Below are 72,089 nucleotides of genomic sequence, written 5' to 3' on the forward strand. Positions count from 1 at the left end.
AATGTAATACACCATATCAACAAATCAAAGCAGAAAAATCACATGATCATCTCAATTGATGCAGAGAAGGCATTCGACAAGATTCAACATCCTTTCCTGTTGAAAACACTTCAAAAGATAGGAATACAAGGGAACTTCCTTAAAATGATAGAGGGAATATATGAAAAACCCACAGCTAATATCATCCTCAATGGGGAAAAATTGAAAACTTTCCCCCTAAGATCAGGAACAAGACAAGGATGTCCACTATCACCACTATTATTCAACATTGTGTTGGAGGTTCTAGCCAGAGCAATTAGACAAGAAAAAGAAATACAAGGCATCAAAATTGGAAAGGAAGAAGTAAAACTATCACTGTTTGCAGACGATATGATACTATACGTCAAAAACCCGGAAAAATCCACAACAAAACTACTAGAGCTAATAAATGAGTACAGCAAAGTAGCAGGTTACAAGATCAACATTCAAAAATCTGTAGCATTTCTATACACTAGTAATGAACAAGCTGAGGGGGAAATCAAGAAACAAATCCCATTTACAATTGCAACTAAAAGAATAAAATACCTAGGAATAAATTTAACTAAAGAGACAAAAAACCTATACAAAGAAAACTACAAAAAACTGCTAAAAGAAATCACAGAAGACCTAAATAGATGGAAGGGCATACCGTGTTCATGGATTGGAAGACTAAATATAGTTAAGATGTCAATCCTACCTAAATTGATTTACAGATTCAATGCAATACCAATCAAAATCCCAACAACTTATTTTTCAGAAATAGAAAAACCAATAAGCAAATTTATCTGGAAGGGCAGGGTGCCCCGAATTGCTAAAAACATCTTGAGGAAAAAAAACGAAGCTGGAGGTCTCGCGCTACCTGACTTTAAGGCATATTATGAAGCCACAGTGGTCAAAACAGCATGGTATTGGCATAAAGATAGATATATCGACCAATGGAATCGAATAGAGTGCTCAGATATAGACCCTCTCATCTATGGACATTTGATCTTTGATAAGGCAGTCAAGCCAACTCACCTGGGACAGAGCAGTCTCTTCAATAAATGGTGCCTAGAGAACTGGATATCCATATGCAAAAGAATGAAAGAAGACCCATCTCTCACACCCTATACAAAAGTTAACTCAAAATGGATCAAAGATCTAAACATTAGGTCTAAGACCATAAAACAGTTAGAGGAAAATGTTGGGAGATATCTTATGGATCTTACAACTGGAGGCGGTTTTATGGACCTTAAACCTAAAGCAAGAGCACTGAAGAAGGAAATAAATAAATGGGAACTCCTCAAAATTAAACACTTTTGTGCATCAAAGAACTTCATCAAGAAAGTAGAAAGACAGCCTTCACAATGGGAGACAATATTTGGAAATGATATATCAGATAAAGGTCTAGTATCCAGAATTTATAAAGAGATTGTTCATCTCAACAACAAAAAGACAGCCAACCCAATTACAAAATGGGAAAAAGACTTGAACAGACACCTCTCAGAAGAGGAAATACGGATGGCCAAGAGGCACATGAAGAGATGCTCAATGTCCCTGGCCATTAGAGAAATGCAAATCAAAACCACAATGAGATATCATCTCACACCCACCAGAATGGCCATTATCAACAAAACAGAAAATGACAAGTGCTGGAGAGGATGCGGAGAAAGAGGCACACTTATCCACTGTTGGTGGGAATGTCAAAGGGTGCAACCACTGTGGAAGGCAGTTTGGCGGTTCCTCAAAAAGCTGAATATAGAATTGCCATACGACACAGCAATACCATTGCTAGGTATCTACTCAAAGGACTTAAGGGCAAAGACACAAACGGACATTTGCACACCAATGTTTATAGCAGCGTTATTTACAATTGCAAAGAGATGGAAACAGCCAAAATCTCCATCAACAGAAGAGTGGCTAAACAAACTGTGGTATATACATACGATGGAATATTATGCAGCTTTAAGACAAGATAAACTTATGAACCATGTAATAACATGGATGGACCTAGAGAATATTATGCTGAGTGAATCCAGCCAAAAACTAAAGGACAAATACTGTATGGTCCCACTGATGTGAACGGTCATTCGAGAATAAACTTGAAATATGTCATTGGTAACAGAATTCAGCAGGAGTTAGAAACAGGGTAAGACAATGGGTAATTGAAGCTGAAGGGATACAGACTGTGCAACAGGACTAGATACAAAAACTCAAAAATGGACAGCACAATAATACCTAATTGTAAAGTAATCATGTTAAAACACTGAATGAAGCTGCATCTGAGCTATAGGTTTTTGTTCTGTTTTGTTTTGTTTTGTTTTGATTTTACTATTATTACTTTTATTTTTTTCTCTATATTAACATTCTATATCTTTTTCGGTTATGTTGCTAGTTCTTCTAAACCAATGCAAATGTACTAAGAAATGATGATCATGCATCTATGTGATGATGTTAAGAATTAATGATTGCATGTGTAGAATGGTATGATCTCTAAATGTTGGGTTAATTTCTTTTTTTCCGTTAATTAAAAAAAAAAAAGAGAAAAAAGAGAAGGGATAATTGGAGATGAAGGGATACAGACTGTACAACGGGACTGGATATAAAAACTCAGAAATGGACAGCACAATACTACCCAATTGTAATGCAATTATGTTAAAACACTGAATGAAGCTGCATGTGAGGTATGGGTTTTTTGTTTTTGTTTTTTTTTTCTTTCTATTATTGTTTTAATTCTTATTCTGTTGTCTTTTTATTTCTTTTTCTAAATCGATGCAAATGTACTAAGAAATGATGAATATGCAACTATGTGATGTTATTAAGAATTACTGATTGTACATGTAGATTGGAATGATTTCTAATTATTTTGTTAATTCTTTTTTTAATTAATAATAAAAAAAAAAAGTAACGATATGCGAAGAACTTAAGGTTTGAGTCGGAGAGTTCTCACATTTGGGGGAAATGCAGAAGGTGGTGTTTGGGGATGGAAGGAAGAAAAGAACTCACTGAGGCAGTTTTATAGTTTTGTAATGGGACTAATAGGCATGCCCTTCCCTCAAGAAATCGTTAAAGGATAGAACTTCTTGTTTAAAAATTATCGTACTGGGCACTGCAACAAGGCTCAGTGGCAGAATTCTTGCCTGCCTGCTGGAGACACAGCTTCAGTTCCCGGAGCCTGCCCATGCCAAAAATTTTTTTTTATTGTACTGGCATTGTAATTGCCCCAACTCTCAGACTGGCCAAGAATCATTTCAATTCCAAGCTTCTTATTGTAAACATCCCCCAGTGGAAGACACCATGAGGCTACCTATTGGAAATGGTCTAATTTAATCGCAGCTTCTCATTCTCTGGAGAGAGGAGGGGTCTTCTCTGGGCGTTGAGGCTGCAGCTGGCTCAGATGCTTCTCACTGTCATGAGCCCTGGAGACCAGCAGCAGGGTGTCTGCAGGTCAGGGAGGCTCGGCTGAGCACCCCAGGCCACACTGACAGTGGTAGGGGTCCTGGCAGTGTGGGGCATTGAAGACGCTCCCACAAAAGCAGCCATTGGGCCTGAAACATTGACAGGCAAGAATTTTCATGGCCACTCATCAAGAACAAGATGCAGTAGGTGGAATTAGGGCAGGAGAGGAAAAATGCATGAGGTCAGGGACTTCCTCTGAGCAGTCAGGCATGACAAGGGAAGGAGAAGGAAGATGTGACCCAAAGCCAGAGAGCCAGGGTCAGGGAGGGCAAAGTCCCCAAAGCAGGCGGGCATGGAGGCTGTGCATCTCCTGGGAGCCCTCCTTTTGCAGAGACTGGCAGAGGGTGTTTCTATTAGCTAGGGAGCCAGACAACACCACTCAGACATCAGGCCCATGGGGGCCAGATTCCCAGGAAGTATTTCCCTCTGAGTTGCCAAATGCCATGCCATCACTCAAATTTTCCTTTGTTTCCAGCACTGAGTAGACTTTCTTCAGTTGATGATTGACTCCCGGAATTTGCAATAAACTAAATCCCACAAAGGTAACCCGGGAAGTGTCGTGGAGGCTGCTAACAGAGAAGCTCAGAGGTGGGGGCTGCTTTGAAAATGGTCCATATGTTTTCCAGGCAGATTAAAATCTCGGCCAAATGCAGAAGGAGACACACTCAGATCTTTAACAGTGGCCAGAGAACTTGGCAGAAGCATGAAGGCATAACTTAGTTTTGAGCTTCAAAGAAAATCATAAGACATGCATTTCATGGCCAGAAGTGAGTCAGTGGCTTGTTTAAATGCAAATTCCCTGACCCCATCCAGAAACCCCTGGTCAGAGCTCTGGCCTGGAAATGTGCACCAGGGCATGGCCTAGAGGGCACATTGCCTCTGTGTTGCTGACCTTGACTTAGAGCATAATGTACAGGCCGTGCTCACTGCCTCGATCCACTGCACAGGTTATGGTCCCTTTGAAATTAAAAGGTAATTGTGCAGGGGAGTTGTTGATACCCTAAACACCTCATTGCTCTTCAGCCTTTCAGCTGCTCCTTTGATTGTATGTTGATGACTTCTGATAGTGTCACTACTGTGATGGTTGAAAATGGTGCGTTCCTATTCCCATCATTCCTTCTACATTTATGAGTCGGTGCCCCACTGTGGGAGAGCTTCCCATTCTCCTCCATTCCTTTTTATCAGTATGCTTTCATAAATTATTAATTTACTCTGTCCCTACCATCATTTGTCTTGACAATCAGGTTGTCTCAGGTCCACCCAGGAGAAGCCCTTCGTAGTTGGCTCCTATTCTATTGCCCTGTCATGACCATTCTCCAAGCACACATCACTTTCAGGTCTAAGATATTTCAGGTATTGCTCCTATTTCCCCATGACCAGCCCTGGAATCAGCCATTTCTAGATGGAGCCTGATTCCTTTTACAGGGAAATAGCATTTAGAAACCAAAATCTGAGAGCTAGCTGTGCTCATTGCTCCTTCCTTCTAGATCTCAATGAACAAAGCTAAGAAACCAAATACAACAGCACAGAACCAAGAAATATAAATCCTTCTATATCTGTCAACATACCATGAAATAAACTGGATTTCAAAAGATAAAAAATGGCCTGTTTTCCTATTTCTGTGACCCTTTAATCTCATCATAGCCAATTTCAAGTTAGTAATGATTTGTCCTGCAATTCAGCCCATTTTCCTGAACATGGAAAATTGGGTATAGAGAACAGAAATGAGTGGATTCTAGTACACCACTGAGAATATATTTGTTTCTATGTCTGCACCAACTTCTATCCACTTCTCATCAATGTATTACATATCTCTGTCATCTTTATATCATCAGTCTACATCACATCAGTAGATCTCTATTTTATATTTATCTAACATGCATTTATCATGCTACCATATCTATATGTTTCCATGTATGCATTTATATATCTATCTTTATATATATCTTCTATGTCTCTAAATATCATCTGTGTATCTATCTTGTGTGTACATATATATATGTGTATATATGTATATCTTCATATAGGACTATCTATAGATAGATGAGTCTTTCATATCCATCTATCTACCTACCTATCATCTATCTGTCTTCATCATCATCCTCATGGTTCACAGACTGTGATGAAGGAAATATGCTGTATCTGTGCTGTTCAGTACAGCAACCACCAGACACATGTGGCTTTTGGGCACTGGAAATGTGGCTAATGCTATGGAAAACTGAATTTTTCATGTTATTAAATTTTAATAAATTAGAATCTAAATTTAATTAGCTAAATGTAGCTACAAGCTGCCAGATGGACAACACAGCCCTAACCTTGAGTTTCTACTCAATTACAATTCAGGACCATCAGACTCATGTAACTAGAGGAAGAAATTTGATCATTGAATGATCCAAAACAGAACCACAGAAGCCATCATTGGGAAATCAGAATGTTGCTTGCTCCCTTTTATTTTGTTTTGTTTTTACTTATGAATTACATGGGTGGGGCAGGCACCACATCCATTGCTGATGTCCAGGCACCTAGAAGCCCTAATCTAGCCCTGATCCAACAACCCATGGCCCAACCACACTAGCTTCTCTCAGGGAAGAAACAGGAGGGAATCCAGCTCATAAGCACAAGGGCTGTTTGGCAGCAGAAAGTAGAGCAAGGAAGTGGGCCTGTCCTGAGAGGAAGACATTGAGGCCAGGATTGAATGAGCATCAATAATTCCATACTTGAAAATGGACCCTATTATTTTGTATTTCATGCTGTCCAATGTCCTTCTATTGACACATTCTTCTTTCTGTTGTTTATATGCTAATGATTACTATACATTCCACCAGAGCTCTTCCAGCTTTTCACCTGTTTCTGTAGTTTCTGTACATATCGAAGAACATCTATTTCGAAGATTTGTGCCAGGTCTTCTAGTATTTGAAGCCTCTTAACAGTACAAGCCTTCCTTCCTAGTTAGACTACACACACACAGATCACCTGAGGATCCTGTTAAAAGGCAGATTTGGCTGCTGTGGTCCCTGGCTGTGGTTGGGGATTCTGTATTTCTAACCAGCTCTCAGATGCTTCTGATATTCTTGGTCCAGCGATGAAGCTTTGGTCACAGGTGCTCACGTGCAACCCTGGGCTGCTCCCTCCAGTTCCAGAAAACATGTTTAGATGGAAAAGCCTTTACATTTCCCCTAGAGTTAAGCTTAGCGTTGCAAGCACTCTCCAAATTTCTCCAGCTATATTAATCTAAATTAATTTAAAATGACTTTGGGGTGAGAATGCTAACCCATCTATGACTTTCAGCTAAAGCACTTTTAGGATTCCTCAGGGGCCAAGCGCACAACACTGAGCACAATAGACAGAAGCACTGCCATATGAGACTTCATCCACCTGCATGGGCAGAGGGGGCATAGCCAGGAGGAGATGCCAAGGATAGTAAGACCTCAGGAAACAGAATGGAAACTGTTTTGTCCTTTTCAGGCTCTGTAAGCTAAACACTTCCAGTGTCACTATGTGCTTTTCCACATTTCCCTCAGATTTGGGAGTTTCGTTTAGCTTTCTGTCTCTCTCACCTATGCTATTTTACACTAACCTACCTCACCTAACATGTCCTTCCTCTCCTTTTAGCTCTGACTGATCTGGAGCTTTTAGCTCAGTCAATTATCTTTATCTTCACTGGCTATGAGACCAATAGCAGTACACTCTCCTTCTGTATGTATTAATTGGCCACACACCCTCATGTCCACAAGAAACTGCAGGAGGAGGCTGATGCTGCATTGCCCTACAAGGTGTGTGGGTCCTACCTGGAGAGGGCAGGAAGACATAGAGCCGCCTCACTACTTCCTAGGAGGGTTTTTGCAAAAAACGTAACTGCTGATTCTTTCACCTAAACTATTTGGAAAGACTCTAAAGAGACAAGGAAAAAGGGGAATTCAGTACCAGGTGCTTTTCTTCCTGCAGAAATATAAGAATTTTGGATAACAATGCTGGTCCTGGTATATCAGTTATCCCGTTACCACAATAGTGCCAAGAAACACTATCACAGAAACATCCTTGGCATCTAACAATAAGCTGATCATGTGTCTGAGATAATTACCTCTGTTGACACTGGCTGGACCTACTTTGACCTGACCATTACTGACCTGTGCTGGCCACACTGGGCTGTTGGCAAGTTCAGGTCTGCCCCTCATGTCTCTAATACCCCAGCAGTCCAGGTGCTCTGCTCTTCTCGCGCATGGGCAGAGGGAAAGAACCAGAAGCCCAGTGTTTGGGCACCTTTTCAAGCTCCACTGTGAATATTCCATTGGTCCAAAGGAAGCCATGTGGTGATGCCCAGCATCAGATGTGGAGGACATGTAGGGTTAGATGGCAGAGGGAGCGCATACTGGAAGTGGTGAAGATTTGGGGCAACCAGTGCAATCTAGAGAGCTGTGAAATATTTGCAGCCTGGGGAAGTCTGGTATAGTGGGAAGGTAATGGGGTGAGAAAAGGAAGATATGGGATTGTGTCCTGGCTGTGTGGTTGGGACAAGTCTTATGACCTTTCTGAGTCACTGATAATGTTAATGAGGTGAAGATATATTTTAGGTCCAGTCTACATGACAGATGATCTTTTCTCTCTGTTCAATTCATATTAGGATTTTTTAAATTACATATGATGTCAAAGTCACCAGGAGGCAGAGAACGGCTAAAGGACTGTATTCTCCTTCTTCTATAATAATATTAACATAGCAGCCTTTGTAACCACAATAGTAATAGTCAAATGAACACTTTCTATCCCACTGTATATGTCAGACCCTGTTCTAAATGCACTGCATTTATAAATGAATTTAACCTTCACAAATTTCTGGATTATTCAGATAGGGTAGACTATGGCTCAGTAACAAATTAACTGCCCCAAACGCAGTGGCCTCCCAGAGCAAAGTTTGTTTCTGCAGAGAGATGTGGTGACTGTCCCTTGGTCATACACAAAGGATACAGAAGCAATGGTAGAGAGACGATAGATAAGACAGATCAATAGATAGTCACACAAACACAGATAGGTGGGCTATATATGTGTACATGTATAGATATATACATATATAGAGAGAGATGATAGAATGATACAGCAAAAGTGGTAAGACGTTAAAACTTCTGGATCTGGTATCTGGGGGTGGGTAGGGTATATTGGACTCCTCTGTATGGGGATTGCATTACTTTTGCAGGGTCCTTAAAATTTAAAGTTATTTCAAAATGAAAAGTTAAAAATATACTCATGAAATTAAGTGGCAGACACACTTCCCCACATTGTGCTCAGTTTGCAGCCTGCACCGGGGTTCCTTTGTGAGGAGCCCTCACCTCTGGGGCAGAAGAGGATGCCTGGTGGGAAGGTGAACCCAAAGGCTCTTTTTCTGAGCTCACAGCTGAACCCTGGAACCACAAGTGTGCTATTCAAGCCTCTGAGGGTGGCTGAGTGTGGGGAGTGTGTGGTGAGTGTGGGGAGTGTGGGGTGAGTGTGAAGAGTGTGTGGTGAGTGTGGGCGAGTGTGGTGAGTGTGGAGTGTGGGGCTCTGATCATCTTTATGAGGTTCCAAGGGGTTGAAATTGTGTGACCTAGTAGTGCCCAACCAAAACCTTCTGTCATATTTGGGAGAGAAAGAGACTAGATGATCCCCAAATTATTCATAGAGTTTCCTATAACAGGGAGTTTTCCTCCAAATTTTCTCTATATTCATCAGAAGAGTAAGGAAGCAGGATTTCCAAGGTAAAAAGCCTTGTGTGTAGTAGGGAACTTGCTCTTTTCCATGCTCTTTTCCTTGACATGGATGCCTCCTTTGAAATGAGGCCAATGGCTTTGGCTTATCATACTCAAGACCACTGGCCATTGTCCCTAAGTCACCTCAGTTCACATGAGGAACAATCATCACTCCAGGGAAATGCTAAGATTTCAGGCCCTAATTAGGGCACAGCCCCAGGGGTCTCTCATATACACATAACTGCTCTGCACATCTCCTTGGGTCATGGAGTAGGTCAAAGGACATGACAGGGGTAAAAATGCTCTATAATTGTTGAGGTCTCCTGCCAATGAAAGGTGTTTGGCACTTCTAATGCTTTAGGGTGCTGCATAGACTGAACTGAAAATTAATCCTGAATCTCAACTTGCCAAACTCTGACTCTTGTTTTGCAGGCACCAGCCACATACAATGCCCTGGTCCAGATGGAGTATCTTGACATGGTGGTGAATGAGACTCTCAGAATTTTTCCATTCGCTGGCAGAGTTGAGAGGGTCTGCAAGAGAGATGTTGAAATCAATGGAGTGATCATTCCCAAAGGTACAGTGGTGATGATTCCACTCTATGTTACCCACTAAGATCCAGATATCTGGCCAGAGCCTGAGGAGTTCCACCCTGAAAGGAATGGGGGCCTGGGGAAGGGAACCCATCCTGACCCAGGCTGAGCCAGGTGATCAGAACATCTCAGCATGGATGGCAAATACTTGACTCTACGGTCACATGCTCTTGTATCTTTCTGTAAATGGCTTTTTCTTCATACAAGGTCAGTGTTTCTACACAGTCTTAAATCTTGAAAGAATGGATGTCTTCTAGTATCAGAAAGAAAAATTTAGAATGTCTTTTGGGGGCACCGGCTGGCAATTCAGGACTGATCTAGCCACCATTTATAAGCTTCCCGATGGCAGAGATGAAGCCTTGTTGCAATACAGTCTGTGGGGCTAGCTCAGGGATGACATGTAGAACTTGTTGACATACTCAAACATGCCTGAGTCCTCTGTTTTCTGGACCAGAGGAGTTGTGGTTCCTACAAGTTCAGGAGCTCCAGCACCTGCAGCTTCACTGACATAAAATCAGACAGAGGTCACTCTGTACTTTTCTTAGATCCACTCAGAAATTCAATGCTTACCCCATATGGTTTGGACATTGCCAGGCTATGAGAAATCCAAATGCTAAAATAAACATCTGTGAAGAATTTTTGAGATATTCATAAGTCTCCAGAATACTAATAATGCATCTCCATGTGCCCATCACCAACCCAATTGCCACCAACCCATGGCTGCTGCCACCATGCACATGCCACTACTGCTTTTCCCCCCTACTCATATATTATTTTTGAATAATTAACTTACAGGTCACATTAACCTGTAAGTCCTCTAGTTGGTTCTCTAAACTACTAAGACTCTTAAAAAAACATGAACAAAATACCATTATTACTTTCCCTAGATCAATATTTTTCCTTAATGTATTCAAATATTGAAGAATCAAATTTGAATAAAACATGGGCTTAACCTTAAAGGGACTTATACCTAGTGGAGCACATAGACAAGGAAATCAGTTATTTCACTATAGTGGTGTGAATGGTGATGTAAATTATCCAACTTGAAGTATTCTAAGGAGAGATAGATGAGAATCAAGAGGGAGAAGAGGAAGGTGAGGAAGAGGAGGGAAAGTCAGAAGAAGAGGAGGAGGAGAGGAGAAAGCAAAAGGAAAAAGGCAAGGGTATGGGAGAGAAAAATAACAGTATAACTATGGGGAGACATTTTCTCCTGCCTTCTCCCCCAAAGAGAAGAATAAGTGGGGGTTCAGGTAGGAAGCTTCCCTGCTTTCAGTCAATCTCATTTCTCATGTGCCTTTCTGAGTGTGAAATGTCACCACCCTGAGTGTAAGTTTAGTGTTTAGAGATGCATTCTTTATAAAATAGCATTGATCTCATCTTCTTGAAAAAATCAAAAGCTCCTATAAGTTAAGGGGCATGGAAAATGTAACTTATTTCTCATTTCAGAACAACCAGAGCAGAATTCCAGTAACTACCCCATAAAGGAATCTTGTATACTAATGATTGAGGTTCTACATGAGATGCCAAAACTTGTAGATCTTAAGGTTGTTATGTTTCCTTAACTTGTTTTCATCTGCTCTTGTGAAACCAGTTCAGTAAGCAGAATATAGATGCCGTTTGGAGCTGGACCCCACAACTGCATCGGCATGAGGTTCGCGCTCATGAGCCTCAAAATGACCCTCGTCAGTGTACTACAACACTTCTCCTTCAAACCTTGTAAAGAAACACAGGTCAGTCAGTAAGCTTTCTGCATTGATGTTATTCTTAGTTGGGAGCATATGTTTTTTACTCAGTGGTCAAAATACAAAAAAAGGAATGTGGTCATTCATCTTGTAATTAGTTATTCTAATGGCCAAGGATTCTACTTTAGGCCATCAGTGAGCTTCACGAGCTCTTCAGTTCTGAAGTTCTAACTCTGAGGTTTTATAAAGATTCTTGAGAGATAGTGCTGATTATGGTGATAGGATTACAAGCCCTTCATTGAGCGAAGTTTTAATTCTGTTTTCAGAAGTGCTGTGCACAATCATATAGCACAGTTGTTAATTGTCATAACTTCTGAATGATCCTCTCTTCTACCCGAACTTCCAGAAGCTCCCTCATGGCATTGGATTTCAACCACTGCACGGACATTAGAATCACCAGAGAACTTTTAAAAATCCCATTACCTGGATCATTTCAGAATTCTGAAATAATTTGCCCACAGTGTGGCTTTAAATGCTCCTCCATTGTGGCTCATATTTTGTATTAGCTTTCTAGAGAAACAGAATCAACAGGAGATATTTGTAAATTTATAAAAGTCTCTCATGCAACCATGGGGAAGAGTGAAAGATCTATAGGGCAGGTTACAAGGTGGCAGCCCCAATGAAGGGCCTCAATGAACTCTCAGGAGAGGCTCCCCAGCTGCAGCAGGAATAGGGATTGTCTCATCTAAATTCTCCTAAAAAAGCCTTCTGGTGATTAGATTAAGCAACACTCACTGCAAAGACACTCCCCTTAGCTGATTGCAAATATAGTCAGCTATGTAAGCAGCCAATGTGGGCATGACTTAAGTCCATGAAATGTTCTCATAGCAACAGAAAGGCCAGTACTTGCCCACCCAGACAACTGGGCACCACTGCCTAGCCAAGCTGACACATGAACCTGACCATGACAGATGTGGTCAAAGTTCAAAGCTTTTCTCCCAAGTGTGAAAGACTCCCACAATCCAGGGCCACATTGGATATTTGGGCAAATTGGGCTCCTTTTACATCCTAATATTAATCTGTGAATGTTATCCCCTCTCCTCCTTATTTCTGCTCATGTGAAAAAGGGTGACCATACCTTTCTGTTTGTCATGCAACAGTCCCTCTTTATTTCTTTTGTCCTATATAACAATTAATGCTTATTTTTCAACTCTCAAGGGTCCCATGTAGATGCTATGGCTATTTATTCTAAGTATAAATAGTAAAGTAACTGTGAGCTAATTGAGATGAGCTGATATTCCTGGAATACCTGTTTGCTGGGGGCTGTTGTCCGAGTTTAGCATATACTGACTCAGTCCTCACTTTACATAGAACAATTCCTGAAGTAAACACCTTTATCATTCTCACTCAGCACCTGAGAGAACTGAGGCACCAAGAGATTGAGTGATTTGCAGTGTGATTCTTTTGGGAGCCATTGTTTTTTCACATTTGTTTTTTAACTGAGTGGTCTATTTACAAAAATAGAAAAGAATGAGGTCATTCATCTCTTAATAAGTTATTTATTGGCCAATGATTCTATTTTAGGCCATCTGTGAGCGCTAAGAGAACTCACTTCTAGAGTTCTTATTCTCTGGCTTTGTAAAGATCATTTAAAGAGAGTGCTGATTAGTATGATAGGAGGACATGCAGTCCATTTGAACTTGAGCACATGGTTATGGACCTTTCCTCAACTAGGATCGGAATTTTACACTTTTGGTGGCTCCACCATCACTGAAGGAGCATGTAGGCGTGAGTGGGACTCAGTACTGGTAAAATTCTGAACATCCTCAGAAATCCACCATTTTCCTGACAATTGGGAACAAACAGAATTATTAGGAAACAAAAACATGATTCTTCCTAAGGGCTCTTCCCATCATTAAACTGGATTAAGAGGGTCAGTTGGCAGGAGTGACTAAACTATTTAGTGGTCCGTGAGTGTCTATACAATTAAAATGTATAATACCTGGTCACAAGTACCTGGCAAGTCTCTGCACATACAAGATTAACTGTATATAGCTTTCCAGAGATAGTTTCTGTCATGCCTAAGAACACAGTAAATTTTTAAAATTTTTCACTTAAAATGTAAACTTAAAAAGAACACAAAATAATGTGAATGTGTCTTTTGCCTGGTACACAAAAGGTGCTCAACAAATACTCTGTTGAATGAATTGAACAAATTCATGGATGAATGCTTCCCAATTTAATCTTGACACAATTTATAGAATAAATGTACAAAGAAACAAAAATCTGAGGCCAGCAGTTTTTCTCTTTGCAAAGTATTATTGTCATTCATGCATCTCATCAACTTAGCTTTTGTTTTTGTTGATGAGTCCCTGACTGCTTCCCAATGTGCTTATTTAATTGTCACAGTTCCCACTGAAATTAAACCATAGAGGAATTACTCTGCATAAACTACCTATCATTTTAAAGGTTGAGTCAAGAGAAGGAATCATAAGGAGCCTGATTTCCTAACAGCTTGTGCTTTGCCCTTTGAGGAAACCGTATCCCAGGGAACCAAACACCTCAATAAACTTTGTGAATAAAACCCAGAAATGAAGAGGGACTTAAATGAGTTGGGATTCTGTACACTCACTTTGCTTCCTCAGTGTCTCTGCAGGGTGGTGGATATTATACAATATAACAGAGGGCAAAGGACCATCTCACCTACCACTGGCCCCATCCCACCTCAGTTACTTCCCTCAGCTCCTCCTGAGTGCTGATCCGAGAATACAGTTTTCTCGACAAGTTTATGAAAAACTTTGACTAGCCAGGACAAGGTCTGCGGTGACTGTGGTGACTGTAGACTGTAAAGTGAGTAGTATGACATGCACTTTTCATAGTCTATAGTAGGTTCTGTATTGGGCTGGTTAGTAAACACATCTACAACAGCATCACCCGCTGCCTTAGTGCACGTTAGGGGTCCAGTGAACTGTCTCCATGGGAACAGTGAGGGAATATTTATGACCATCACCATCATTGCATGCGGACTCCATCAGAACTCTAGTTTCATTATTAAGGTAGGTGAGCATTAATCCACCAGAGCTGCCCATTGCTTAAAATGTAGCTCCTTATTTGAATTCTATCTTCATGGAGCTCATATTTTTTGTAGCATAACTGAGGCACTTATGTTATTAGTTAGGATTTTTTGTTTGTGATTGTTTGTTGCTCTAAAATGAGCTGGTAGCACAGTAAATAACAGGTGGTGCTGGCTCAAGACATTTTCCCTTAGCACAAAAAAGCAAAATCTGCCCAAAGAGAAGTCTTTAAACAATGAGATGACAGCATTTCCCAAAGAGTGTCCTGGGACCTCTGGCTGCAGTAGTCACCTGGAACACTTGTTTAAAATGCATGTTCCTGGGCCCCTGCAGAGCTGCTGGATCTAAGGCTCTGGCAGGGGTATCCAGGAATCTACATGCAATTCGCCCTGCATGCAAAAGCACAGCCACAGCAGGGAGAGGATTCTCCTGGGTGGGGGCATCCTAATGAAGTCATTATAAATCTAAAAGTATGTTGAGAACATTAATGCAACTTGTATTTGCAGTGCTTTACATGAAAAGAGTAAATACACATATTATTTCCTATCTCCAGGCAGTATCTCCCATTTCCCTTAGACCTCACAAATGTCCATTTATCTCGTAGTATTATACAAAGCTTCCCAAATTATGCTTCCTTCTCTACTGATTTCTTCCTTTCCCTTTTTTAGTTTGTGGTCTGTTATTCTTGCTGGTTCTATTGTTATGCTGTTAATTCTCTCATCGAGGTAAGTTATACATAATACATTATTTACCACTTGAGCCACTCTCAAGTGTAAAATTCTATGGAACAGGATGCAGTCCCGATGTTGTGCAACCATCAATAACTTTCTATTCCCAATACTTTTCACTCCGACACAGAAATCACTATTTGGTCCAAATATGTCATCAAAATGACAATGACGGGGGTGGGGTGGGGTGTGCAAGGGTAGTTCAGTGGTAGAATTATCATGTGCCATGCAGGAGACCCAGGTTTGATTTCCAATCCATGCACTTTCCAAAAAACAAACAAGCAAAACAAACAAGAACACAACAAATTTCAACAAATGGTGCTGCAATAACGGGTACTCACATGGAAAAATAACAAAACATGACCCTGCCATACAGTCTACAAAAAGAAAATGAGGGTGACGAAGCCGACACCACCAGGTTTCCGGCGTGGAGCCTCGTCTGCACGTCCACTCGCCTGGGCACCGGCCGTCCTGCTCTCCCTCGTGAGTCTCCACCACCTCCGCGTCAGCATGGCCTCCTTAGGCTGAACGCTGCGCTCTGGGGGACCAGGGGCTACAATGCGGCTGGACGGAGGTGACGGCCGCTGTCTTGGGTCCTCGGACACGAGACGCAGAAGGCCTCGGTGAAGCCGGCGGGAGAAGCCGACGCAGCCGCAGGCGCAGCAGACGCCGAGCGAGGCCGGGGCAGGCGGCCGGCAGAATGAGGCTTCACCGGGCTGACGGCCGCAGGGCGGCTCGGGTGACGTGGACGTTACTGTGGTACCTCGATGGCCCCTCTCTGCTTCTCTCTAGCCAGCGTGACCCCCGGTTCACCTGAGGAACAAGGTGTCCAGCCGCAGGGTCTGACATCGGTGGTCTGAGCCTAACGCGGCCATGCTGTTCCCCTCGGCTGGGATTGGTGGGGGGGGTGTCATGTGACCCAGTCCTAGCCAATGAGACCCGGAGGGCCGTTTCCCAGGGGCTTCTGGGAAATGATTCATCCAGGGTGAGGGAGGAGTGGGGCGAGAACTCAGAGCTGCAGCCGCCACCTTGCAACCACGACTGGACATACTCTGAAGATGGCAGGAAGGTGAAAGGATGTTGTTCTAGTTTGCTAGCTGCCAGAATGCAATATATCTGAAACAAAATGGCTTTTAAAAAGGGGAAGAGTCTCAATACCCCCAGGATCACCATGGCCTGGGCGATAAAAAAAAAAAAAAAATGGGGAATTTAATAAGTTGCTAGTTAACTGTTCTAAGGCTGAGAAAATGTCCCAATTAAAACAAGTCTATAGAAATGTCCAATCTAAGGCATCCAAGGAAGGATACCTTGGTTCAAGAAGGCCGATTGAACACAGTCAAGAAAGTTTCTCTCTCATCTGGAAAAGCACATGCTGAACATGGTCAGGCTTCCTCTCTCAGCTGGAAGGGCACATGGCAAGCAAGGCATCATCTGCTAGCTTTCCCTCCTGGATTCCGGTTTCATGAAGCTCCCCGGGAGGCATTTTTCTTCCTAATCTCCAAAGGTCGCTGGCTGGTAGACTCTGTTTCTCATGGCTAAGTCGTTCTGCTCTGCTCTCTCTGAATCTCTCATTCTCCAAAATATTTCCTCTTCTATAGGACTCCAGTAAACCAATTAAGACCCACTCAAATGAATGGAGACATATCTCCCCTAATCCAGTTTAACAACCACTGTTTATTGGGTCACATCTCCAGGGTGATGATCTAATTACAGATTCAAACATACAGTATTGAATAGGGATTATTCTGCCTTTATGAAATGGGATTTTGATGAAAACATGGCTTTTCTAAGGTCCATACATCCTTTCAAACCAGCATAGATGTCATCATTTGTCTTTGATTTCATCATTGCAACAGTCCTGGCACTATCTACCTCCTGACCCCTCATCATGAGAGAATTAAGTGTCTTTCTTCCTGCTTCTGCCACCACTATTTGCCCTGCCCCTGGGATGTGCCTCTGATCTACACCTGGTCAATCGGAATCAGAGAACATGCCAAAGGGATGGGCATGTGTCCAATCTCGGCTGATAAGAGCCAGGTTTGTGATTTTTGCTAGGACGATTGAGCAAGAGGCATGTTCTTTCCATTTTGGGGTTGCTCATCCATGAGTATGTGACTGTGGAGTTGTTAACTGAACACCAGCATTACCAGGCAGGGAACATGCCAGTGGTCACAGCCAACACAGAGCTAGGGAGACGGTGATACTTGAGCCAGACAGGGCCTCTTCTCTATTTCAACCCATTTACATTAAGTCCTTCTCTCTGACCCACAAAGAAGAGAGTCCTCTCTAATACACAGTGTTTCTTCTTTTCCCTGAACATCTCTCCCAGGAGCCCATATCTTTCCCTACTGATCATATTAGGGTTTTAGAGTTAAATAAAACCTTGGCCCAGCATGCTTCCCTCCTGGTTTGTTAAGGAGAGCTTTGTCTCTGGTCACACAGCCTCTAATGAAATCCTTTACATTCTTTTTCATGCTGGATCTTCAGACTGCAGTGTGAACGTGAGACTTCATGGCATTGCTCTGTCCAGAGCAGCCTCAGTTCCAGGCTCAGTGGCCATGTGTGGCCGGCAGCTGGTGGATAGGACAGCGCCGGGCCAGAGATACACCAGGGGAAGGAGAACAAGTCCTAGGGTGAGTCAAAAGGACAGGTGGACATAGGAAACTGTCCAAGCTCTGTGGGCACACTCCCTTTTAATTTTTTCTTTCAACTAAAACTTGAACTCCCATCACCTCTTGTGGATGAGAGAAAATACATTGTGTCATCATGTGGTCACTCAGTAACGCTTGTCCTTACTTCACAGTGCTTCTGAACGGACTGTTTTCACTGAGTTCATATTGAGCAAACATGCCTGGGGACAGCATCTTGTGATCCCTACAGACCCCAGACTGGGCAACCTCATGTTCTCTCTAGCCAAAACCACTATGCTGGGCTTTGACTCGAGAGAGGCTGATAGGCCCCAAGCCCTATCTGGCCTGGCCTCCTTTGAGTCAGAGAGGCACAACTGTCAGCTCCCATTTTACAGGTAAGGCAACTGAGGCCGGGAGAGTCATTTAAATGACCCCTGAAGGGCCTGTGTCTCCAGGGAATTCTGAGAGTTCCTTCCTTGCCAGCTGTCTGTGGAGCCGATATCCTGAGGCCCAGAGCCCTGCCCACACCGTTTCCTTACTGTCCCTCTCCCTGCATGTCCTCCTAGCCCCCACCCAGCAACTCTGCACAACCTCCCTTTAGTCCTGCCCCATCCCGGGGCCCTGGAGCACCACACAAGGAAGACCTAGGTCACACTGGCACAGAGGCCCCTGCCCCAGGATGACTGTGTCACTGTTCAGAAGAAGGAGGCCAGGCTCATGCTTCCTGGCCAGGCAGGAAGACTAGGGGACCCAGAAAGACCTACATGGGGGTAGAATGAAGAAGGCAGTGGGAAGTCTTAGAAAATCGTAAGAGGACACATAAGGCTGAGAGAGGCAGACAGTCCCTAAAGTACTTTAAGTTTGGGAGAGGGAGGACCTTAGTTCTCTCTGGCCCGTTGGGGTCACTTTCCCTCACAGGTACAGGCGGAGATGGGCCCAGGCCTCCCCACGGCCCCCTTTCACCCCATCAGTCCCATGGGGCTTGCAGTTGTCAGGCCTCCCAAAAGGTCCATGCTTTCATATACTGCTGGGAGCTCAAGTGTCAGGGTTCTTTTGCTTTTTCAGGGTTCGTTCATGTCCTACTATCTGTCCCCATCATGTTTATTTATATAGCTACTTGCTCAGTGTCTCTCTCCCATTACAATGTGGGTTATTTGGGGGAGGGGGGATTCTAACTTCTTTATCCTTCATGTTGCATGGGTGTTGCCTAATATGTGATGCTCTGCAAAATGAATGGATGGATGAACAAATCAGAGAGGGATTGAGAAGCACCTGTTGGTCTGTGGGATTGGACATTTTTAGAAAGTCATGGGAACTCGACAAAGATAGTTCCAGTAGAGAAATCTCATTTCCTGGGGAAACTGATGGCCGAACACTACAGACAGAGACATAAATATAATATGTGGACATGCTAAAGACAAGCCCATCCATCCAATTTCTAGAACATGAGCCTTTCAAATGTAGTCAGAGGCATCCGTTCCCCAGGGAGGATTCACATCCTTATGGAAGGAATGTGGGGGAGAGGAAATAGCCAGTGCTCAACTTTTGGGTTCCTAAAGGGGTATTTAAAACCCATGATGTACAAACGAGCTTTCCATTTCCAGGGAGAGGGGATGAAGCATCCTTTTTTATACCACAGTCCAGGGATAATGGGCTAGGGGTGAATTATCAAAACTCCCTAAAGGTTTGGGGGACACTGGAACAGAGAAGACCAGCTTCAGCTTTCCTAGGATGTGTTCCAGAGCTTTCTGGAGGAGAATCCTCCGACCATGGTAGAGGGGTGCCAGAGGACAGTACCAGGAGTGGGGGTGATGAGGGGGGCCTATCAGGGTGCCAAGAGGGAATATTCTAGAAGGACAAGAGCATGGGAGAGACAGGCAGTTCATGGGGACCCTGTGGAGGAGTCTGGAAGCTGCTTCACAGTCCAGCAGGGTAGAGAGCCACCACCACAGCAGGATACTGGGTGTAGCACCCACCTCCTCACATCCAACCGAGGGCCAAGGATGTCTGCGGCCCACCCTCTCCTTACAGCCCTCCCCCCACCTCGAGACACAGAGGTGTTGGCTATTCACCATCCAAATTACATACCACCTAGTTACCCCTATTTGACAAAATGAAGTTTTTCCCTGCTGGAAAGTCTGAAGTTTGAGGACTGAGTTACAGCAAATAACTATTCTTTGTTTGCACACTCAAGATTGTAACCTATAAAATTTTTGTCTAGTATCAAATCATTCCAGAGCAACAGTGCCTACCGTTAGCATGAACACGAGCGCAGCCAGTGGCAATCAGTGCAGGCTGCCCAGGAGAGGGACCGGGGAGTCTGCTGATATAAAAGAATGGAAGCATCAACCTGGTGGTGTTCCCCATAGCTCTGAGTTGAGGGATACCCCATCCACTCATCCCAGGATCTGAGCCTTTCTGAATATTTTCTGTGATTAAATTGTGACAAGTGTTGAGGAGCCCAAGAAATAAAAGAGGTTAATGAATGTTGATAAGGCAATGTGTTTCTTATGCCTGTATAATTATTTTCCCTTGGCCAAATGATATGATCTGTTTGCCTCTTATCTCTGAATAATGACTGGGTCTTAGTCATTTTTGTACCCCACGTGCTTAGAGCTGACCTTTAAAAGTACACAATGGCTGCATCAATACATGAAAGACTAGAGTGGAAATGTATACGCAGATTGTCCCCCCTCCCATGTTCAGCACAACTCTTAGTGAGTCTTTCATGTCAGTGATCCCTAGTATAGAATTCAGTGACACAACACATGTCTTCTCTCATTTTTCCTGGTAAAGCCAAGCACTTGCCTTGATTACAACACAGGGCTGGCTTATTTCCTCCCAAGCAGTCCAGCCCATGGCTGCTGGTAGAGGTGGCAGCCAGTGGAACCAGGCCCTGAGACGCATAGGGTGGGGGGATGGTCCCATGCAGCTTTGCTTTAAAATATTCTGGCCAAATGTGCCATAGGCAGGAAGGTGAACCTGTTTTAGGTTCCACTGGGGTTTTGCTTCCAAGAAGAATAAGAAAGACTTGGGGTTGATGTGAGCTAATTCAGTCATCAATAATCATCCTAAGACACTCTCCTCTTCCCCAGTGTGAGTGGGTTCCTGCCCTCGTCTGCTCTGGAGACAGCAGGGGGTTCCCACGTGGACTTACTTTCTGGGAGACCCTGGACCTAGAATCTGCCATGACTTGCGATGTTCTCTGCTGAAAGGAGGTGGAACCCTTTGTTCTGGAAGATCCATGCAGGAGCTATGGGAGTGATCATGGAGATGGGAACCAGAGTTATAACAAATTTGCTGTTACTCTCTGGAGTCAATGCCCTTAGTGACCTTATAGGGGAGGGGAGACTTGACAATCTGCCTGCCTGTGATTTCATATATTTTGATGTGGTTGGCATTGTTGGGAAGTCACCTTCAGCCACTGCATCTCAGATTCTGCATCTGTAAAGGGGTAGCAGAGCAGTGAGCTGTTTTGATCAGACCCCAGCGAAGCCGCCAACAGAGGCAGAAATGAGTGGTATTTCTCCAGTCTTTCTGGGATGCTTTCCCTGTAGATCATCTTCCAGCCTCCCAGGTCTCTCCTTTGTTGGGGTGGAAACTCGCTGCCACTGCTTGCCTTAGTTAAGTTTGTAGGACGTCGTCCCAGCACAAGAGGCTGCCCTCTTCACGCCTCATTCTGACCATGCTGACCCATCCCTCTCCTTCCTGGGCCAGGGTGCTCCCAAGAAAGGGGCTAAAGGATATCCAGCCATGGCTGGGAACAACCTGTACATGCAACACCCACCACTGAGTCTCACATCAGTGCCTGGAGGAACAAATGTGACATGGACCACACCTTCCAGGGGCAGCTCTGAACTTACCACGTACCACCTGCTCAAAGCCTTGACCCAAAGGCACAAGCCTAGGGAAGAAGTAATTCCTGCATCTGTGACAAGCTCCCACGGAAAGATGGAGGCAGGTGAGAGGCCTGAGCCTTCATCCATTTGACCAGCAGGATGTCTACTGCTCAGCTGGGGCCCTGCAGCCCTGGAGACCTACAGGCCAGAGAAAGGGGTGGGAGGAGGAGGGGCGCATGGCAGATGCTGCACAAGCACTGAGAGTGAGAAAGGATAAAGCGAGAACAAAATGCACAAGCACAGCTTGTATTTCTTTCATTTCAGTGCAGCTTTACGAACAGGAGGTATTGTTTTTCATGTAATCCACAATTCCTCATGCCAAGCCAAATGGCCCGGGGGGCAGGATAGTGGTAGTGCATGAGCTGCTGTGTGAGCTGCAGGCAGTGACGTCAGCCACATCGCTGATGGCCACATTGGGGGCCTGCAGAAACAAAGGAACCTGCTAACTCCTGCTCGGGCCCTCCTACCCACTGCTCCTGGAGACATCACTATCCAGAGACAGGACCTCTTCCTCTGGCCAAGGTGACTGTCTGGCCATCTATTGAAGACATCTCAGGACCTGGCCAGGAGGCAGTACATGGAGACTGCCCAGGGCGGCCATGAGCTCCATCCCTCCCACGTCTTGCCCTTCTTGGTGGACTCTTGTCAGTGGAAGCCCATGGGCTGGCCTGAAGGTGTGGAGATGGATGCTGAGCTCAGCTCTGTACAGGGTTGGTGCAGCCAGCAGTGCCCGGGGACAGGACACGGGACCCTCCAGCATGATCACCCACCCTTCCTGGTGTCCACTCTGTGTAAACTGCCCCACCAGGCACTAGGGACAGAACGGGGATCACCACCCAGACTGTGATCTTGAGAAACCACAATCTGATATGAGAGACAGGTGTGGAAGCCAAGGAGGGGGAGGGTGGAGGAAATGACAGAAACAGGTGCAGGGACAGGCATTTCCCAGGAAGGGATTGCAGCCCTTTGAGGAGCTCAGGAAGGGAAAGGTAACAGAGGGTTCTGTCTGAGCAGGGCTTTGAAGGATGATTAGGAGCTTTCCGGCGGTCACAAGGGAATTCTAAGCCGACTCCTCTGCATGGGTAGGGATCTGTAGATGTAGATTTTTGGTGTCATAGCAAGGGTTTTGGAGTGAGGACAGCCATGGGGGGGGAGGCTGGGCCTGTCCAGGAGTCAGGGACAGATCAGGGGAGACTGAAGGCCAGTAACCTTTGGATTCACTAATAACCCTGAATTGATTCATCATCCATATCTCACAAGTTATTAAACTCCACAGAGGTCAGCTGGGAGTGTCCATGGCTATCCCTGAACTGCCAAGTTGAAGGGGCCCCTTGGCTTCCCTAGATGGCAGAAACAGAGCAGGTGTCCCTTCTACTGGCTGCAGCTGGGCACCACCCACCTCCCGGAGCCAGGAGTTAAAAACACCCCACGGGCCTCACTGAATCACAACAACACTGAGCAGACAGGCTCTGCACCGCACCAATCACAGCAGAAAGGAAGACTCAGAAGAAAGTCCTGGGAAGAGAGTGACAATGGACCTGACCCCAGGCTTTTCCACGGAAACCTGGGTTCTCCTTGCTACCTGCCTGGGGCTGCTGTATATGTGAGTACCTGTCCAGACTGTGTCCTCCACCATGGTGGGCTGGGGCTTCTGGGATGAGAAGGACACTCTTCCCAGGCTGTGCCGGAGGTCCAGGAGATAATGGAGGGGAAACTGATGACCTGCTGGATGCTACAGAAACGAAAAGGCATCTATTCTGCTTGTGCAGATTCTTAAAGGAGGAACAGGAATCATCATTCCCACCAGGACCCCCAATTCCCAATTTCTGTGCCAAGCAGAGTTAGTGACAGATTTAGATCTTGGGGTGACTTTGGATGGACAAGTGTGGACCTGCACAAAGCAGCCAGAGCTGAGTGGACAAAGTGTCCCCGGTGGGCACCATGTGCAGGAGGCTTCCCAACCCTTTCTCAAGTGTGGGGTTCTGGGCTGGGAGGGGGCAGCTGGGGTTTTTCCCTGTCACATCTCCCTGCAGAAGGGATGACTCAGGGCCACAGGGGTGGCTCCTGCTCCCCTCTTTTGGTGTCCACAGGGCCCCACGGTGCACCCAGGCCCCTCGGGAGGCTTAGGCTGCCCCAGCCCCTTCTGCAGGTTCGGGCCTTCCCTCTTCTCTGCACCCAGCTGGCGCTCCTCCCTGCACCTTCCCCAGCCTTGGGCAGGACCTGACTCCTAAATGGGGAACATTTAAACCCAGGACACTGGCAGGGAACTGAGCCCTTCTCTTTTCTACCTCTTTCTTTTCCAGCCCCAGGAGGGTGAGCATAGTTTGGAGGTTTATTTCTCCCTGAAAGACCCTGGAACTGGTGTGGATTGTAAGGATTTTCCCCTGAGCCCCCCACAGAGCTATCCCCCCAGTATTTAGCAGAGTCACCTTCTCAGTGCTGTTCCTGGCATTGCAGAGGGGCTGAGGGAGAGTTGCTGCAGGGCCCCTGATGCCACCTGGCCTCCAGGCCCTTTACAGGGAGCTCCTGACACATGCCTGGGTGCTGCACCCATCAGGAGGGCGCAGGCAGCATGTTGGGGCTGCAGTAGCTACATTGGGCATGGCACCTAGAAACGCACAGTGCGGGACAAGAGAGCAGGCCCGGGGGTGCTGACACTATTTAAAAGCAATTAAAAGGGCTTTTGTGGTTGTTGTTAGTCCCGCCAGCTGTGCTGAAATAGGGAGCTGGAGAGAAGCTTAGCCCTGGACCCCGTCCAGCCCTGCCTTTCCCCTGCACCCATGTGAGCTCAGACTGAGGGCGAGATCCCTCTTGGGGGAAATGCTGCTGAAAGGTGAGCTCCACGGCTGGGCTCCTGTGAGTGCCCCTACGTTGTCCTGAAAGTCCAGAAGCAGAGATAAGCTGACCTAATTTGCAAGTTGCCCCAGCAAGGGAGGGACCTTGGGGAGCATGCCCGAGGCCACCCCAGCTGGGCAGTCAGCGGGCACACGGCCACCGGCAGGTCTTGGGACACATCCAAACCCCCAGCGGGACCTGACCAAGGGGCAGCTACTCAGTGCTCCAAGCACTCGCTACTTTGTGCGAGCTTCAGGTTGTATTTGATAACATAACATAAGACTATGGGATTCGCACAGAACACTTACAACTCATGCTCATTTAAAGTCTAGTGTCCAGGGAAGAGGAAACAAAATTTTAATTCAATTGTCTGGAACATTTGATAGGGACCTAGTGTAGGTCGCATCATGCTTCTTTGCTACCAGGAAGAAACTACCTGGACTTTGGAAAGTTCCCTCTCCTTTAGCTGAAGGCTGCTATAGGACTGTTGAACCATTTACACTTTTCAGACATATTTTCCAAAATAGCTTCCATGGGGCTTACCATGTAGACCCAGCAGCTGCTCTCCCAGTGCCTGCAGCCACCACTTCTTCTGCCCCTCTCCTTCCTCTACCCTGTCATCTCCCAGGGACACCGGGGTAGGAAGACTTGCAAGGACCCAGCATCAGAGATAAGGGTTCCACAGAAGACCAAAGATGCATTGCGGGCTGGGCTGCCCTTGTTAGGTTTCCAGGATGGTGGACACCCAGGGGCAGTGAACACCCCACCTCCTGACTGAAATCAGGGAGAAGCAGGACATTGCCTGGCCCTGAGCTTATCAGGTGGAAACTACCAGGTAAGAGGACCAAATCCCACAAGGAGCCTGGACATGGATTGTTTAAGTGTTGCTTCTTCTAATGGAATCGATTCAGGAAATATATTGATCAATCACACTCCCCTATAGCACATGCCAACCCAATTTTCTAGGAACAGAGGCCTGGCTGAGACAAAACAGCACTTTCATGTCCTCAAATTCAACAGAAGCTGTATCTGGTCATTCTAGAGAGATAGGGAACACCATGACTGCTCCCAGGGCTCTTTTGAAGGCATATTTAAGAAAGGCCAGATAACAAGTTGGTGAAAGGACCACAGAGTATTCCTCGTCCCTGTGTCCATGAGAGGCTCAGGAGTCCAGTGACCTGGTTTCTCTGTCATTTTGTAGGTATGGCATCTATGCTTTTAAGACTTTTAAGAAGCTGGGAATTCCTGGGCCAACTCCTTTGCCTTTTCTGGGAACGGTTCTGGCGTACCGCAAGGTGAGCGTCATTGACTTCTGTTGTTTGCAAATACCCACTTTCCACCACCAGGAGAAATGCCCTTCTTCAGCGGGACCTTCTGAGCTTCCACACTTATCAGGAAATGGTGTTGAAGGCCCCACACAGCAGGGTGGTGAGGGCACCTCTTGGGTCCTAGTGTCAACTGTGTTTGGCTTCCTGACCTACTTGACTCCTAGAGCCTCGGGAGATGCACAAAAAGGGCGCTGGTCAGGAGGGAGGAGAGTACCTGCCCTGTGAGCCCTCCCTCCTCTAGGCCTCAGTGCTGTCCTGTGCCCGTGGAGGTCACAGCTCTGAGGGTTACGGACTTTAGAGCAATGCATGCACAACTAAGACTTCAGAAAGGCAAGGGTGACTTCTTGCTCAGAGATGGGGTTCAGTCATTTGCTACCTACAGTATTAGGAGATAATTCAACTGCAACTGTAAGTTCTCCATGCAAACATCTCCTCTGTCTTCTCTCCTTACCTCTAAGATGTCTCTGAATAACAACTTCCCTCCAAATGCCAGTGAAAAGTAGCCAGAAGTCATAGTTGTGCATCATTTTTGACCTGGGAAAAGTAGGGCTCAGCCCATTTAAGGTAGTTATCTAAGTTGGGTTTTTGTTTTTTGTTTTTTTTTTGTCTTTACAGGGTTTTTGGCATTTTGACATGACGTGTTTTAAAAAATATGGGAAAATGTGGGGGTAAGTATTCTGGAAACTTCCACTGGATAAACCTCTGGTTAAGGGGAGGACAATCTTAGTACAGAGGCTCCTGAAGGAAACTGTTTATCATGGAGATCCTGTAGGCTAGTTCTGCCAAGGATCCCAGGTTCACCAGGTGTCAGGGTCTACATTCAGGAAAGGGGCCATTCTCAATCAAAATGTTTAGATGAAGAAAGAACTGGGCCAGAAGGCTGTGGGTTCTCCCCTTGCTCCAGACTGGTCTGCCTGGGACCCCTCACTGAATCTCTAGGCAAATGGATATTCCTCTTGCTCCTTTGTCCTTTCTTAGATCCTCTTTAATTGCATTGAAATGCATTATTTTAGCCCCTTCTAATATGTACATATTATCCCTTTCGCACGTGATTTAACTTTTAATTAAAATCCAAAATTCCCTTATTTAAATTTGATATTTAATATGTACCTTGAAGAAGTTCTGTGGGATAGAGATAAGCCCATTGGGAAACCATTATGCTCAGCTTTGTACTTCCTACCCAAGTGGGGAACTGTCCTGAATTTCAAGCCTGGACTTCTCAGTAGCGGTGCATGCAGGCATTTCTTCACACCCCCGTGCCTGCCGAGTGGAGGACGCATAGACTCCTTTGAAGGCAGCTTTCCCAGTGGGATAACTGACCTCCCCATGCTGCAAGCAGTGGCTGCTCCCAGGGATGCTGTGAAGGTTTGGTGAGTGTGGAGTAAGTGGCCCCATCATGGCTGGGCCTTGGTGCCAGAGCCAGTGGGAGAAGGCCAGGCCTCTTCCCACCACTCCGTCTTCTCTCCTCAGGCCCTCGGGGACCCCAGCACCTGGGGCTCTGCTGACAACACAGTCCCTGAAGGCCATGTGCTGGGGTCGAAGAAACTCACAGCCTGGGGCCTCCACTGGCCCAGCTTCCCATCCCCCAGCACTGACACGTCGTGCACACACACCACACACACATTAATCCTCTGAGCTTGGGCTATTTTTGTAAATGTGAAGCTCTAAGTGCAGCGTTTCTCACCGATTTTTGCCTGTGATTACACACCCACTTAAAATGCCTCTGTGAAGTCAGGGAATATGTAGGTGACTTTTGGGAACTCTCATTCTGTTCTGGCATATTTCATTCCTCCTTATTCATTATGCCCATAACGTTCTGTCCTTAATCTACCTCTTTAATACTTAAAGTAATTGTAACTAACCATGAAAATTTTAGGAAATGGGGCAAAGAAATCATTTATAATTCCAATATAAACTTGCAGCATTCCAAGGCTTTTTCTATTTGTGTATTTTTAAACATTTAAGATGGATATTTCTACATTTTCATCTATTAATTTTTCTATTCATTTTTCATGTTTTCACATGTTTAAAATCATAACCTTTTAACTGCTGAGTAGTTTGACTGTCCTTGTGTAATTATTATTAGTTTTGGTCTTATTTACCTTCCTTTGTTTTTCACTTTCCTAATGTCTTTCTTGATAATGAAACATTTTAACCGTACAAAAATTTGTGGAAAATGACCCAGTAAGCAGGGGTCCCCACCTAGCACATGCTGATGTCACTTGTGGCCGTGATCTTGGGGACAGCTGGGTTGTCTGTGGATATCTCTGCCCAACCAGAGCCCTCTGCTCCTCATTGTGTGAAGACTCAGGGGCCTCTGTGGTTGAGTGGTTGCTGTGTCTCACGCACTGACATGACCTGAAAGGACACGTCTGGGCCTTGTCCAGCTCAGGGGACAGATGCTGCAGAGCTGGGTGGATGTGTGGCCTGGCATGGTGGCCCAGCTGCGGGCCCGGCTCATCAGTGCTCTGTTCCCGCACAGGTTTTACGATGGCCAGCAGCCTGTGCTGGCCATCATGGATCCCAGCATGATCAAGACAGTCCTGGTGAAAGAGTGCTACTCCACCTTCACCAACCGGAGGGTAGGTGCAGCCCCAGCTCCCCACTGGCTCCCCTAGATGGCCATGGTCACAGCTCCCAGGGCCAGAAACTGGAAGGACCATCCAGGACTTTGACACTGGAAATCCATGTAGCTTAAGTGGCTGTCAGCAGTTTCAGATGCAGACACTTACACGTGTGTGTGTGTGTGTGTGTGTGTGTGTGTAGCTCTGTGCTACTTTATGACAGCTGTAGATGTGTGTAACCACCACCATATCAAGGTCCAGAACTCTTCCAGAACCACGTCTTTCTCAGTCACAGGTGTAAATGTCCTTGTTGGAAAAGCAGTGCTTGGTCCGTTGAATTACTCTTACACCATTTTCATAAATTTTGGGCATATTTAAGTGGGTCTGTTTCTCATTCTCCACACTGTCCCATGAATCTCCGTGAATATTCTGAATACTGTAGCTATTTGGTAAGTCTTAGCACATAGAATGCCTTCATTACTCTTTTTCAGAGTTTTTGAGCTGTTTTGAACTTTTGCCTTTGTTTTTGAATTTAGAATAAGCTTCTCTGTGTCAACAATAGTCTTTGCTGGGACTTTGAAAAAAGTTAAATTAACCCTTAGATAAATTGGGGAATACTTGATGGCTTTGCTATATTGAAGCATGACACACTATGCCTTTCCTCTTATATAGGCTTATTTTTAATCCTTTCTTTATCATGTTATAATTTTTAATATACAGATCCGGTACATATGCTGATAGATTTATACCAAAATATTTCACTTTCTTTGGAGTAATTATTCATGGTATTGTGTTATTTTATTTCAGTTTCATCCACTTCTTGTCATTTTATAGAAATGCAACTGATTTTGTGTGTTGATGTTACATCCTATAACACTACAGAACCCACCTATTTGGAGTAGGAGGTTTGGGGTTTTGTTTTTTTCTTTTGTATATATTCCTTGAGATTTTAGTTTGGTTAGACAATTATGTCATTTAAAAATAGGGACAGTTCTAGTTCTTCCTTTCCAATCTGTATCTTCTATTTATTTTTCTTGTTGTATTACACTAACTAGGAATTCCAGTAGGAAGTAGAAGGGAGTGATGAGTGGGCATCTTGCCTTCTTCCCCATGTAGGGGGGGAAAGCATTCAGTCTTTAACCATCAATATGATGGTAACTATAGGTTTGTATGTAGATGCTCTGTAGTAATTTAAGGAGTTTTCCTACCCTCCTAGTTTAGTACAGGTTTTTATCATGAATGGCTGTTGGAGGTAATCATTTTAGACAAAATATATTTTTTTTTAGATGAAAGAAAGTTTTCAAGCAGTTTGGAATGATAAGCCAGTTCAGTCTGGGATATAAAATAATCTCTGTTTTCCCTTCTCTCTCTGAGGGAAATGTGAGGGAAAAGGACTTCCATGGGATTCTCCTCTTTTTTTTTTTTTCATAATAGCAAATGGATTCCTAAGCATTTAAACATTCACATTTATTTTTTTAAGCTCACAAGGCACTTTCTACTCTCCACAGTCCCATCTATTTATCTAGAATAAGGATTTCCTACAATGTGGAGCACATCCATTTAAAAGAGATTGGTACATAAAAGCAAAAACCACTACAGATGGGATGCATATTTATGGAGAATCTAACATTGAGATTGCATGAAATAGACAGTCATGAAATAATTGCTCAATAAGTGAATGCCTGTTTAGGAAATTTTCCATAACTGTGGAGTCCCTCAGTGCTGATATTGGACAAATGTCATTTGCTTTGTACTTTAGGTCATTGGTCCTGTAGGATTTATGAAACATGCCATCTCTGTTTCTAAAGATGAACATTGGAAGAGATTGCGAACATTGCTGTCTCCAACATTCACCAGTGGAAAGCTCAAGGAGGTATGAAAATAAGAGGGCTTTTCAGTGCAAATTTGAACATGGAACCTGGGGACTGGTGGAAATAACATCATTGTCCCTTTCCAAGGGTTATGCAACTGAGTTCGAGATTCCTAAAACTGTCCTTCATCGATAAGTCCCAGAAGAGACCTACCTGATTCTCTATAAATGTCACTTTTGGCTCCATGCTTAGAAAAGCCTGGTCCTGGCAGCCTTAGGTCTCCACATTTACCCACGTTGATGCTCTGCTTCATGTTTAGATGTTCCCGATAATAGGCCAGTATGGAGATGTGTTGGTGAAGAACCTGAGGAAGGAAGCAGAGAAGGGCAAGCCTGTCACCCTGAAAGAGTAAGTCGGAGGGTGGCTGCTGGGTTTCTGAACATGGTCATGAGCCCTCCAGCTACCTGTGAAGGAGCTAACTGTCCCACTGTTGAGATGCTCTTTTGCCAAATGAAAGCCAGTGTGCAGTTTTCAGACTCCAAGCTGCAACCCAAAAAGTGGTTGTTCCTGTCAGATAACCGGGCAGCCAGGAGGTTCTTCCTCCCTGTGTACACTAACCAGGTTGAACCCACCTTGGCTATTCAGGAGAACAAAAGAAATAAGAAGGCTGAGAACCAAGAAACATGATCCATAGTGCCAAAGCTCAGCATGTACAGGGAATGGCGTGGTGGGAGGGGAAGGCTTAGGTACATGTCAGGAGGCACTGGGTGATCAGGAAAGCTCAAATGTGGAACTTGGAGCACCTTAAACCCCTTCACACATTTTCTGTATAAATAAGGAAAAATGCTAAGTGTTACTATTTCCCTCAGTTATTCTTTCAGCCTGAAAAAGAGAAGGCCCTCTACAGGTTGTGGGTAGAGTGACCATTTCATTCATTGTCTAAACTGAACAGTTTTGAATGGTCACTTGCCTGTGGGATGGCCTAGATCAATTTTAGAGTGAATTTTATTAATTTTTTTTTTACTAAGAACATTCTTAGAGCTCGCATTTTACAGAAATGATTCTTACTTCAGTAAACCTTGGACTCCAGGAGTCAGGGCAGAGGGTGGTGTGGAGAAGGGGATACAAAGTCCTGGCACCTGAGAGCAGGGTGTAAAGGTTCTGGAATGTGCTGAGGAGCATTAGTCTCTGGGCATGGACACTGGGGAAGCAAGGCCTGGGTGAAATATCCCATTTCTTGGCACCTGAGCAGAGTAAACTTCCCTTCCTCATCCTGCTCCAGCCCTGTGCTCCCACACCCTCTACACACACTGCTGCACTCTGTCCGGGTCCATTCCCCTCTGTGCCCGAGCTCCTCCATCTCACCTCGTGTCCCCACCCACACCCTCTACACACACTGCTGCACTCTGTCCAGGGCCCGTTCCCCTCTGTGCCCGAGCTCCCTGCTCACATGTGGGTCCATCTCACCTCGTGTCCCCACCCATCTTCCCAGAGCCAGCTGCCTCCCTGGCACCTGGGACATGCCTCTGCAGGATGATGGCCATGTGGACTTTTCAGCTTTTCCAGTGGAAGGTTCTGGATTCTGGGACCCTGTGCTGTCTTGTCTGGGAATTTGAATTTCAGGCACTTCTTGTTGACTGTGCTGGGGAGGGATGACAGGTGGGATTAATTTGACACCTCCCATCTCTCTATCCTGCTTAGCGTCTTCGGGGCGTACAGCATGGATGTCATCACGAGCACATCATTTGGGGTGAACATTGATTCCCTCAACAACCCCCAGGATCCCTTCGTGCAGAACGTCAAGAAGCTCCTAAAGTTTAATTTCTTGGACCCCCTCATCTTCTTAGTATGTATGTGTGCTGTTACTTCTTTCTCTTGTTTTTTTTTTTTTTCCATTCTACACATGCACTCAGTAATTCTTAGTATCATCACATAGATGTATGATCATCATTTCTTAGTACATTTGCATCGATTTAGGAAAAGAACTAGCAAAACAGCAGAAAAAGATATAGAATGTTAATATAGAGAAGAGAATTAAAATATAATACTAATTATATATATATATATATATATAAAGGAAGAAGAAAAAAACAAAAACAAAAGATACAAACACACAAACAAACAAACAAAAAACCATATTTCAGGTGCAGCTTCGTTCAGTGTTCCAACCTAGTTACATTACACTTACGTATTATTGTGCTGTCCATTTTTGAGTTTTTGTATCTAGTCCTGTTGCACAGTCTGTATCCCTTCAGCTCCAATTACCCATTATCTTACCCTGTTTCTAACTCCTGCTGGTCTCTGTTACCAATGACATATTCCAAGCTGATTCTCGAATGTCGGTTCACATCAGTGGGACCTTACAGTATTTGTCCTTTAGTTTTGGGCTAGACTCACTCAGCATAATATTCTCTAGGTCCATCCATGTTATTACATGCTTCATAAGTTTAGTCTGTCTTAAAGCTGCATAATATTCCATCGTAGGTATACGCCACAGTTTGTTTAGCCACTTGTCTGTTGATGAACATTTTGGCTGTTTCCATCTCTTTGCAATTGTAGATAATGCTGCTATAAACACTGGTGTGTAAATGTCCGTCTGTGTCTTTGCCCTTAAGTCCTTTGATTAGATACCTAGCAGTGGTATTGCTGGGTCGTAATCCATTCTGCCATTCTATGTCTTTTGATTGGGAAATTCAGTCCATTAACTTTTAGTATTATTACTGGATGATATTTTCCTCTACCATTTTGGCTTTTGTATTATATATATCATATCTGATTTTCCTTCTTTCTACACTTTACTCCATACCTCTCTCTTCTGTCTTTTCGTATCTGACTCTAGTGCTCCCTTTAGTATTTCTTGCAGAGCTGGTCTCTTGGTCACAAATTCTCTCAGTGACTTTTTGTCTATAAATGTTTTAATTTCTCCTTCATTTTTGAAGGACAATTTTGCTGGATATAGGAGTCTTGGTTGGCAGTTTTTCTCTTTTAGTAATTTAAATATATCATCCCACTGTCTTCTAGCTTCCATGGTTTCTGCTGAGAAATCTACACATAGTCTTATTGGGTTTCCCTTGTATGTGACAGATTGTTTTTCTCTTGCTGCTTTCAAGATCCTCTCTTTCTCTTTGACCTCTGACATTCTAACTAGTAAGTGTCTTGGAGAACGCCTATTTGGGTCTATTCTCTTTGGGGTGCGCTGCACTTCTTGGATCTGCAAATTTAGGTCTTTCATAAGAGTTGGGAAATTTTCAGTGATAATTTCTTCCATTAGTTTTTCTCCTCCTTTTCCCTTCTCTTCTCCTTCTGGGACACCCACAACACGTATATTTGTGCGCTTCATATTGTCATTCAGTTCCCTGATCCCCTGCTCAAGTTTTTCCATTCTTTTCCCTATAGTTTCTGTTTCTTTTTGGAATTCAGATGTTCCATCCTCCAGTTCACTAATTGTAGCTTCTGTCTCTTTAGATCTACCATTGTAGGTATCCATTGTTTTTTCCATTTTTTCTTCTTTGTCCTTCACTCCCATAAGTTCTGTGATTTGTTTTTTCAGATTTTTTATTTCTTCTTTTTGTTCAGCCCATGTCTTCTTCATGTCCTCCCTCAATTTATTGATTTGGTTTTTGAAGAGTGTTTCCATTTCTGTTCGTATATTCAGCATTAGTTGTCTCAGCTCCTGTATCTCATTTGAACTATTGGTTTGTTCCTTTGACTGGGCCATATCTTCAATTTTCCGAGCGTCATCCATTATTTTCTGCTGGTGTCTGGGCATTTGATCAGATTTCCCTGGGTGTGGGACCCAGCTGGTTGAAAGATTTTTCTGTGAAATCTCTGGGCTCTGTTTTTCTTTTCCTGCCCAGTAGGTGGCGCTCGTGGCTCTCGTCTGTCTGCACGGCAGTCGGCCCGGGAAACCGCGCGTGGAGGCGGGGGTCGCTGGCTGCCGCGGCTTGGGAGAGTGCCGGTCCTAATTGCCCAGCTGGCCCGAAACGCCAAGCGTGACGGGAGGGCCCCGCTATCCAACGTTCCCAGTCAGACCGGGGAGCCACGTGCGTGGAGGGGACCCCAGTCGCCAGCCGCCCTGGCCGGGAAAACGCGCGCCCCTCGGGTATCTCACCGCAGCAGATTCTCCCTGCCCATTCAGCTGTTCCAGAATGGGGTACGCTGTCTTTTTGGTCTCTGTCATGACTCCGGGAGCTGTTTCGTATTGTTTCTGTTTCTTTAGTTGCTTTTCTGGAGGAGGAACTAAGACCCGTGCGTCTTACTAAGCCGCCATCTTCTCCGGAAGTCCTCTTGTTTTGTTTTTTTTTAATAGGGACTTCATTGACATATAATTCACATACCATGCAATTCACCCATTACAGTGTACAATTCAGTGGCCTTTGGTGGATCCAAAGAGATGTGCAACCTTCCTCCCAATTTTAGGACATTTTCACCCCCTCAGTAAGGACCCCCTTACCCTTTACCTACTGCCCTCCATGCCCCCTGTCTCATCCCCATGAAACCACTAAGCTGCTTTGCATCTCTTTAGATTTTTCTTTTTTGAACATTTCATATAGTGGGATCCTATAACATATGGTCTTCTGTGGCTGGCTTCTTTCACTGAGCATATATGAAATACATGATTTACAATTTTTTTCTCACATAGTCTTATGCTTTTGATAATACTCCTTGAAATATGAAATGTTTTAGTTTTGAAGATGTCAAGTTTATGTAACTAACTTTTGTTGCTCATGCTGTTGCCTTCTTTTCTACAAATCCACTTCCAAATCAGAGATAATAAAGATTTGTTCCTTTATTTTCTTCTAAGATTTGCATAGCTTTTGCTCTTATATTTAGGGCTTTGATGGATTTTGAGTCAAATTTTTATAGATGGTGTGGTATAAATGTCCAAATTCATCCTTTTGAACGTGAATCTCCAGCTGTTCCATCACCATTAGTTAAAAAGAGTATTCTTTCCCCATTGAATGGCCTTGGCACCTTACTTGATAATCAGTTGACCCATTGGTTTATTTCTGGAGTCTAATCCTATTCATTAATCTGTATCTCTACCCTTATACCATTACCACATTGCCTTGACTATAACACCTTTGTGCTAAGTTTTGAAATGAGACACCAGGAGTCTTCTAATATTATCATTCCTGTATCAAATTGGTTTGGCTTTCCTGGGTCCCTTGCAATGCCATATTAACGTTGGGATAAAATTGTCAATTTTTACAAAGAAGACAGCTACAATTCAAGAGGGCATCTAGAGAATCATCTCTGTAGATGATTTGGGGGAGTTCTGTCATCTTAACAATATTAAGTCTTCTGAACCATGGACATGGGATAGTTTTCATTTATTTAAAACTTCTTTAATTTTTTATCAATGTTTTGTAGTTGCTCAGCATATAAGTCTTGTACTCTTGTTCAGTTTATTCCCCAGTACTTTATTCTTTTTGATGCTGTTATAAATGGAGTTATTTTCTTAATTTTAATTTCAGATCATTCATTGCTGTATATAGATATACCATTGATTTTCATATACTGATCTTGTATACTGTCTCCTTGCCAAATTCATGTATCAGTTCTAATAATTTTTTGGTAGGTTCTTTGGGATTTTCTATATACAAGATCATGACATCTCAGAATATAGTTTTACTTCTTCCTTTCCAACCTGGACACCAATTATATATTCGTTTTGTAAAATTTCCCTACAAGATCCTCCAGTACAGTGTGGGATAGTTGTGGTGACAGCAGGCATCTTGTCTTATTCTTGATCTTAGAGAAAAGTCTTTAGTATTTCACAATTAAATGTGATGTTACCTATGGATTTTTCGTAGATGTTCTATATCAGGTTTAAAACTCCCCTTCTATTCATATTTAATGCTTTTATCTTGAAAGGGTGCTGATTTTGTCAAATGATTTTTCTGCTTTTCTTGAGTTGAGCATGAGCATTCTTTGCATTCCCTTGACATGGTGCATAATATTAATTGATTTGGGGATGTTAAACGCCCTTGCTCTCCAGGAAGAAAACCCACGTGGTCATGGATATAATGTATTTTATATGCTGTGGGATTTGGCACTGCCAGTATTTAGTTGAGGATTGTAGTATCCATGTTCCTGAGAGCTACCACATGATGTTTCTTTTTGTGTGACCTTGGTCTGGTTTGGGTATCCAGGGAAAACTGGCCGCATAAACAATGAACTGGGCCATGTTCTGTCCTCTTCTGGCCTCTCTGAAAGAGTTTGGGAAGAATTGGTGTTTTTATTCTTCTTTAAATATTTGGTGGAATTCACTGAAGCCATCTGAGCATGGGATCTTTTGGTGGGTAAAATTTTGATTGCTGATTGAATCTATTCACTTAAGTTTACTCAGATTGTCTGTTTCTTTGTAAGTCCATTTCTGCGGTTTTGTCATCCTAGAAATTGTTCATTTCATCTAAGTTTTCTAAGATGAACAAACATTTGTAAATAGTTATTCATAGTATTCCTCTATAATCCTTTTCTATTCTAATATCCGTACTTCCTCTTTCATTTCTGATCCTAAAAATTTAAATCTTCCCCCTTTGTTGGGTAAGGGATAATCTAGGCCAAGTTTTACCTATTTTAATTATCCTTTCAAAGAAAAGGCTTTTGGTTCCATTGTTTTCTTTATTGTTTTTCTACTTCCTGTATTTTTCATTTCCACTCTAATCTTTATTATTTCCTTCATCCCGCTTTCTTTACGTTTGGTTTGTTCTTCTACTTTCAATGTCTTCAGTCAGAAGGTTAGGTTATTGATTTGAGATCTTTCTTTGTTTAGAAAATAACTGTTTACAGCTGAAATTTTCCATCTAAGCCCTGGCTTAGCTGCAATTCATGAATTTGGTATGTCATGGCATCTTTTTCATTCATCTAAGGTAATTCCTAATTTCTAATTTCTCAGTGGATTTCACATGTTTTTAAGGTCCCATTTTTATTTGTTACCAATTTCAAATGTCATTCCAACATGGTCCGGAGAACATACCTTGAATTATTTTTATTGCAGTCACAATTTCTTAAACACCACAATAAACAGGAGCAGCAGACATTCTGCTGGCTTCTCCAGTGATGTTCAGGGAATGTGGCCGCATCCCACTGGTAACAGGAAAAGAAAGAGATGACTGATCACCCCCTGTAGTGGGGCCCATGTGGGCACCTCCTCTTGCTGGGCCATTGACCTGAAACCTAAGCAAGGGGCCCAGACACAGGGGTTCCTGTTTGGGACCCTGGTATCTTCAACTCTTCTCAGTAGTATAGGGAATTATAATCTTCCTGGAAAATTATGATTTTCACTATGATTTTTTTTCTCTCTCTCTTTCCTACAGCACTCTTTCCATTCCTTACCCCATTTTTTGAAGCAATAAATGTCTCTCTGTTTCCAAAAGATGCTACTGATTTTTTCAAAAATTCTGTTAAAAAGATGAAGGAAAGTCGCCTCAAAGATAATCAAAATGTAAGACCTGATATCTGTTACATGAGTGTTTACAATTTTTTATTCCTTCTTTAGTTGTACACCTATGATTCCTTTTCTGTGTTTATTTTTAAACAAAAATAAGAAAAGAAACACAAAGAACTCCAGGGTTTGGAGCAGGTGAGTTTTCACATTTGGGGTGAATGTGAAAGGGGAAGTTTGGGGATGGAAGGAAGAGAAGGAGTCACAGAGTTAGGTTCACAATTTTGTAATGGGACTAGTAGCCAGGCCCTTCCCCCAAGAAACTGTCAAAGAATTAAAATTTTTGCTTAAAAATTATTGACTGGCATTGTAATTGCCCCAGCTCTCAGACTGGCCAAGAATCATTTCAATTCCAAGCTTCTTATTGTAAACATCCCCCAGTGGAAGACACCATGATGCTACCTGGTGGAAATGATCTAATTTAATGGCGACTTCTCATTCTCTGGAGAGGGGAGGGGTCTCCTCTGGGCATTGAGGCTGTGGCTGTCTCTGCTGCTTCACTGCTGTGAGCCTAGAGGCCAGCAGCAGGGTGTCTGCAGTTCAGGGAGGCTCGGCTGAGCACCCCAGGGTGCACTGACAGTAGTGGGGGGTCCCTGCAGTTGGGGGCTTTGAAGATGCTCCCGCAAAAGCAGCCAATGGTCCTGAAATGTCAGGCAAGAATCTTTGCAGCTACTTGTGAAGAACAAGAGGCAGGGGGTGGAATTAGGGCAGGCAAAGAAAAATGCATGAGGTCAGGGACTTCCTCTGAGCAGGCAGGCATGACAGGGGAAGGGGAAGGAAGCTATGACCCAAAGCCAGAGAGCCAGGGTCAGGGAGGGCAAAGTACCAAAGCAGGAAGGCATGGAGACTGTACTTCTCCTGGGAACCCTCCTCTTGCAGAGACTGGCAGAGGGTGTTTCCATCCCCTGGGGAGCAGGCAGCACTGCTCAGACATCAGGCCCATGGGGGCCAGATTCCCAGGAAGGATTTCCCTCTGAGTTGCCAAGTGCCAGGCCATCACTCAAATCTCCCTTTGTTTCCAGCACCGAGTGGACTTTCTTCAGCTGCTGATTGACTCCCAGAATTCCCAGGAAACTGAATCCCACAAAGGTAACCCGGGGAGTGTCTTGGGGGCATCAGATGGGGAAGCCTAGAGATGGGGGCTGCTTTGAAAATGGGCCAGACATTTTCCAGGCAGATGAGAATCTCAGCCAAATGCACTGGGAGACACGCTTAGATATTTAAATGGTGGCCAGAGAATTTGGCAGAAGCACAAAGGCATAACTTAGTTCTGAGCTTAAAGGAAAATCATATAACAAGTATTTCACGCCCAGAGGTCAGTCAGTGGTTTGTTTAAATGCAGATTCCCTGGCCCTGCCCAGAAACCCCTGGTCAGAGCCCTGGCCTGGAAATCTCCACCAAGGCTTGGCCTAGAGGGCACATTGTCCCTGTGTTGCTGACCTTGATTTGGAGCACATGGTTCAGGCCAAGTTCACTACCTCAATCCAAGGCATGGGTTATGGTCACTGTGTAATTAAAAGGCAGTGGAGGGTGTGGGGGGAGCTGTTGAGACTCTAAACATCCAGTTTCTTTCAAACTTTCACCCGCTCCTTTTCTCATATCTGATGGTTCCAAAATGGTGCTTTTCTAATTCCATCTCATTCCTTCTGCATTTATGAATTGGTATTCCACTGTGGAATAATTGGTGTTCCACTGCGGGAGAGCCTTCCACTCTCCTCCATTCCTTTTCATCAGTATGGTTTCATGAAATATTAATTTACTCTCTCACTACTATCATTTGTCTCAAAAGTCAAGTTGCCTCAGGTCCATCTTTCTTGCTGTTTCCTGTTTCGTTGCCCAGTCATGACTGTTCTCCAAGTACATTATCACTTTCAGGGGAAAACTATTTCAGATTTTGCTTTTATTTCCTCTGACCAGCCCTGGAACCAGCCATTTCTAGATAGAGCCTAGTTCCTTTTACAGGAAAATGGCATTTAGAAACCAAAATCTGAGAGCTAGCTGTGCGCATTGCTACTGGCTATTCCTTCCTTTTAGATCTTAGTGGACAAAGCTAAGAAACAAAATCCATTAGCACAGAACTAAGTAACATAAATATATCTTTATCTATCAATATACCATGAAATAAACTGGCTTTTAAAGGATAAAAGAAGGCATACTGGTTAACCTCCTTCTGTGTCCTACTAATCTCATCATAGCCAATTTCAAGTTAGCGATGTTTTGTCCTTCAATTCAGGAATGTTCCTGAACATGGAAAAATTGTGTATAGACAACAAAAATGAACAGATTCTAGTACACCACTGAAAATATGTTTGTTTCCATGTCTGCATCAACTTCTATCCACCTATATAGTACATATCTCTCTGCCATCTTTTTGTCATCAGTCTGTATCATCTATGAATCTATCCTTATTTTGTATTTATCAATCTAACATGTATTTATCATTCTACCACCTCTGTATGTTTGAATGCATGTGTGTATATTATATGTCTATCTTTATATATCATGCGTGTATCTATTCATCTATGCATTTATAATGTCAGTCATACAAACTATCTATAGATAGATGAGTCCATATCCGTCCATATCCATCTACCTACCTACCTGTCATCTATCTTTCTTCATCATCATCCTCATGGTCCAACAGAGCACCTGTGATGAAGGAAATACTCTGTATCCATGCTGTTCAGTACAGCAGTCACAGACAGATGTGGCTGTGAGGGACTGGAAATGTGGCTAGTGTTACTGAAAACTGTATTTTTCATATTATTAAATTTTAATGAATTAGAAGCTGAATTTAATTAGCTAAATGAAGCTGTGAACTACCAGATGGACAACACAGCCCTAACCTTGAGTTTCTACTCCAATTACAATTCAAGGCCATCAGATTCATCTAACTAGGGGAAAAAATTTGATTGTTGAATTATGCAAAACAGAACCACAAAGCCATTGTTGGGAAATCAGAATGTTGCTTGCTCCCTTTCATTTCATTTTGTTTTTACTTATGAATTACATGGGTGGGGCAGGCACCACATCCATTGCAGGTGTCCAGGCACTAGAAACCCGAATCCAGCCCTGATCCAACAACCCATGGCCCAGCCACACTAGCTTCTCTCAGGGAAGGAGCAGGAGGGAATCCAGCTCATAAGCACAAGGGCTGTTTGGCAGCAGAAAGGACAGCAAGGAAGTGGGCCCGTCCTGAGGAGGATGACATTGAGGCCAGGATTGAATGAGCATTGATAATTCCATTTCTGGAATTGAACCCTATTATTCCATATTTCATGCTGTCCAATGTCCTTCTGTTGACACATTCTTCTTTCTGTTGTATATATGCCAATGATGACTGTAGTTTCCAACACCATTCTTCTAGCTTTTTGTCTGTTTCTGTAGTTTCTGTTTCTTAGAGCCTGTAGATCTAAAAGCATATATTTAAAAGACATGCCAGGTCTTCTGGTATCTGAAGCCTCTTGAAAGTAAAAGTCCTGCTTTTCAGCTAAACTGTGCACATGGATCACCTGGGGATCCTGTTAAAAGACAGATTTGGCTGCTGTGGTCCCCAGCTGTGGTTGGGGATTTTGCATTTCTAACCAGCTCTCAGATGCTGCTGATATTCCTCGTCCAGAGACAAAACTTTGGTCTCAGGCACTCACCTGTAGCCCAGAGCTCCTCTTCCAGTTCCAGAAAGCATGTTTAGATGGAAGAGCCTTTACTTTTTCCCTAGAGTTAAGCCTTAGTGTTGCAAGCCATCTCCAAATTTCTCAATCTAGACTAATTTAAAATGTTTTCAGGGTGAGAATGTTAACCCACTTAAGACTTGTGGCTAAAGTGCATTTAGGATTCCTCAGGGGCCACATGCATCACACTGAGCACTGTAGACAGAAGCATGGCTATGTGAGACTCCAACCACCTGTGTAGGCAGAGGGGACATAATCAGGAGGAGATGCCAAGGATAATAAGACGTCAGGAAACAGAATGGAAACTGTTTTTTTCCCTTTTCAGGCTCTGTAAGCCACACACTCCCAGTGTGACTATGTGCTTTTCCACATTTCCTTACAGATTTGGGAATTTTCTTTAGCTTTTTCTCTGTCTGGCCTGTGATATTTTACACTGACCTAGTTCACCTAACATGTCCTTCCTCTCCTTTTAGCTCTGACTGATCTGGAGCTTATAGCTCAGTCAATTATCTTTATCTTCGCTGGCTATGAGACCACTAGCAGTGTGCTCTCCTTCCTTATGTATGAATTGGCCACACACCCTGATGTCCAGAAGAAACTGCAGGAGGAGATTGATGCTGCATTGCCCAACAAGGTGTGTGGGTACTACCTGGACAGGGTAGGAAGAGGTACAGCCTCCTCACCACTTCCTGAGATTTTGCAAAAAGGCAGAGTGCTGATTCTTTCATCTGCACTATTTGGAAAGACTCTAAAGAGACAGAGACAAGGGAAAATTGATAGCAAGTGCATCTTCACCTGCAGAAACATTAGAACTTTGGAAATCAATGCTGGTCCCGGTATACCAGTTACCTTTTACCACAATAGTGCCAAAAAATAATAATCACAGAATCCTCCTTGGCATCTAGCAGTAAGCATTTTCGCTGCTCAGTTGTCTGAGATAACTAGCTCTGCTGACACTGGCTGGACCTGCTTTGGCCTGACCATTGCTGACATGTGCTGGCCACACTGGGTTGTTGGCAGGTTCAGGTCTGCTCCTCAAGTCTCTCAAACCACAGCAGACCAACTGCTGTGCTCTTCTTGGGAATGGGCAGAGGGTAAGAGCCAGAAGCCCAGTGTATGGGCACCTTTCCAAGCTCTGCTGTTAACATTCCATTTGTCCAAACCTAGCCATATGGTGATGCCCAGCAACAGACTGGGACGGCATGTAGGATTGAATGGTACAGGAAGTGCATACAGGAAGGGGTGAAGATTTGGGGCCACCAGTGCAGTCTAGAAGTCTTGGGACACTTTACAGCCCAGGGGAAGTCTGGTGTAGTGGAAAGAGCTTGGGGTGAGAAAAGGAAGATATGGGATTGTGTCCTGGCTGTGTGGTTGGGACAAGTCTTATGACCTTTCTGTCTGAGTCATCAGCGCCTTAATGAGGTGAAGATGTATTTTAGGTCCCGCTTACATGACAGATGATCTTTTCTCCCTGTTCAATCCATATTAGGATTCTTTTGATTGCATATGATGTCAAAGTCACCAAGAGGCAGAGACTGGCTAGAGGGTTGTATTCCCCTTCTATAATAATATTAACATAGCAGCCATTGCAACCACAACAGTAATAATCAAATGAACACTTTCCATCTTACTCTATATGTCAGACCCTGTTCTAAATGCATTGCATTTATAAATGAATTTAATCTTCACAAACTTCTGGATTATTCAGGTAGTGTAGGCTATGGCTCAGTAACAAATTAACTCCCCCAAATCTAGTGGCCTCCCAGAGCAAAGTTTGTTTCTGACTCACACTTGTAGCATGCAAAGTTGGGAGGCTCTACTGTGCACAGACACTCAGGGGTCCAGGCTAAAGGGGCTCTGCCCCTCGCAGCTGCACTGGCTGAGACCTGCGGTCACCCTCTCTGGGGAAGGAGAGCCTGAGTCTGGCTCATGGCTCTCAAATGCTTTGGCCCGGAACTGCCCATGCAACACTCGCACAACATCCATATCACAAAGCTGGTCACTAGAAGGTAGGTGGGAGATGGGGATCTGGCTGCTTGGACGTGGGGTGAATAAGGAGTGTCGTGTCGGTCACCTGTCATCATGTCCATGTGACATCTCAGAAAGCTGAGCTGCAGAGAGATGTGGTGCCTGCCCCAGGGTCATACACGAGGGGTGCAGAAGCAATGGCAGAGAGATGCTAGATAAGATGGATCAATAGATAGACAATCACGGATAGGTGGGGTATATGTGTGTATATGTATGAATATAGATATATTTATATAGAGAGAGAGATTGATGATAGAATGATACAGCAAAAGTGGTAAGATGTTAAAACCTGTGGATCTGGTATCTGGGGTGGTTGGGGTTTGTTGGACTTCTCGGTTAGGGGGTTGTATTACTTTTGCACTGGTCCTGTAAGTTTGAAATTATTTCAAAATGAAAAGATAAAATGTAAACATGAAACCAAGTGACAGACACACAGCCATGCATTGTGCTCAGTTTGCAGCCTGCACTGGGTTCCTTTGTGTGGAGCCCTCACCTCAGGGGCTGGGGAGGCAGCTTAGTGGGAAGGTGAAACTAACGGGCTCTTTTTCAGAGCTCACAGCTGAACCCTGGAGCCACACCTGGGGTATTCACACAGCTGAGTGTGGGTGAGTCTGGTGAGTGTGGGTGAGTGTGGAGAGTGTGGTCAACTGTGGTGAGTGTCCACGAGTGTGGTGAGTGTGGGGAAGTGTGATGAGTGTGGGCGAGTATGGTGAGTGGGGTGGGTGTGGGGCTCTGATCCTCTTTATGAGATTCCATGGACTGAAATTCTGTGACCTGTTAGCATCCAAATAAAACCTTCTGTCATATTTGGGAGAGAAAGGGATTAGATTCTCCACAAATTACTCATAGAGCTTCCTATAACAGGTTTTCCTCCAAATTTTCTCCAAATTCATCAGAAGAGTTAGGAAGTAGGATTTCTGAGCCAAACAGCCTGTGTGCAGTAGAGAACTTACTCTTTTCTATGCTCTCTTCCTTGACACAAATGCCTCCTTTGATATGAGGCCAGTGGCTTTGGCTTATCATGCCTAAGACCATTGGCCATTGACCCTCAGTCACCTCGGTTCACATGAGAAAGAAGCATCAGTCCAGGGATATGAGATTTCAGGCCCTGATCAGGGCACAGCCCCAAGGTTCTCTCATATACGTAACTGCTCTGTACATCTCCTTGGGTCATGGAGCAGGTCAAAGGGCATGACAGGTGTCAATCACTCTGTAATTGTTGAGGTCTCCTGCCAATGTAAGCTGTTCTTTGGTGCTTCTAATGCTTCAGGGTGCTGCACAGACTGAGCTGAAAGTTAATCCTTGAATCTCAACTAACCAAACTCTGACTCTGGCTTTGCAGGCACCAGCCACATACAATGCCCTGGTCCAGATGGAGTATCTTGACATGGTGGTGAATGAGACTCTAAGAATTTTTCCAATCGCTGGCAGAATCGAGAGGGTCTGTAAGAAAGATGTTGAAATCAACAGAGTGATCATTCCCAAAGGGACAGTGGTGATGATTCCATCCTATGTTATCCACCAAGACCCAGATATCTGGTCAAAGCCTGAGGAGTTCCACCCTGAAAGGTACAGGGACCTGTGGAGGGGAAACCATCCTGAGTCAGGCTGGGCCAAGCATACAGGACATCTCAATGTAGATGGCAAACATGTGACTCTATGGTCACATGCTCTTGTGTCTTTTTGTAAATGGCTTTTTCTTCATACAAGGTCAGTGTATCTACACAGTTGTAAATCTGGAAAGAATGGATGCCTTCTAGTATTTTAAAGAAAACTTTAGACACTCAGATATTTAATGCTCACCACATGGTATAGACATGGCCATGAGAAATCCAAATGCGAAAAAAACATCTGTTAAGAATTTTTGAGATATTCAGAAGTCTACAGAATTCCAGTGATGCATCTCCATGTGCCCATCACCAACTGAACTGCCACCAACCCAGGGCTCCTGCCACAAGGCATGTCACCACTGCTCTTCCCCTACTTATATATTATTCTGAAGTATGTCACATTAACCTGTAAGTGCTCTAGTATGTTCTCCAAACTACTAAACCTCTTAAAAATGCATAAGCAAAAGACCATTATCACTTTCCCCAAATCAGTGTATTTCCTTACTGTATTCAAATATTGAAGAATCAAATTTGAATAAAACATGGGCTTAACCTAAAAGGAACTTATACCTAGTGCAGCACATAGACGAGGAAATCAGTTATTTCACTATAGTGGTGTGAATGGCAATGTAAATTACCCAACTTAAACTATTCTAAGGAGAGAGATAGATGAGAATCAAGAGGGAGAGAAGGAAGGTGGGGAAGAGGAGGGGAGTCAGAAGGAGGAGAAAGAAAAAGGAAGACGGCAACGGTATGGAAGAGTAAAATAACAGTTCAACTTCTGGGAGACATTTTCTCCTGCTTTCTCCCCCAATGAGCATATGAGAAGAACAAGTGGGGGTTGAGGTAAGAACATTCCCTGCTTTCAGTCAGTCTCATTTCTCATGTGCTTTTCCGAATGTGAAATGTCACCCCTCTGAATATAAGTTTAGTGTTTAGAGATGCATTCTCTATAAGACAGCATTAATCTCATCTCCCTGACAAAAATCAAAATCTCCTATAGGGTAAGGGGCATGGAAAATGTAGCTTCTAATTCTCATGTTAGACAAACAGCACAATTCCACTGACTACCCCATAAAAGAAATTTGCATACTAATGATTGAGGGTTCTGTGTGAGATGTCTAAGCATGCACTCTTATGCTTATTATATTTCCTTAACTTGTTTTCATCTACTCTGGGGCAACCAGGTTCAGCAAGGAGAACAAGGAGAACATAGATCCCTACACATACATGCCCTTTGGAGCTGGACCCCGCAACTGCATTGGCATGAGGTTCGCACTCATGAGCCTCAAAATGGCCCTCGTCAGTGTACTGCAGCACTTCTCCTTCAAACCTTGTAAAGAAACACAGGTCAGTCAGTAAGCTTTCTGCATTGATGTTATTCTGTTGGGAGCATATGTTTTTCTAACTGAGTGGTCAATATAAAAAAAAAGTGGTCATTCATCTTGTAATTAGTTATTCTATTGGCCAAGGATTCTCTTTTAGGCCATCTCTAAGCTTTATGAGCTCTTCGGTTCAGAGGTTCTAATTCTGTGGCTTGATGAAGATCATTTAGAGAGAGTGCTAATTAATACATGGAGGTCATGTAGTCCATTTGAACTTGAGCACATGGTTCTGGACCTTTCCTCAACTAGGATCAGAATTTTACACTTTTGGAGGCTTGAATGTCACTGAAGGAGTGAGTGGGCATGAGTGGGGCTCAGAGTACTGGTCAAATTCTTAATATCCTCAGAAATCCAACATTTTCCTGACACATGGGAACACAGTTGTTAGGAAACATAGATACAATTCTTCCTGCAGGGCGCTTCCCATAATTAAACTGGAGTAAGAGGGTCAATGGGCAGGAGTGACAGAAATATTGACAGCCAGAGACTGCCCAAACAATTAAAATGTATAACACCTGCTCACAAGTACCTGGCGAGTCTCTGCACATGCAAGATTAACTGTGTAGGGCTTTCCAAAGACAGTTTCCATCAGGCCTAAGAATATAAATTTTTAAGTTTTTCATTTAAAATTTAAATTTAAGACAAACACAAAATAACGTGAGTTTGTCTTTTCCCTGGTACATAAAAGGTGCTCAATAAATACTCTGTTGAGTGAATGGAATAAATTCATGGATGAATGCTTCCCAATTTAATCTTGACACAATTTACAGAATAAGTGCAAAAAGAGCACAGATCTCTGAACCAGCAGTACTTTTTCTGTTTGTAAAGTATTATTGTCTTTCATGCATCTTATCAACTTAGCTTCTGTTCTTGTTGATGGGTCACTTACTGTTCCCAATGTGCTTATTCAATTGTCACAGATCCCGGTGAAATTAAGTCATCAAGGTCTTCTTACCCCTACAGTACCTATCGTTCTAAAGGTTGAGTCAAGAGAAGGAATCGTAATTGGAGCCTGATACCCTAAGAACTTGTGTTTGTCCTTCAAGGAAACCATGTCCCAGAGAACCAGACACCTCAATGAACTTTGTGAATAAAACCCAGAAATGAAGAGGGACTTAAACTGTTGCACTTGGTGAATGAGTTGGGATTCTGTACACTCACTTTGCTTCCTCAGTGTCTCTCTAGGGTGGTGGATATTATACAATATGACAGAGGGCCTAGGACCATCTCACCTCAGTTCCTTCCCTCAGCTCCTTCTGAGTGCTGATCAGAGAATACAGTTCTCTCAACAAGTTTATGAAAAACTTTGACTAACCAGGACAAGGTCTGTGGTGACTGTGGTGACTGCAGACTGACATGCACTTTTCATAGTCTATAGTAGGTTCTGTATTGGGCAGGTTAGTAAACACATCTACAACAGCATCACCCGCTGCCTTAGTGCACGTTAGGGGTCCAGTGAACTGTCTCCATGGGAACAGTGAGGGAATATTTATGACCATCACCATCATTGCATGCGGACTCCATCAGAACTCTAGTTTCATTATTAAGGTAGGTGAGCATTAACCCACCAGAGTTGCCCATTGCTTAAATGGCAGTGGCTTCTTATTTTAATTCTACCTTCTTGGAGCACCTATCTTTTACAGCATAACGTAGGCTCTTATTAGTTTGGGTTTTTGTTTGTAGGGTTATTTTTTCCATTGAAATGAGCAAGTCCACCTTTCTTTATTGCCCTTTGAAGGCTGGTTATTCTCAAAAACTACCTTTATTAATAGCTTCTGCAAGGTCAATAGTAATAATTCTCCAGTCTTCCTACTCTCCTTGAAATAAACACAAATAGAACATATGCTAACAGCTGCAAAAAAGAAAAAATAGAGTCCTTTCCAAAACAAATGTGGTTATGCCATAGGTAATTATCTCTAAAGGTCATTTATTGTGAAAATCTACATTTCCTTGAGAGTCCGCATTTACAGAGAAGGAACTTTTTGCCATGGTTTTCGGGTTTCCCGCAACTGCCCTCTGAGTTCTATGAACAGTGAAGTAGAGACTCTGGCTCGTGACTCTCCTAGTTTCCTTTGGCCCACATGGGTGAGCTGGTAGTTCCCTAGAGTAATTGAAATAAGATGTTCTTGAGAGTTTTTACAGTTATTATGTTATTAGCTTGATGTCTCATTGCCCTGACATTTATGAAAGGCTGCACACTTGTTTCTCATACCCTTTTATTCTGTCTCCACCATCAACTAAGCTGTCAGCCTTTCAGCTATTGGGACCCCTGAAAAGAGCAGTTGGGTGGTGGCGGGGCTGGGAGGAGGAAGAGCTTCCCTCTGAGCAAGGGAGACCCTGGGGTCCCATGGGTGACCCCAGAAGGTCAAAGGGGAGTCAGACCAGGGGCTTGGTAGAGGAGGTGGAGGCTGTTCAGTCCCAATCCTGGCCACACAGGATTTTTTTTATCTGATATATAACCTTTTCAGATATATTACTAGCAAATAAATAATATCATGATTTATTAGGTGGAATACAAAGTCACAACTACAAATATACAAGATCACGAGGAAAAAAGGCTTAATCGGGCATTTTACAGTCTCTTACATGATATTCATTTGCCATTTGTGTATTTACTTTCTCAGATGCAGGAGCTTATATGCAAGAATTACATAGTCCCACATACTGGTCACTTTTTGAAACTTTGGAGGTAGAAAAATCATATCCATTCCTTACTTTTTTCCTAATATTTTTTAAAATCCTTAATTTAAATGTTGAAAGTAATAGACTAGTTCCTAGGAAACAAAATTTACCAAAACTGACCCAAGAAATCTTAGAAAGCTAAATAGTCCTACAACTACTAGAAAAATTAGTATGACGGGGACAGAGAAAAACCCAGAGATGTCAGGTCCTGATCCCTGGGCTCTATAAATGTTTCCATACAAGAAAAAAAGGGTCTTTGAAGCTGGGATTAAGTTAAGGATGATGAGATTAAACTGGTTTGTCTGGTGGCTGCTAATCACAAATGTCATCATGAGAGAGAGGCAGAGGGCGGTCTGACTTCGTGGAGGAGGAGAAGGCCCTGTGATGACGGAGGCAGGGGTGGCTGGAGAGAAGCACCCATGAGCCAAGGCCACCAGCAACCAGAAGGCACCCCCTACCCCCCCACACCCCACCCGGAGCCTCTGGCGCACGCACGGCCCTGCCCACCCTTCATTTTGGACGTCCACCTCCAGAGCTGTGAGAGAATGAGCTCTGTCATTTTAAGCCCCCAGATGTGGTAACTGGTTAAGGCAGGCGGGTATATCTCGGGCAAGGTCTGGCCACGGGCAGAGAAGGAAGGTTCCAGAACAAACACCCTCACTGGTCATCATGGGTCAGCACCTGGGGACCAAATCACAGACCTGTGGAAAGGCCAAGAACGTTGGGGTGGGGTCCCCAGCCTAAAGGATGAATTTGCCGGCAGGATCTGTGACCACAAGCAGCAGGGGCCCCCCGCTACGGAACGGGGTGTAGTGTGCCTGTGGAGAACCCGTTAAGAGGCTCAGGAGACCCCTGACTCACTGTGCTCAGGGCGAGGTCATTGCTCCTGGCCCATCATGAGTGCCCAGTAAACGTGTGATAAATGAACAAAGGCATTTCTTCCCCCTGCCCAAGGACCGGACTGACCTCAGAAGGGGGAACCCAGCTTGGGGGGCTCATTATGGACCAGGTATATCAAGCAGCCCCTCACCCACCCTGCCACCTAGGAATCTTCTGCACCTTGTGATGTCACCTGGTAGCTGGAAATCAGCCATGATGCCAGAATTTAAACTGGCAGATTTCATTTTCCCTGAGCGCCAGTTGCCGACCATTTTCCAGCACGCCACTGAGGGGTTGCGGTTGACCACAGCCCAAGCTATGACCTGCTTCCACAGTAACCACCCAGAGACCCAGCCACTCTTTAGGTCACATCCCTGGGGTACAGCTGCTCCAGGTGAGCAGGTCCCAGACAAGGGACCCTCGCCATGTCCTCCCCCAGCCCACCCCAGGCCCCCAGGGAGGAGCCCCCTGCCTACCAGGGCCTTGGGACACAAGCACGTCCCAGACCAAGAAGGAAAGAGAGAAGCACAGCATGCTGTGCTTTCCATAAACGTCATTAGAACTGTTTCTTCTTAATAAAACAAAGGAAAATCAATACTAAGGAAATGCATAGGAAGATTGATGTGTTCCTCTTCTCCTCTCCCTCGGACCCCCTCCTGCGCCCCCACACTTGGTCTTTTATTTTAGAGTCCTCACCTTCTTTCATTTCTAATAAGTTCCCCCAGACTTGGTTTTTTGCTAGCTGTGTTCCTGTGGCCCTGGAATTTATAAAGACTGTGAGCGGGTATTTTATTTACAAAGGAAAGTAGGTCCCCTACCTGCCCACCCACCCCCAGCCCGCCAGGCCCCTCCCGAGGCAGTCCAGCATCCTTTGATGACCTCCTCCCTGGAGCCACATGATATCTGTAATCACATACATCCACGCTTCCTTTGTCCTCTCTCTGCACAATGGGTGGGGCTCTAAATACACTGCTCATCATCTCCTTTTTCCACTGAACTATACAACTTGGCCAGCGTGGGTCAGCTTCACATATGAAGCTGCCAGTTTTGTTTTTAAGTCTATGTAATACTTGGGACCCATCAGAGAGAGCAGAAATACCCCATGAGAGCATGACTGGAGTGACAGGGAGGTATTATGCCTATTTATACTATAATGTCCTTTCCTCCCGATGTGATAATAATAGACTTCCCTTACAGCCTGCTAGTTCCTGGTGCATATTTTATCTCCAGTGTTTACCAGATCCCTCCAAGGACAGGAACATTATTTGCATTTTACTGATGAAGAAACTGAGGGTCAGAGAGGTAAATCATTACCCCAGGGACCCGCTTCCCGTACAAGCTGGAAATGAGCCCCAGGTCTGCCTGGCTCCAAGGCCTCTCTCTGTGGCCTGTTTCATCCCCCACATGGAAAGGAATTGTACGGACACTTCAGTTGACATCCTGCCACACCCCAGACCCCAGTCAGTATGTGGCAGAGTCAGAATTAGAACCCGGGCCAGGTGCCTGTAGAGACCCTGGCACTCACCACTGCAAGGTACTGTTCCCTGGAGCTGCTGTCACAGTGAATTAATTTAAAAAGACCTGCACACGGATGTTTACAGCAGCTGTTCATCACTGCAAAAAGTTGGAGGCTTCCAAGGTGCCCTTCGAGTGGATCAGAAAACACTGATGCATCCACACTATGGAATATTATTCTGTGATAAAAAGAAATGAACTCTCAAGACTGGAGCAGCATGGAGGAGCTTAAGTGCATGTTGTTGAGTGAAGAAAGCCAGTCTGGAAAACTACCTACTGCGTGTTTCCAACTAGATGACATTGGGGAAAAGGCAAAACTATAGAAATAATAAAAAGCTCGGTGGTTACCAGCGATTCAGGAGATGGAAGAGTAGATGAGCCCAGGGTGTTTTTGAGGCAGTGAAAGGATACTGTAAGAAACTGCAATGGAGGAGACACAATATGACTTATTTGGCAAACCCTCAGAGCTGTACGACACAGAGGAGCCCACCTTCAGTCCCTAATAGTGTATCAATATTGACTCATCAATTGTGACAAATGTACCACACCAATGCAGGATGTTAATAATGGGGGAAGTTATGAGGGAAGGGGAGAGGGGTACAGGAAAACTCTGTATTTTCTCTGCAATATATTTATAAATTCAAAACTGTACTAAAGTTAAAGTCTATTTAAAATTAAAGCCAATTATAAAGACAATCTCCAGGGAAAGCATCCCAGAAAATCTAGAGAAACATGATTCGTTTCTGCCCCTCTCAGTGGCTTCCCTGGGGAGTGATGAATAGAGCTGACTGCCTTGCTCCCCATTTGCACATACAGAATCTGAGACCCAGTGGCTGAAGATGGCTTCCCAACAATGCCGAGCCCATTAAAATATATGAAGTCACAAGTAGGCAGATTATAAAGTCTCCTCTCCCCTATAAGGTCACTAAGGGTATCGACTGCACAGAGAAACAGCAAATGTGTTAAGTTCTGGTTCCCATCTCCACAATGGAGATAGCTCCCGTATGGATCTTTCAGAACAAAGGGCTCCACCTCCTCTCAGCAGAGGAAGATGGAAGTAATGGCAGATTCTAGTTCCAGGGTCTCCTGGAAGGTAGGGCGATGTCGGAACCCCCGCCCCCACTGTCTCCAGAGCAGACAGGTGCAGGAACACACTTAGGCTGGGGGAGATGAGAGTGTTTTAGGATGATTATTGATGATTGAATTAGCTCACAAAAAACCCCCACATCTTTCTTACTCTTTTTGGAAACAAAACCCCAGTGGAAACTGAAATGGTTTCACTTTCCTGCGCATGGCACACTTGGCTGGGATGTTTTTACAACCCTGCGTTGACCATCCTCCCACCCTTTCTATCTCAGGGCCTGGTTCCACTGGCTGCCACCTCTACCAGCAGCCATGGGCTGGACTTTGCTTGGGAGGAAATGAAGCCAGCCCTGTGTCATAATCAAGCAAATGTTTCAGTTCCACCAGGAAAAATAAGAGAAGGAGTATGTTTTGTGCCAGTGAATTCTACACTAAGTATTAGTTGACACAAAAGATTCACACACTAACAGTTGTGCTGAGCATGGGAGTGGGGACAACCCATGTATACATCTCTGATCTAGTCATTCATGTATTAATGCAATCTTCGTGTACTTTTAAAGCTCACATCTAAGCACATGGGGTACAAAAATGATTACATGCAGTCATTATTCAGAGATAAGAAACAAACAGATAATATCATATGGCCAAGTGAAAACAATTATACAGGCATAAGAAACACATTGCCTTATCAACATCCATTAACCTGTTCTCTTTCTTGGGCTCCTCAATACTTGTTGAAGTCAAATCTCTAATAACATTCAGAGGCTCAGATCCCGGGACTAGTGGAAGGGGTATCCCCTAACTCAGAGCTCTGGGGAAAACCATCAGGTGGATGTTTCCATTGTCTTATACTAGCAGCCTCCATGGACCCTCTCCCGGGCAGCGCACATGGCTCCTGCTGGCTGTGCTCATGGTCATGTTGTGGGTTCATTCTCTTGCTCTGGAATGATTTGATATTAGATAAAATTTTACTGTTACAAGCTTGAGTGGGTAAAACAACAACAAAAAATTTGCCTGTAACTCAGTCCTCAAGCCTTAGTCTTTCCAGGAGATGAAAGCTTGTTATTTCCCATCTCCTTTGGTCATCGGGTGAAGGTGATGGGCAGTCAACCCAGGAAACAGACCGTGTTTGTGCACACAATTCCAAGGGGTCCCAAGGAGCCGTGTCACTCTGACATATGTCAAGCCCTGCCTTTCTCCAGGGCGCTGTGCTTCCTGCTTCAGCCCACCATGGACTCCCTCTTCTTATCAGACACATGGTCATCCTGGGGCAGGCCCTCCATGCTTGTGTAAACTGCCTTGTGCCAGTGCTCCAGGGTCCCAAGCTGTGGCAAGACTAAAGGGAGGTTGTACAGAGGTGCTGGGAGGGGATAGGTCTAAGAGGGCGTGTAGGGAGAGGGGAACAGTAAGGAAAGGCTGTGGCAAGGGCTCTGGGCCTCTGGGAACATCAGGGTAGTCTTTATTTCCATGGCAGCTGGCAAGGAGGAATCCTCAGAATTCCACTGAGACACATGCCCTGCAGGGGTCATTTAAATTCTCCCAGCCTCAGTTGCCTCATCTGTGGTGTCATTGCTTGAACAAATCAACACATCCCCTGGTCCTGGTATACAGCAATTGATCTGGCTTTTTTCTCAATTGCTGTTACTAAGGACCACCAGAAGCAGTTTGCTTTCAGCTGGCCAGGTCAGCAATATACTTTTGCAATCCTACCACAGGGGTATATCAACTCTCCAGGCCTATGTCATAATCTTGGCCACAGAGACCTTGATTGTTTATCACTCACACAAGGCATCACATTGGTCCTTTATATTGATGAGATCATGCTGATCAGACCTAGTAAGCAAGAACTGGCAACTACCCTAGACTTATTGGTAAGGCATTTGTATGTCAGAGGATGGGAGATAAGACTAAGAAAAATACAGGAGGCTTCCATCACAGTGAAGTTTCAAGGTATCCAGTGATGTGTGGCATGTCAAGATATCCCTTCTGAGGTGAAGGATAAGTTCCAACATCTGGCACTTCCTATGACCAAAAAACAGGCACAAAACCTAGTTGGTGTCTTTGGATTTGGTGATAACATATTCTATTTTTGGGTGTGCTTCTCTGGCCGATTTATCAAGTGAGTGACCAGAAAAGCAGCTCATTTTGAGTCGGGACTTGAACAAGACGGGCTCTGCAACAGGTGCAGGCTGCTGTGTAAGGTGTTCTGCCACTTGAACCATATGATCCAGGACATCCGATGGGGCTGGAAGTTTTCGTGGCAAACAGAAATGCTTTCTGGAGCCTTTGGCAGGCCCCTATAGAAGAATCACAAATAGACCCTTAGGATTTTTGAGCAAAGCCTTACTATCTGCTGCAGATAACTATTCTCCTTTTGAGGAGCAGCTTTTGGCCTGTTACTGGGCCTTAGTAGAGACTGAACGCTTAACCATGGGCCACCAAGTTTCCATGAGACCTGAACTGTCTCTCAGGAGGTGGGTTTTGTCTGACCCACCAAGCCATAAACTTTGGCGTGCACAGCAGCACTCCCTCATAAATTGGAAATTGTTATGTAAAAAATAGGACCAGAGCAGGTCCTGAAAGCACAAGTAAGTTACTAGAGGATGTGGCCCAAATGCCCATATTCTGCACTCCTGCCACATTACCTTCTCTTTTCCAGATCACAGCTATGGCCTCTTGGGGAAGTCCTTACAGGGAATTGACTGATGAAGAGAAAACTCAGGCCTGGTTTACAGAGGGTTCTGCACAATATGCAAGTAACACCCAGTAGTGGACAGCTGCAGCACTACTACCACTTCCCGAGATGTCCCTGAAGGACAGTGATGAGGGCAGATCTTCCCAGAGGGAAGAACTTCAAGCAGCACACCTGGCTGTTCATTTTTCTGGGAGGAGAACTGGCCAGATGCATTTGTTTACTGACTCATGGACCACTGCTAATGGCTTGGTTAGATGGTCAGGGACTTGGAAAGAGCATGATTGGAAAATTGGTGACAAAGAGGCCTGGAGAAGAGGTATGTGGATAGACCATTGTGAGTGGCCTAAAAAGATGACAATATTTATTTCTCATGTGAATGCCACACTAGAGGGTGACTTCCACAGAGGAAGATTTTAATAATATGTTTAATTTAATAATTAAGTAGATAAGATGACCTGTTCTGAGGATACCAGTCAGTCTATTTCCCCAGCAACTCCTGTCATTGCCCAATGGGCTCATGAACAAAGTGGTCTTGGTGGTAGGGATGGAGGTTATACATGGGCTTAACAACACGGACTTCCACTCACCAAGGCTGACCTGGCTACAGCCACTGCTGAGTGCCAGCTGCAGAGACCCACACTCAGCCCCTGATATGGCATCATTCCCCAAGGTGATTTTCCTGCTACATGGGGGTAAGTTGATTATATTGAACAAGTCCCATCATGGGCAGGGCAGAGATTTGTTCTAACTGGAATAAACACATACTCTGGACATGGTTTTCCTTCCCCTGCACATAACGCTTCTGCCGAAACTACCCTCTGTGGACTTACACAATGCCTTATCCATTATCTTCTGCAATGAGTGACACTATCAAATCACCAGAAGGCTTTTAAGGAAGACTGAAAAGAGACACCACTCTTCCAGCTTCAGCCAGCCAGCTTCTCCTGAGAGTTCTTTGAGGACCTACATTGCAGCTGCCAGCTTGCTGCCGGCCTAACAGATCTTGAACTCTGAAATTCCATGGTTAATGAGACACTTTTATAAACTTTATATTTACAGATATCTCCTGGTAATTCTGTTTCTCTAGAGAACCCTCGCTAATTAAGACAGTGACCACCTGTCCTTTGACCCTGTCTAGGACTCCTTCTCCTTCTCTTGTGAATCTCTGGCCCAGAGCTGTCCTACCCAGCAGATGCAAAACACACATGGCCACTGAGCCCTTGCACTGTGTCTGCTCTGGACAGAAAGGTGCTTTGAAGTGTTACATTCACACTGGAGATTGCAGACTGAATATGAAAATAGAATGTAAAGCATTTCAGTAGAGGGAAGCTCTCTAACCAGAGACAAACTCTCCTTAACAAACTAGGGGCAAAGCATGTTGGGCCAAGGATTTACACACTCCCAAGGCCAAGTCTTTTCTTTAACCCTGACACCCTAATATGATCAGCAGGGAAGGATATGAGCTCCAAGGAGACAGGTTCAGGGAGAAGAAGAATCATTGTGTATTAAAGGAAAGGACACTATGTGATCAGTTAACACCCTCTCCATCACTCTGTGTTCGCTGCATCCCTTGGCACATGGCCTGCCTGGTAATGCGGGGGGCCAGTAACAATTCCATACTCACATCCTCATGACCCAGCAATCCCAAAATGGAAAGGACATGCCACTTGCTCAATTGTTCTAGCAAACATCACAAACCGCGTACATTCCCATCCCTTTGGCGGGTTCTTTGACGCCGATTGGCCAGGCGTGGCTCAGAGGCACATCCCAGGAGCAGGGCAAATAGTGGTGGCAGAAGCAGGAACAAAGACACTTAATTCTCTCCCATGATGAGGCGTCAGGAGGTAGACATTGCCAGGACCGGTACAATGATGACATCAAAGACAAACTCCTTTCACCTTCCTGCCATCTTCAGAGTATGTCCAGTCGTGGTTGCAAGGTGGCCGCCGCGGTTCTGAGTTCTCGCCCCACTCCTCCCTTACTGTGGAAGGAAGCATTTCCCAGAAGCCCCTGGGAAACTGCCCTCCGTGTCTCATTGGCTAGGACTGGGTCACATGACACCCCCCCCCCCCAATCCCAGCCGAGGGAAAAAACATGGCAGGGACGGGCTCAGAGCACCGATGTCAGACCCTGCGGCTGGACACCTTGTTCCTCAGGTGAACCGGGGGTCACGCTGGCTAGAAAGAAGCGGAGAGGGGCCATCGAGGTACCACAGTAACGTCCACATCACCTGAGCCGCCCCGCAGCCGTCAGCCCGGTGAAGCCTCATTCTGCCGGCCGCCTGCCCCGGCCTCGCTCGGCGTCTGCTGCGCCTGCAGCTGCGTCGGCTTCTCCCGCCGGCTCCACCGAGGCCTTCTGCATCTCGTGTCCGAGGGCCCAAGACAGCGGCCGTCACCGTCCAGCCGCATTGTAGCCCCAGGTCCCCCAGAGCGCAGCGTTCAGCCTAAGGAGGCCATCCTGACGCGAAGGTGGTGGAGACTCACGAGGGAGAGCAGGACGGCTGGTGCCCAGGCGAGTGGACGTGCAGACGAGGCTCCACGCCAGAAACCTGGTGGTGTCAGCTTCGTCAGTGTCATTTTCTTTTTGTCTAGACTGTATAGCAGGATCATGTTTCATTATTTTTTCATGTGAGTACCCATTATTGCAGCACAATTTGTTGGATTTTTGTTTTTGTTTGTTTTGCTTGTTTGTTTGTTTTCTGGGAAGTGCATGGCCCAGGAATCTAACACAATGGTTAAAAGGTATTGTTGTCTTCATTATCGTCATATTGATGACATCCTTAGGACAAAATAGTGATTTCTGTTTGTCGGGGTAAAAAAGTGGGAGGACTTCCGGAGAAGATGGCTGCTTAGTAAGACGCGCGGGTCTTACTTCCTCCTACAGAACAGCTACTAGGGAAATAGAAACGATAAGGAACAGCTCCTGGAGCCACTACAGAGACCAAGAAGACAGCGTACCCCATTCTGGAATGGCTGACTGGCTGGGAGAACCCACTCTGGTGAGATCGCCAAGGGGTGCAGGCTTCCCTGGGCCGGGGCGGCAGGCGACCGGAGTCCCTCCTTCCCTCCTTCCCGGGCCGGCTGGGAGAATTGGACAGGTGGTCCCCTCAAGCCGTGGTGGCTGGCGCCCCCCCCCCCAAGTGCGGCCCCCCGGACCAGCTGGGAGAATTGGATTGGAGATCCACAAGCCACGGAGAACGGCGACCAGGGTCCCTTCCAAACACGTGGCTTCCCAGTCCGGCTGGGAACGGTGGATAGGAACTCCCCCAAGCCGCGGCGGCTGGTGCCCCCCTGCCATGCTTGGTGCCCGGGGCCGGCTTGGAAATTTGGACAGGCGCTCCCCCAAGCAACAGAGGGCGACGACCCTCCCTGCGCGCAGATCCCCAGGCCGGATTGGAGATTCGGATTGGCACTCCCCCAAGCCACTTTGGCTGGCGACCCCCCCCCCCCCCCACAGCGAGAGTATCCACAGTTAAAGGAGCCACAGCATCTTTTACTGGTGGGATCCGCAGACAGATGAGCGCCACGAGTGCCACCTACTGGGCAGGGTAAGAAAAACAGAGCCCAGAGATTTCACAGAAAAATCTTTCAAACTGCTGGGTCTCACACCCAGGGAAATCTGATTAAATGCCCAGACACCAACAGAAGATAACGGATCACACTCAGAAAATTGAAAATTTGGCCCAGTCAATGAAACAAACCAATAGTTCAAATGAGATACAGGAGCTGAGACAACTAATGCTGAATATATGAACAGAAATGGAAAACCTCTTCAAAAATGAAATCGATAAATTGAGGGAGGATATGAAGAAGACATGGGCTGAACAAAAAGAAGAAATAGAAAAACTGAAAAAACAAATCACAGAACTTATGGGAGTGAAGGATAAAGTAGAAAAGCTGGAAAAAAACAATGGATACCTACAATGGTAGATTTAAAGAGACAGAAGCTAAAATTAGTGAATTGGAGGATGGAACATCTGAATTCCAAAAAGAAACAGAAACTATAGGGAAAAGAATGGAAAAATTTGAACAGGGGATCAGGGAACTGAATGACAATATGAAGCGCACAAATATACGTGTTGTGGGTGTCCCAGAAGGAGAAGAGAAGGGAAAAGGAGGAGAAAAACTAATGGAAGAAATTATCACTGAAAATTTCCCAACTCTTATGAAAGACCTAAAATTACAGATCCAAGAAGTGCAGCGCACCCCAATGAGAATAGACCCAAATAGGCGTTCTCCAAGACACTTACTAGTTAGAATGTCAGAGGTCAAAGAGAAAGAGAGAATCTTGAAAGCAGCAAGAGAAAAACAATCCATCACATACAAGGGAAACCCAATAAGACTATGTGTAGATTTCTCAGCAGAAACCATGGAGGCTAGAAGAGAGTGGGATGAAATATTTAAATTACTAAAAGAGAAAAACTGTCAACCAAGACTTCTATATCTAGCAAAATTGCCCTTCAAAAATGAGGGAGAAATTAAAACATTCTCAGACAAAAAGTCACTGAGAGAATTTGTGACCAAGAGACCAGCTCCGCAAGTTATAATAAAGGGAGCACTAGAGTCAGATACGAACAGACAGAAGAGAGAGGTGTGGAGAAGAGTGTAGAAAGAAGGAAAATCAGATTTGATATATATAATACAAAAGGCAGAATGGTAGAGGAAAATATTATTCAAACAGTAATGACACTAAATGTTAATGGACTGATTTCCCCAATCAAAAGACATAGACTGGCAGAATAGACTAAAAAACAGGATCCTTCTATATGCTGTCTACAGGAAACACATCATAGACCCAAAGATAAACATAGGTTGAAAGTGAAAGTTTGGGAAAAGATATTTCATGCAAATAACAACCAGAAAAGAACAGGAGTAGCTATACTAATATCCAACAAATTAGACTTCAAATGTAAAACAGTTAAAAGAGACAAAGAAGGACACTATCTACTAATAAAAGGAACAATTAAACAAGAAGACATAACAATCATAAATATTTATGCACCAAACCGGAATGCCCCTAAATATGTGAGGAATACACTGCAAACACTGAAAAGGGAAATAGACACATATACCATAATAGTTGGAGACTTCAATTCACCGCTCTCATCAATGGACAGAACATCTAGACAGAGGATCAATAAAGAAATAGAGAATCTGAATATTACTATAAATGAGCTAGACTTAACAGACATTTATAGGACATTACACCCCACAACAGCAGGATACACCTTTTTCTCAAGTGCTCATGGATCATTCTCAAAGATAGACCATATGCTGGGTCACAAAGCAAGTCTCAACAAATTTAAAAAGATTGAAATCATACACAACACTTTCTCGGATCATAAAGGAATGAAGTTGGAAATCAATAATAGGCGGAGTGCCAGAAAATTCACAAATACGTGGAGCCTCAACAACACACTCTTAAACAACGAGTGGGTCAAAGAAGAAATTGCAAGAGAAATTAGTAAATACCTCGAGGAAAATGAAAACAAAAACACAATATATCAAAACCTATGGGACGCAGCAAAGGCAGTGCTAAGAGGGAAATTTATTGCCCTAAATGCCTATATCAGAAAAGAAGAAAAGGCAAAAATTCAGGAATTAACTGTCCACTTGGAAGAACTGGAGAAAGAACAGCAAACTAACCCCAAAGCAAGCAAAAGGAAAGAAATAACAAAGATTAGAGCAGAAATAAATGAAATTGAAAACATAAAAACAATAGAGAAAATCAATAAGACCAGAAGTTGGTTCTATGAGAAAATCAATAAGATTGAAGGGACCTTAGCAAGATTGACAATAAGAAGAAGAGAGAGGATGCAAATAAATAAGATCAGAAATGGAAGAGGAGACATAACCACTGACCTCACAGAAATAAAGGAGGTAATAACAGGATACTATAAACAACTTTATGCTAATAAATACAACAATTTAGATGAAATTGACAGGTTCCTGGAAAGGCATGAACAACCAACTTTAACTCAAGAAGAAATAGATGACCTCGACAAACCAATCACAAGTAAAGAAATTGAATAAGTCATTCAAAAGCTTCCTAAAAAGAAAAGTCCAGGACCAGATGGCTTCACATGTGAATTCTATCAAACATTCCAGAAAGAATTAGTACAACTCTCCTCAAACTCTTCAAAAAAATCAAAGCGGAGGGAAAGCTACCTAATTCATTCTATGAAGCGAGCATCACCCTCATACCAAAAGCAGGCAAAGATATTACAAAAAAAAGAAAACTAAAGACCAATCTCTCTAATGAATATAGATGCAAAAATCCTCAACAAAATTCTAGCAGATCGAATCCAGCAACACATTGAAAGAATTATACATCATGACCAAGTAGGATTCATCCCAGGTATGCAAGGATGGTTCAACATAAGAAAATCAATTAATGTAATACACCATATCAACAAATCAAAGCAGAAAAATCACATGATCCTCTCAATTGATGCAGAGAAGGCATTTGACAAGATTCAACATCCTTTCCTGTTGAAAACACTTCAAAAGATAGGAATACAAGGGAACTTCCTTAAAATGATAGAGGGAATATATGAAAAACCCACAGCTAATATCATCCTCAATGGGGAAAAATTGAAAACTTTCCCCCTAAGATCAGGAACAAGACAAGGATGTCCATTATCACCACTATTATTCAACATCGTGTTGGAGGTTCTAGCCAGAGCAATTAGACAAGAAAAAGAAATACAAGGCATCAAAATTGGAAAGGAAGAAGTAAAACTATCACTGTTTGCAGATGATATGATACTATACATCGAAAACCCGGAAAAATCCACAACAAAACTACTACAGCTAGTAAATGAGTACAGCAAAGTAGCAGGTTACAAGATCAACATTCAAAAATCTGTAGCATTTACTTCCGGAGAAGATGGCGGCTTAGTAAGACGCGCGGGTCTTAGTTCCTCCTCCAGAAAAGCAACTAAAGAAACAGAAACAATACGAAACAGCTCCCGGAGTCACGACAGAGACCAAAAAAGACAGCGTACCCCATTCTGGAACGGCTGAACGGGTAGGGAGAATCCACTGCGGTGAGATACCCGAGGGGTGCACGTTTTCCCGGCTGGGGTGGCTGGCGACTGGGGTCCCCTCCACGCACGTGGCTCCCCGGTCTGACTGGGAACATTGGATAGCGGGGCCCTCCTGTCACGCTTGGCGTCTCGGGCCAGCTGGGCAATTTGGACCGGCACTCCCCCAAGCCACGGCCAGCGACCCCCGCCTCCATGCGCGGTTTCCCGGGCCGACTGCCCCGCAGACAAACGACCGCCACGAGCGCCACCTACTGGGCAGGAAAAGAAAAACAGAGCCCAGAGATTCCACAGAAAAACCTTTCAACCAGCTGGGTCCCACACCCAGGGAGATCTGATCAAATGCCCAGACACCAGCAGAAAATAATGGATGACACTTGGAAAATTGAAGATATGGCCCAATCAAAGGAACAAACCAATAGTTCAAATGAGATACAGGAGCTGAGACAACTAATGCTGAACATACGAACAGAAATGGAAAAACTCTTCAAAAACCAAATCAATAAATTGAGGGAGGACATGAAGAAGATATGGGCTGAACAAAAAGAAGAAATAGAAAATCTGAAAAAACAAATCACAGAACTTGTGGGAGTGAAGGACAAAGAAGAAAAAATGGAAAAAACAATGGATACCTACAATGGTAGATCTAAAGAGACAGAAGCTACAATTAGTGAACTGGAGGATGGAACAACTGAATTCCAAAAAGAAACAGAAACTATAGGGAAAAGAATGGAAAAACTTGAGCAGGGAATCAGGGAACTGAATGACAATATGAAGCGCACAAATATACGTGTTGTGGGTGTCCCAGAAGGAGAAGAGAAGGGAAAAGGAGGAGAAAAACTAATGGAAGAAATTATCACTGAAAATTTCCCAACTCTTATGAAAGACCTAAATATACAGATCCAAGAAGTGCAGCGCACCCCAAAGAGAATAGACCCAAATAGGCGTTCTCCAAGACATTTACTAGTTAGAATGTCAGAGGTCAAAGAGAAAGAGAGGATCTTGAAAGCAGCAAGAGAAAAACAATCTGTCACATACAAGGGAAACCCAATAAGACTATGTGTAGATTTCTCAGCAGAAACCATGGAAGCTAGAAGACAGTGGGTTGATATATTTAAATCACTAAAAGAGAAAAACTGCCAACCAAGACTCCTATATCCAGCAAAATTGCCCTTCAAAAATGAAGGAGAAATTAAAACATTTATAGACAAAAAGTCACTGAGAGAATTTGTGACCAAGAGACCAGCTCTGCAAGAAATACTAAAGGGAGCACTAGAGTCAGATACGAAAAGACAGAAGAGAGAGGTATGGAGTAAAGTGTAGAAAGAAGGAAAATCAGATATGATATATATAATACAAAAGTCAAAATGGTAGAGGAAAATATTATCCAAACAGTAATAACACTAAAAGTTAATGGACTGAATTTCCCAATCAAAAGACATAGAATGGCAGAATGGATTACGACCCAGCAATACCACTGCTAGGTATCTAATCAAAGGACTTAAGGGCAAAGACACAAACGGACATTTGCACACCAGTGTTTATAGCAGCATTATCTACAATTTCAAAGAGATGGAAACAGCCAAAATGCCCATCAACAGACGAGTGGCTAAACAAACTGTGGCGTATACCTACGATGGAATATTATGCAGCTTTAAGACAGACTAAACTTATGAAGCATGTAATAACATAGATGGACCTAGAGAACATTATGCTGAGTGAGTCTAGCCAAAAACTAAAGGACAATTACTGTATGGTCCCACTGATGTGAACCGACATTCGAGAATCAGCTTGGAATATATCATTGGTAACAGAGACCAGCAGGAGTTAGAAACAGAGTAAGATAATGGGTAATTGGAGCTGAAGGGATACAGACTGTGCAACAGGACTAGATACAAAAACTCAAAAATGGACAGCACAATAATACCTAAGTGTAATGTAACTAGGTTGGAACACTGAATGAAGCTGCACCTGAAATATGGTTTTTTGTTTGTTTGTTTGTGTGTTTGTATCTTTTGTTTTTGTTTTTTTCTTTTTCATTTTTATATATATATATTATTAGTATTATTATTTTAATTCTCTTCTCTATATTAACATTCTATATCTTTTTCTGCTGTTTTGCTAGTTCTTTTCCTAAATCGATGCAAATGTACTAAGAAATGATGATCATACATCTATGTGATGATACTAAGAATTACTGAGTGCATGTGTAGAATGGAATGATTTCTAAATGTTGTGTTAATTTCTTTTCTTTTTTTTGATTAATAAAAAAAATTTAAAAAAAAAATCTGTAGCATTTCTATACACTAGCAATGAACAAGCTGAGGGGGAAATCAAGAAACGAATCCCATTTACAATTGCAACTAAAAGAATAAAATACCTAGGAATAGATTTAACTAAAGAGACAAAAAACCTATACAAAGAAAACTACAAGAAACTGTTAAAAGAAATCACAGAAGACCTAAATAGATGGAAGGGCATACCGTGTTCATGGATTGGAAGACTAAATATAGTTAAGAAGTCAATCCTACCTAAATTGATTTACAGATTCAATGCAATACTAATCAATACTCAACAACTTATTTTTCAGAAATAGAAAAACCAATAAGCAAATTTATCTGGAAGGGCAGGGTGCCCCGAATTGCTAAAAGTATCTTGAGGAAAAAAAAATGAAGCCAGAAGTCTCACGCTGCCGGACTTTAAGGCATATTATGAAGCCACAGTGGTCAAAACAGCATGGTATTGGCATAAAGATAGATATATCGACCAATGGAATCGAATAGAGTGCTCAGATATAGACCCTCTCATCTATGGACATTCGATCTTTGATAAGGCAGTCAAGCCAACTCACCTGGGACAGAACAGTCTCTTCAATAAATGGTGCCTAGAGAACTGGATATCCATATGCAAAAGAATGAAAGGAGACCCGTATCTCACACCCTATACAGAAGTTAACTCAAAATGGATCAAAGATCTAAACATTAGGTCAAGACCATAAAACAGTTGGAGGAAAATGTAGGGAGATATCTTATGAAACTTACAATTGGAGGCGGTTTTATGGACCTTAAACCTAAAGAAGAGCACTGAAGAAGTAAATAAATAAATGGAAGCTCCTCAAAATTAAACACTTCTGTGCATCAACGAACCTCATCAAGAAAGTGGAAAGACAGCCTACACAATGGGAGACAATATTTGGAAATGACATATCAGATAAAGGTCTAGTATCCAGAATTTATAAAGAGATTGTCCACCTCAATAACAAAAAGACAGCCAACCCAATTACAAAATGGGAAAAAGACTTGAACAGACACCTATCAGAAGAGGAAATACAAATGTCCAAAAGGCACATGAAGAGATGCTCAATGTCCCTGGCCATTAGAGAAATGCAAATCAAAACCACAATGAGATATCATCTCACACCCACCAGAATGGCCAGTATCAACAAAACAGAAAATGACAAGTGCTGGAGAGGATGCTGAGAAAGAGGCACACTTATCCACTGTTGGTGGGAATGTCACATGGTGCAACTACTGTGGAAGGCAGTTTGGTGGTTCCTCAAAAAACTGAATATAGAATTGCCATATGACCCAGCAATACCATTGCTAGGTAGCTACTCAAAGGACTTAAGGGCAAAGACACAAACGGACATTTGCACACCAATGTTTATAGCAGCGTTATTTACAATTGCAAAGAGATGGAAACAGCCAAAATGTCCATCAACAGATGAGTGGCTAAACAAACTGTGGTATATACATATGATGGAATATTATGCAGCTTTAAGACAGAATAAACTTATGAAGCATGTAATAACATGGATGGACCTAGAGAACATTATGCTGAGTGAGTCTTGCCAAAAACTAAAGGACAAATACTGTATGGTCCCACTGATGTGAACGGACATTCGAGAATAAACTTGGAATATGTCATTGGTAACAGAGACCAGCAGGAGTTAGAAACAGGGTAAGATAATGGGTAATTGGAGCTGAAGAGATACAGACTGTGCAACAGGACTAGATACAAAAACTCAAAAATGGACAGCACCATAATACCTAATTGTAAAGTAATCATGTTAAAACACTGAATGAAGCTGCATCTGAGCTATAGGTTTGTTTTTTTTTTTTTTTGTCTGTCTGTTTGTTTGTTTGTGTCTTTTTTTTACTATTATTATTATTTTATTTTTTCTCTATATTAACATTCTATATCTTTTTCTGTTGTTTTGCTAGTTCTTTTCCTAAAACGATGCAAATATACTAAGAAATGATGATCATGCATCTATGTGATGATGTTAAGAATTACTGATTGCATATGTAGAATGGAATGATTTCTAAATGTTGTGTTAATTTCTTTTTTTCTTTAATTAATAAAAAAAAAGTGGGAATAGATAGTAATGATGGTCACACAACATCAGGACTGAATCACATTCCATAGAATTTTACACTTGAGAGTGGCTAAACTGGAAAAAAGTGTATTATGTATAATTTACCCCCATAAAAGAATTAAAAGCATAACAATAGAACCAGCAAGAATAACAGACCACAAACAAAGAAGGAGGAAGGAAGAAATGAATAAAGAAGGAAGTAAAATTTGAGATACATATAAGTAATACTCAGAAATAATTGGGCATTTATGGACTCTGAGGAAAACGGGAACTACTACCTGGAAATAGAAAAGAAGTATAAACGTATACTATTTTGATGTAAAGAATTGCAAATTCATGTCAAGTTAATGTTCTGAGCATAGTTTTAGATTTTTAATCTGTAAGATAGTCCACTGAGTCTAAGGTTAGAGAAAGCTTTTTCACAGAACTGCAGAAACAAATAGGATGGCTCAAGGTGACTGTCCATAAAAAGGAGATATACCTCTGAATTTGATTTTTGATAAGGAAGTTTAGAGTTTTTATGTAGAGCCTTGGGGCTAAGATCAGAGATTTGCCCCCTATAGTCTCTGTCTCTGCATCAGGCAGTAAGTTCAAGAGCAGAACCTGGTAGCTTATAACCTATCTGGTCTTCCAAATCCCAGAGGAATGGCAGGCGCTGGGCGGTGAATTTCAGTAACAGAATAGAGACCATCCTAGAGAACAAAGTAAGCTTCCCTTAATATGTGATGCATCATAAACAATCCAACCTAAACGTGGGGTAAGTAAGTGGGAATCACCGTTACTCAGAATGGTCAAGTGAAGGAAGCACTGCATGCTTTCTAACCATTTTAGCTCTAGCTATAGGATGGAGTTGTTAAGTGATTTTCCTCCAACCATCTGCCCCACCCGCCCTCTCCCATCCTTCCTCTCTTTTCTGGATGCCTTTCTTCAACTTTCCTTTTTTCCCTGGTTAGGTTGTGTTTTCATTCCTTCTTTTTTAAATTTAATCTTTTGATTTTGAATTACTTTCAGATTTTAAGGACAATTACACAAAAGAATACACACCACATATGGAGAATTCTAGCACATTCCTATCCCCCAGAGACTCAGATCCACTATTTTGAACATTTTCCCACATTTGCTATATCTTCTAACCTGCCCGTAAGTCTATCAATCAGCTATATATCCATCTCTCTATCTGGCTGTTTACTTGTCAGTCCCTTTTCCGAACACTTAAGCACAGATTTACACCCCATGCTCCTGAACACTGAATGCTGCCCCGCACATCTCCTAAGACCAAGGGTGTTCATTTATGTAATCACCTTTAGTGCAGTTATCCAGTTCATGACATTCAACATTGGTATACAGCTTATGTTCTATATTCCCATTTTTCATATGTCCCAGTAATGTCCTTTTGAGCCTTCCTGCTCCCCTGTTAGAACCCATCCAGGATGACATGTTGCCTTTCATTGTCATTGTTCAGCTCCTCCCCCACCCTCCCTCCTTTCTTCTCCCTCTCTTTGCTTCTTGCTCTTTCTTTCTCTCTGTCTCTCTCTCTAGAATCTGCCATGACCTGCATGTTCCTCTGCAGAGAGGAGGTGAACCCTTTGTTCTGAAAGATCCAGGTGGGAGCTATGGGCATCATCGTGGAGATGGGAACCAGAATTTTAACAAATATGCTGTTACTCCTGGGGTTGGTCTCCTAGTGACCTCATGGGGTGCGAGACTTTACAATCTGCCTACCTGTGACTTTATATATTTTGAAATGGTCGGCGTTGTTGGGAAGCCAGCTGCAACCACTGTGTCTCAGATTCTAAATCTGCAAATGGGGAGCAGGGCAGTTGGCCCTAATGATCACTCCCCAGGGAAGCCACCGAGAGGAGCAGAAATCGTGTTTCTCTAGACTTCCTGGGATGCTTTCCGTGGAGATCATCTCCCAGCCTCCCAGATCTCTCCTTTGTTGGGGTGGAAGCTTGCTGCCGCTGCTCACCTTAGTTATCTCTGTAGGATGTCATTGTCCCAGCACCAGAGGCTGCTCTGTTCATGCCTCAATCTGACCACACTGACACATCCCTCTCCCTCCTGGGCCAGGGTGCTCCTTAAGAAGGGACTGCAGGACGTCCAGGAGGCCAGGGACATACCTTACATGCAACACCTACCACTAAGTTTCACATCAATGCCTGGAGGAACAAATGTAACATGGACCACACTTTCCAGGGACAGTTCTGGACCTTACCAGGTACCACCTGCTAAAGCCTTAACCCAAAGGCACAAGCCTAGGTAAGAAGAAATTCCAGTATCTCTGACAAGCTCCCACGGGAAGAGAGGGAGACAGGTGAGGGACCTGAGTCTTCATTGATTAGACCAATGGAGTATCACTGCTCAGCTGGAGCCCTGGAGCCCTGGGGACCTAGAAGCCAGAGAAAGGGGCGGGAGGGAGAGGGGCACATGCAGATGCTGCAGAAAGGCTGAGAGTGAGAAAAGAAAAAGTGAGAAGAAAATGCACAAGCACAGCTTGTGTCATGGTCAGGTTCATGTGTCACCTTGGCCAAATGGTGGTACCTGTTTGTCTGGTTGGGCAAGTGCTGGCTTGTCTGTTGTGATGAGGACATTTCATTGAATGAAATCGTGATCATGTCAGCTGCATCCACAGCTGATTCCATTTGTGTTCAGCCAAAGGGGAGTGTCTTCTGCAATGAGTGATGCTTAATCTAATCACTGGAAGCCTTTTAAGGAGGATTCAGAAGAGACAGGCTCTCTTTCTGTTTCAGCTATGAGTGTCTCCTGTGGAGTATGTCCAGATCTTCCATCGAAATCTTAGCTTCACAGCCTGCCCTGCGGATTTTGGACTCTGCGTTCCCATGGTCACATGAAACACTTTTATAAATTTTATATTTGTGAGCAGTCCCTGTTGTTTCTATTTCTCTAGGGAACCCTAACTAATACATCTTGTCACCAGGAGGGGTTCTTAAGAAACAGAATCTTAAAAATGAATTTTTATGAATGGTTTTCTGCTCTGACTGGACTCAAAGACACTAAGGACTCTGATTCCCATAATCAGAATGACACTCCCAATCCATGGAGGGAGTTGGCAAAAGAGATAGTCAAAATATCACCATTCGATCCTCATAATGCTTTGCTGGTACGAAGCCAGGCTCTGGGGGATAATGTTTTTGACACCTTTACAGAGTTTTGTAGAAATAGGAGGTATAGGGATGTTGGTTGGTTGTTGTTAGATACACTGACTACATTAAGGAGTGAAAGGGATGGGCTTAAGCCTTCAAACGAGAAGCTTAAGTGCCATCTGACAGATGTAGATGCTTCCACAGATATCCTGAAGGAAAATCTTATTTCCTGTAGCTGTAGACTTGAGATCTCTGAAAAATCAGACTCAGAATCTTATTGTTAGAGTGGCAGCTTTAAAACATAAACTGAAATCTCAGTCTTGGATAGTGTCTGCCGTTAAAGTGATGGCACTGATTGGAAAGGAGTGGGACCCTGAAAAATGGGATGGTGACATGTAGATTGATAATTATGTCAGGGTGAGGTTGAAACCCTAGATCGTGCTGAATCTTCTCTAGATAACCCTGTAATAGTTTTCCCTGAGGACATAACTGCAACACCTCCAGCTTGCCTTGAGGAGTTGGCCACCCAACCTCCTCCTGAAGGATTATCCCTAGAGTGATTAATCCTCTTTCACCAGATGAAACTGCAAATGAAGGTCCTGAAGCAAATGGCTTGGAAGATATCTCTAATTCTTTTCATGGCCTACCCCCACCACCCCTCATTTCTTCCAGACCTATAACTAGACTAAAGTTCCAACAGGCCCCTAAAGATGTGTTACAGAGTATCACACATGAAGAGATACTTTATACTCCAAAAGAACTGTGTGAGTTTTCCAATTTATATAGACAGAAATCAGGGGAATATGTGTGGCAATGGATTTTAAGGGGGTGGGATAATGGTGGGAGGAATATGAGGCTGGATCAGGCTGAATTTATTGATATGGGCCCACTAAGCATAGATTCTGCATTCAATGTTATAGCTCAAGGGGTTAGAAAAGGTATTAACAGTTTGTTTGGATGGCTGGTTGAAACACAGATCAAAAGGTGGCCAACATTACCTGAGGTTGAAATGCCAGAACTGCTCTGCTATACTGTAGATGAGGGGATCCAGAGGCTTAGAGAGATTGGAATGTTAGAGTGGATTTATCATGCAAAGCCTGCTCTTACACCCCAGGAATGTCTAGAGGATTCACCTTTTACCAGAATAATAAATAAATGTGTGAGACCAGCACCATCATCCCTGAAGAGCTCTGTGGTTGCCCTTCTCTGTAGGTCAGATATTACTATAGGAAATGCTGTCACTGAGCTGGAATCCTTAAACACAATGGGGATGACAGGATCCCGAGTTGGTAGAAGCCAGGTGGCAGCACTTAATTGCCAAAGACAGGGTAGATGTGGCTATTATAATAGCAAAAAAACTCAAAGGAGGCATCAAAATTATATGACACGCAGAGATTTGTCACATTGGCTAGTAAATCATGGAGTACCTAGAAATACAATAGAAGGGCAATCTACTAAATTCTTGTTTGAGCTGTATAAACAAATGTGTTCTAGGCCAAGTGAACAGAAGTCTAACCTGAATTACAAAAACACAGAGTTACGGCCCCTTAATCAATTTCCAGACTTGAAACAGTTTACAGACCCAGAGCCCCTTGAATGAAGGGGAGGCCAGGTCCCTTTGGGGGAGAACCCTGTTACACTGCCACAAATTTATACTGTTAATCTTCCTCCAAGCCTTCCCCAAAGAGACCAATGGCCTTTTACCAGGGTAACTGTGCATTGGGGAAAAGGAAATGATCAGATATTTTGGGGATTACTAGACACTGGTTCAGAAGTGACATTAATTCCAGGGGACCCAAAAGGTCACTCTGGTCCAACAGTGGGGACTTATGGAGGCCAGGTGATCAGTGGATTTTTAGCTCAGGTCCATCTCACAGTGGGTCCAGTGGTCCCCCAGACCCATTCTATAGTTATTTCCCCAGTTCCAGAATGTATAATTGTTATAGACATACTGAGCAACTGGCAGAATCCCCACATTGGTTGTCTAACTCATGCAGTGAGGGCTATTATGTTGGGAAAGGCCAAATGGAATCCACTAGAACTGCCCATACTGAGCAAAATAGTAAATCAGAAACAAAACCAGATTCCTGGAGGGATTTCAGAATTTACTGCCACACTTAAGGACTTGAAGGATGCAGGGGTGGTGATTCCCACCACATCCCCATTCAACTCTCTTATTTGGTCTGTGCAGAAAACATATGGGTCTTGGGGGATGACAGTGGATTATCATAAGCTCAACCAGGTGGT

The 72,089-nt window shown here is 43.8% G+C and overlaps 1 protein-coding gene and 1 long non-coding RNA gene across 4 annotated transcripts; both read left to right on the forward strand.

Annotated features, from left to right (window-relative positions):
* Positions 1-9,609: 9,609 nt before the first annotated feature.
* On the forward strand, positions 9,610-17,988 carry LOC143666906 (uncharacterized). Its single transcript, XR_013167774.1, has 3 exons — positions 9,610-9,938; positions 11,358-11,496; positions 17,745-17,988. It is a non-coding gene; the product is annotated as an uncharacterized LOC143666906 (long non-coding RNA).
* A 92-nt stretch (positions 17,989-18,080) lies between these two features.
* Positions 18,081-47,581, forward strand: LOC143666904 (cytochrome P450 3A12-like). 3 transcript variants are annotated; one of them, XM_077140496.1, is made up of 13 exons: positions 18,082-18,275; positions 25,816-25,909; positions 26,558-26,610; positions 28,425-28,524; positions 30,266-30,379; positions 30,637-30,725; positions 32,019-32,167; positions 37,640-37,767; positions 38,790-38,856; positions 41,912-42,072; positions 44,809-45,035; positions 46,264-46,426; positions 47,382-47,581. In XM_077140496.1, exons 1-13 carry the CDS (start codon positions 18,151-18,153, stop codon positions 47,475-47,477), a joined length of 1,566 nt encoding a protein of 521 aa, XP_076996611.1. In that variant the 5' UTR covers positions 18,082-18,150; the 3' UTR covers positions 47,478-47,581. The 3 variants fall into 3 exon arrangements, with proteins under 3 accessions (XP_076996613.1, XP_076996611.1, XP_076996612.1); XM_077140497.1 differs by lacking the exon at positions 18,082-18,275 and adding an exon at positions 23,207-23,382; XM_077140498.1 differs by lacking the exon at positions 37,640-37,767 and having other exon boundaries at positions 18,081-18,275; positions 32,019-32,163.
* The last annotated feature ends 24,508 nt before the right edge of the window (positions 47,582-72,089 follow it).

The sequence above is a fragment of the Tamandua tetradactyla genome, chromosome 23, assembly GCF_023851605.1.
Source record: "Tamandua tetradactyla isolate mTamTet1 chromosome 23, mTamTet1.pri, whole genome shotgun sequence".
Classification (NCBI taxonomy): domain Eukaryota; kingdom Metazoa; phylum Chordata; class Mammalia; order Pilosa; family Myrmecophagidae; genus Tamandua; species Tamandua tetradactyla.

Coding starts and splice junctions, on each gene's coding strand:
- LOC143666904 (XM_077140496.1), top strand. CDS start 18,151: ATGTTCTCTCTAGCCAAAACCACTATGCTGGGCTTTGACTCGAGAGAG. Junction 30,726..32,018: donor AAGCCTGTCACCCTGAAAGA/GTAAGTCGGAGG, acceptor TATCCTGCTTAG/CGTCTTCGGGGCGTACAGCA. Junction 37,768..38,789: donor GCCTCAAAGATAATCAAAAT/GTAAGACCTGAT, acceptor CTTTGTTTCCAG/CACCGAGTGGACTTTCTTCA.